This window comes from Sander lucioperca, chromosome 5 (genome assembly GCF_008315115.2).
Source record: "Sander lucioperca isolate FBNREF2018 chromosome 5, SLUC_FBN_1.2, whole genome shotgun sequence".
NCBI lineage: Eukaryota > Metazoa > Chordata > Actinopteri > Perciformes > Percidae > Sander > Sander lucioperca.
Window position 1 is genome coordinate 39155117 of NC_050177.1, and position 72089 is coordinate 39227205.

Below are 72089 nucleotides of genomic sequence, written 5' to 3' on the forward strand. Positions count from 1 at the left end.
GGCTCTGCTCGCGTCCACTATGCGCGTTCATCATGCCAAATTTAATAATTCTGGATTTGCTTCTAGTGAATGTTAAAAATGTTAAAAACGTAACGTTTTAAACAAGGACCCTTTCAGTGTTCGGGCTGGTAAGTTGATATACCCAGAAACAAATTATGGCTCCACATGTCACAGCTACCCACGGAGGTCTTGGGGAGGACTTGGTGAGCTTCTGTACGGCCCCATAGCTCCCGATGGGCTATTTGGGCCTCGCTTACAGACAGCCACGTCCCACCTCCACCAGGCGACCGAGGAAGCTGAGCGGCTACGGCGGCTTGGCTCCTGGAAAGCGGCTCCCCATCAGCAGCGCCACCGCTCCTCCAACCGCCATAAGAGGAAACGCCCCACAGCCTCTGCTGCGGCTGCGCCTTCCCAGGCTTCGACCTCCGCTCCTCTGCCTGCCCCCCTGACCGGCAGGTTTCACGGGGCCGGAGGACCATGAAGGCGGCTCCCACCTGGTCAAACCCGCCCCCGGAGCCACCCAGCAAGCAGCGGCGACGGTGGCAATGACGGGGCGTGGGGAACGTCTGTCCCTCCACGGTTGGGAACCGGAAACACAACGGCCCTTTTAAGGGCCACTTCAGTCTTTCTAAAGAGCAGTTTCCATCCAACCGATTAACCCTTGTTCCCAATGAACATTACGCTGATGTCATGACAGATGTTCCCCACACAAGCACACACCAGGTCACCGCTGCTCGCGGAGCTCCGCCGCTCTCTCACTATGCAGACAGCGGGAGCATACGCCCACCCGCTACATTTAGCGCCGCTCAGTTATCCTCCTCCTCCCGGCTAAGCCAGCGGGATGAGGACAACGATGACCCGCCACCCTTTCGACAGGGCCCTACCATGGGCTGGGCGACACGATCTACTCATGTCTCGCCCAGCGGCGGGACGGGCTCTGCGCTTCTTGCTAGCTATGTCTGTAAACAACACACAGACATGCGCGTGCCCGCTCTCAGAGCACTGCGCGGCATGGATCAGGCTGACACACATGGACTCGTGGATGTCAAAACTGATATCACGGGGCTACACTCTCCAGTTCGCCTCCCCTTCGCCTCTTTTTGCAGGCATGTTGGAGACAACCATGTCATCCCGGGCAGAATCAGACGCCATGACGTCAGAACTACGGGAACTGCTGTCAAAAGGAGCAATTTTTCCCGTGTTCCTCCGGGGGAGGAGAACGAGCCTGTTGACTATCAGACATGTGTTGGAATGCGTGCGCCACCAAGAATGGTTTACATCTGTGGATCTGAAAGACGCATACTTTCACATCCAAATCATTCCCAGGCACAGGAAATTCCTGCGTTTCTTTTTCTGAGGGGCTCATTTCCAGTACAACCGACTACCGTTCGGTTATTCACTGGCCCCCCGCACTTTTTCCAAGTGTATGGAGACGGCGCTTCAGCCGTTACGGAAAAAAGGCGTCAGAGTCCTGTTTTATCTGGACGATTTGCTCATCCTGGCTCCCTCTCGGGAAACGGCGGTGCTGCACACTGTGGCGGTTCTGCAGCACCTGCAGACACTGGGTTTCGCCATAAACTCCCAGATAGCAATTTATCTTTGGCCCAAATGTGGCCCACATATGCAGTTCTCTTAAGGCCCACATTTGGCCTTGAATGACGGCGCTGACCTCAGGTGAGTGTGGCTCCCGAAACTCAGCCACAGGTCCCCCTAATGTGGCCCAAATGTGGCCCACATATGCAGTTCTCTTATGGCCCACATTTGGCCTTGAATGACGCCGCTGACCTCAGGTGAGTGTGGCTCCCGAAACTCAGCCACAGGTCCCCCTAATGTGGCCCAAATGTGGCCCACATATGCAGTTCTCTTATGGCCCACATTTGGCCTTGAATGATGGCGCTGACCTCAGGTGAGTGTGGCTCCCGAAACTCAGCCACAGGTCCCCCTAATGTGGCCCAAATGTGGCCCACATATGCAGTTCTCTTATGGCCCACATTTGGCCTTGAATGACGGCGCTGACCAGAAAAGCTCATTGGTTCCCACACAATCGATAGTTTATCTGGGCGTAGTGCTAAACTCGATTGTTATGAGAGCCAGGCTGTCAACACCAAGGCAAGACGTGCTGCTCTCTCTCCTGTCGCGCACCACGCCACGCGCAAAGGTGTTAGCGCTGTCCGTCATGCGACTTCTGGGCATGATGTCCGCGGGCTACATGGTGGTCCCCCTGGGGCTTCTCCACATGAGAAAAATCCAGAGGTGGTTCCTCCGTCAGCGTCTCGACCCCATACGTCACAAGTGGCGAATGCTGATCATTCCTCCTTCCCTACATTCGCACCTGTCATATTGGGGGAACCCCCGGACCTTGTCAGCTGGCGTTCCCCTGGGCAAGGTGACGTCATACATGACAGTGTACACAGACGCGTCCCTCACTGGCTGGGGGGGAATGTGCGAATCACAGGTGGTGGGAGGAGAATGGCCACCCCCCCCTCTCCCACACATAAATTGTCTGGAGCTGTACACGGTGCTGAAAGTTTTGAAACACTTTGCCCCGGTGGTAGCAGGGAGACATGTTGTCGTACAGACAGACAATGTTACTGCAGCAGCATTCATAAATCGCCAGGGCGGCGTACGTTCGGCCTGGCTATTGGAAATAGCCAGGAGCCTTCTGCTGTGGGCACACAGTCACCTGCTGTCCCTCAAGGCTGTTTACATCCCCGGGATACTAAACCGGGCGACAGACCTAATGTCGAGGGGAGGGCCCTCTCACAACGAGTGGAAATTGAATCCCACTACCACCCCTGGCCCAGAACCCTCCTATATGCTTTTCCCCCGGTCCCTCTGATTCCTCGTCTCCTGGAACGCATCCAGGAGGACAATCTGTCGGTCATCTTGGTGGCGCCGGAGCGCACGAGCGCATCCTGGTTCCCGACACTGGTCCAGCTGCTGGCGGGTCCCCCCTGGCAATTGCCGTGGCGCGAGGACGCCCTGTCACAGCTGGACGGCGCGATATCCCATCCCCCGGTAATAACCCAGCGACTGTGGGGCTGGCTGCTGAGCGGGAACGCTTGCAGAGGTTAGGCTTGCCTCCTGCCGTGGTGCGCACTATTCAGAGCGCGAGAGCCCCCTCCACAACAGCGTGTTACACGGCGCGTTGGTCCGCTTTCCAGCGCTGGTGCACGGAGAGGGAATATGAAGGTAAATATGGTGCAAAACGGGAGAGCTTGTAGAATACGATGTGAGAACTTGCAGAACAAAAAATCTGAACTTGTATGTTAAAATTTGCACTTGTAAAAATTTAATTTGCACTTTTCACACACATGTGATCTGAATTTGAAGTCATACAAAGAAAAAAAACATGAGAGCTTGTAAAAAAAATCTGAACTTGTAAGTTGAAATTTGCACTTGCAGAAAATGTTCACACACCTGTATTCTGAATGTGAAGTTACAGAAAAAATATTCACAAATGTGTAGATTGATATTTACATGAACACAATGACAGCTGCAAACTTATATTAACATTTACTCGTATACTTTTTTTTTTACTCTGGTTCATTTTCCATCACAACCACAACTCAGTGATTACAACCTCTCGAATCTGTCACTGCAACTTCACATATGTGCTCTCTCGCATCACAAAGTGGCGAATCTGCGCGCCTCGACTCTCACAACACTCTTGACGATACATTTGGTGCAAAACTAATTTGTACCTGTGGACTTAGGCTGTGGAGCTCTGAGCTAACAGAACGGGTAAAGCAGGTTTTCTATCGCCAGATGAGGGACAACTCTGTCTGGCTTATTTATGTAGCATGGAAACTTGGTGGAATAGCATGCTAGCGTTAGCTAACTAGCAGCCAGCCCGCTTCTAAATAAATACCTTTTAATTGTCTAAACACTTTTTAACAGTCAAACTGAAACACTGGCGGTGAGCTCCACGGCCTGCAGCCGCAGACGGACCGTCATCAGTGGGTAACAGGTGCCAAGTTTCGCATCCCTGCCGAGAATTGCATCCACTAGGGAAAATAATGATTTTATAAGGCAAAGTACTGTTTAAAAACTAAGCATAGTAAATCTCTTTGTCATGTTCATCAATAATGATTAGAATTTTAGAAGGTTTAGAGACATCAATGTTTTATCAGACTCTGTAGTAGCATTTCCTTGCTACCTAGATGCACTTTTCGGCAGCAATGAATTCTGCAGAAATTATTGTTTCTGCCCAAGCAGGTGCAATTCTTAGCAGGGATGCACAACATCAGCAAAGCAAGCTCTGGTCATGGCCGGGGGATGGGCCACTGCTACTGGACGTGGGGCTCTCTGCGTCCTGCTGGAGCTCCGACTGCAGATCGAGGTCGGCAGCGAAGCTTTCTGGCAAAAGCAGTGTTGCTACGCTGGTCGATCCCCACTGATGACGGTCCGTCTGCGGCTGCAGGCCGTGGAGCTCACTACCAGTGTTTTAGTTTGACTGTTAAAAAGTGTTTAGACAATTAAAAGGTATTTATTTAGAAGCGGGCTGGCTGCTAGTTAGCTAACGCTAGCATGCTATTCCACCAAGTTTCCATGCTACATAAATAAGCCAGACAGAGTTGTCCCTCATCTGGCGATAGAAACCCTGCTTTACCCTTTCTGTTAGCTCAGAGCCCACAGGTACAAATTAGTTTTGCACCAAATGTATCGTCAAGAGTGTTGTGAAAGTCGAGGCGCGCAGATTCGCCACTTTGTGATGTGAGAGAGCACATATGTGAAGTTGCAGTGACAGATTCGAGAGGTTGTAATAACTGAGTTGTGGTTGTGATGGAAAATGAACCAGAGTAAAAAAAAAGTATACGAGTAAATGTTGCATTATAAGTTTGCAGCTGTCATTGTGTTCATGTAAATATCAATCTACACATTTGTGAATATTTTTTCTGTAACTTCACATTCAGAATATAGGTGTGTGAACATTTTCTACAAGTGCAAATTTCAACTTACAAGTTAAGATTTTTTTTACAAGCTCTCATGTTTTTTTTCGTTGTATGACTTCAAATTCAGATCACACCTACAAGCTCTCCTGTTTTGCACCATATTTACCTTCATAAGGGAAACCTCTCCAAACATTGGTAGATAACGACCTGGCTCCGTCCACAGTCAAAGCCTACGCAGCAGCCATTTCATCCTGCCACGAAGGCTATGGAGAGAGAACGGTTTTTGCGCACCCCCTAGTAAAGCGTTTTTTGAAAGGGGTCAGACGACAAAAACCCGCCGTGCGCTCTCTCACTCCCCAATGGGATCTGGCCCTGGTGCTTCGAGCTCTGGGGAAGCCTCCTTTCGAGCCCTTGGCACAAGCCTCTCTCAGGTTGCTGTCCCTAAAAACGGCGCTTCTCCTTGCCCTGACGTCAGCCAAGCGAGTGAGCGACTTATGTGCGCTGTCAGTTACACCGTCCTGTCTCTCCATTAGAGGGGACGGGAGCGCAGCCACCCTACAGCCTAACCCTTCCTTCACACCGAAAATTTTAACAAATTCCTTTCGGTCGAGGGTTTTTTCCCTCCAGGGTTTTTTCCCCCCGCCTCATAACAACGAGAGGAGAGCGGCGTCCCACATATATGTGTAGCCTATGTATATATGTACATATGTATACATATATTTGTCGCTATCACACATCCGCTCTCACTGCCATGCACGCCTACAATCATGATATGTGCCACTGCATGTGTACTGCCTGGGGTCCTCCCCCCCTACTCTGGGTGGCTGGGAGGGACTCAGGCGTCCCATAATTATCAATCATGTACTACCCTCTAACGGATAATCTGATACAGTCCCCTGTCAGTGCATGAGAGAGAGACAGAGGGAAAAAGTTTAGTCTATGTTCCACTGTGGGCTCTGGGTCGCAGGTGGCATTGACTACATCAGCTTCGACCTAACCCAATAGCGTGGCTTAGAGGGCGAAGCCTATACGAAATAGAACGATAGTTACGTTATTGTAACTCCAGATTCTATGAGTATAGGCGTAGCCCTCTAAGATCCAGGCCACCTGCTCCAGTTACATTAGCTGAAGAAAAAGCTTATGTTGGGAGCAGAGCTACGGGTCCGCTCTGTTTATATACAGTATTTGCGGACGTAGTTGAGTCTTTGAGGGAAAGAAAATCTTCACAACTGCGCATGCGCGAAGGGATAAACCCAATAGAGTGGCTTAGAGGGCTATGCCTATACTCATAGAATCTGGAGTTACAATAACGTAACTATCGTTCTTGTGCCGCCTATCAGTTAAACGAAGGTCCTGACCCAGCGCGTCAAAACGTGACGCCAAGAGTCCCAACCAAGCGCATCTAAATATGATGCTAAGGGAGTGTTTGTTATTTATTTAAGGGGCCACCGGAGGAGTTTTGGTATTTTTCGTCAAAATAGACTTGACCCTCCCTTCGCCAGCAATTCATTTTCTATGACCCTCCAAAATAATTGGGAAAAGAGGCATGACCCTCACAACATTTTATTGATGCCTTCTGTACTGGTTTGCAATTGGCAAACATACAGAAGCCTATTGTTTTTTTTTTACAGCAATGAGATATGTGACTTAGCCTCTGCTTTCTAATCTTACACATCACACTCCTCTGTTATGGTGTGGTGGCCATTTCAGTAGATTTTACAACAACATTGTTGTGGAAACAGAATAAGCATGGAAACTAAATGCACACTTCCTGCATTACTGCATTACTTCAAATACTAAGTTACTCCTCTAATAAACTAGTATTCACATGAAATAAAACAATGAAACATTGAGACCATTCAGCAAAGCACACTGGGTAATAATCAATCGGCAATCGTGGCACGGCTGTCTTGGAACGCAATAGACAGACGGTGGCGGAATAATTCAACTAAAATGTAACAGTTAACAATCAGTGTTTGACCTACAGTCTGTTGAGATGCCTCTCCAAACGCAGAAACGAAGCGCAATCACACCATAAAACATTAAGACACGTTAAGAAAAAGATCCGTATTTTGCCGTAATCCAATGACACGAAGAAAAAAAAAAAGTAATCCACAGCGATAAGTAGATCCACAGAAAGGGTCACGGTGTATCCAGCAAGGCCTACGCGTGTCACATTCACCAGCCAGCTCCAAACAGGTGAACGAGGCCTCTCCACTTCGCCGTTTAAACAAAGTGGAATAAACGTATAAAAGTCCAAATCTACACAAAACCCGCAATCAATTAGTAAGCTGACATCACATTTATATACATGGCATTTAGGAAACCTTTATTGCAACGTTGGCACGGCAAGATGTCCAGATAGTGCAACAGTAATTTTCGTTTTTTGCTTCCTGCTGCTCCCATTGTCAGCCAGGTAATATTTGTTTTACTAAAGCAGAAGACCTATATGAAATCAGATGTATTACCTACCACCATTTAGTTGTTTTGTGTTATTTCAAATATTTATAAAATATCTGGTCATGCCAGACTCATTTTTTAAACAATGCAATTACCCGTTTTAGCCACCAGGGAGGTGCTCCCCCTGCCCCCCAGCAAACTCTGCGTATGCGGTCAGACCCATCTGCTAAGGGGCCGAGACTGAGAGCTACATGAAAAAATATGCACCAAACAAGCCAATTTTGCTGTTTTCATGAATACAAAAGTTGGGTGACCCCCCCAGACTAAAAAATGTTGGGTGACCCTCCCCTCAACAAATAATAAAAAGACATGACCCTCCCCTATTTTCCTCCGGTGGTCCATGCCATTAATCCCTAAAGGAGACTTTTGCCTCAATAACAAACGCCAAATGCACCTGACCAAGTGTCTCTTTTTGACGCAATGGGAGCGAGAATGTGTTGATCAGAATGTAGTGTGATTGGGTTCACTAATTCTAGCAATCGTTGGTGTTACTGCTGTTTGGGAAAGTTGCCCTCTTATAGCATTGAGTGGGTGGTGGCCATTTTTTACTCTGACTTTTCTGGAGAGCCTGCTTAAACATTGTGCACAGCTGTCAGTTTTCAGAAAAGTGTTCGTTTACACGTACCCGTGTATATATGCCGTCAATGCCGTCAAGAGCATGCCAAACCTGTAGGTGGCAGTGTAACGAGAAGCTCAAGCCCACGTTAGCCAATCAGAATCCCGAAAATAGCAACAACAGCAACGAATCACTTCCTCTCTCTTCTCTTCCTCACTTCCTCAGCTGCCTAAACCTCCGTTTGTCTCAGTTTACATGCAAACGTGCAAACGAAGTTTTCCAAAATCTCCACTCTGGCCGGAGTTTTTAGAAAGAATCGTTTTCAGAGGCGAATTCTCCGTTTGCGTGTAAACGAAGGGCACAAACAAAGGGAAATGTCTCCGTTTTTCAAAACGTGTAAATGGGATCTTCATCTCCCAGCATGCTCTAGTGGCACAGTGGGGGTCCTCAACTTTACTGAGAGAGGTGGCCAATGAGCTGCCTGTTGCCCAGCAACTTTGAAACTACAAGAACTGTCTGACTATTTGTGCTTGTGTGACAGTGTTTGTTATGTGTTATGTGTTTGGTGAATCACGAGAGCCAGGACAAAATTAAAGCACACAGACAAAGCAATGAAGAATTTAAAGGGACCTGCTCTGATGAAGGGCAATGTCACACATATATTCAGACACACACATAAACACACACACAGAGACCCCAGCTTGGGACTAGCTTGGAAGGGTTGTTAAATTAATTCTCAGAAAGGGGTATTTTTGCAAGGATGTTGTCTTGCAAAATGAATTAGCTAAACAGCAAAGCCAGTATGCACGGAGAACGCCACTAAGCTTCCATCTGGCTAGTACTTTACATAAAGGCCTGTCTGAACACATAGAGTAGTACCAACCTATTGATGCCATGTGTATGTGTGTGGGGCCAGAAAGATGAGACAGAGGGGTAACAGGTAGAGGATAATCTAGGGTCACCAGCTTTGCTATTATGAATAAAAAAAAGACTCAGCCAGGAGTGCAGAACACTGATACATCCTGATGTTTTATGCTTAAGGTCAAACTGACCCAAATAACCTTTTAGTCGGCAGTGTACACAGGACTTTCAAAAATAGCCCAAAGCTATACCATTATATTAATGTTAACCAGTTGTTCCAATGAATTGAGGCAAGGTCTTTCCTATGATTTAATAGTGAATGTTAGGCACAATTTTAACGTAACCTCACAGAAGCAAAAATAGAATGACCAAAAATAATCCTAATTAGTCAATTGATTGACAGAAAATGAATCAGCAACTACTTTGATAATCAATTAATTTAAAGTATTTATTTTTTTCCAATGATGCCAAATATTCCCAATCAAATGTGAAAAATTGCTGGTTTTCCTATTTTTAACAGTTAATTGATTTTTGGGGGGTCTTGGACAGAGGGTCTGATAAAACATTTTGAGATGTAATTTTTAGTTCTGGAAACTGCTATGGATATGTTGCCCTATTTTTTGACATTGTTAAGACCGAACGGTTAATCAAGAATTGAAAATAATAATCAGCAGATTTATCAGTAATTAAAATGATTATTAGTAGCAGCCAGTAGATGATTTTTCACCCTTTCTTTGTTAACTTATCTCACAGAGGTCATTTTGTAATTATCAGCTGTCTGTTGTTGTCTTAATGCATTATAGTACACAGATGGGAACGAAAGCTTTGAATAGTCTGCAAAGGGACATTACATTGAGCTAGATGTTAACTCAGGCTCCATTTAATACTGTTGTAAATTTTGTGGCAAATGACTCCATTGTTAATTGTCTTTGTTCTTTGCTCTTTTGGCCTTTTTAGTAGCCTATTGTTATCTGTTTTAGTAATGTTTTGTCTGTTTAACTGCATATTTATCTCTGTGCAGAACTTTTTATGCGGCTGTCTTGTCCAGTCTTCATTGGAAAAGAGTTATTGTTGCTTGAGTAAAGGCTAGAAAACATTCAGAAGCCAAACAAATGGTATAATTAGTCACATAATGTCATAAACATATAGCATTCTTTTGGTTTGGCACTGATACAGCCCCCTTATGCCTGGGATGGGCAAAATAATTTGCCAATTAAGAAGATGGGCTGAAAGACTAATTTCTTAGTTATCACTTCACGTCATGATCCACAAATATGGCATTCATTTTCAGAGCTGTGTTGACGATACAGTTATGTGTGCCAATTCAAGTGAAGTCATCAAAAATGTCAAGTGTAGCTATATACTTTTTGTTGCTGAACACTGATACAACTGTGTCATGGCTGATTCTTTCTTGTAATTTCAGTCTCACAATCACATGGTCTTACGAGCTCAAGATTGCCATAGGTAGATTTGAGCTGTTCCTTTCTCTCTCTGTCCTGAAATTTAGATACCTCTATTAATTTCTTCCAGATTTGATAATTGTAATTTTCTCCTTCTTTCAAACTCACTCGTCCACCAAAAGCCTGCAACTTGTTCAGAACACTGCTGTTAGAATCCAAATCAGTTGCAGGAAATATGAAGACATCACATTGATCCTCATCTTCCCACACTGGCTGCCCATACATGCCAGAGACAATTTTAAAGTATTACCCTGACCTACAAAAGTCTCCCTATCCATATTAAAAGAGTTCCTTCACTGTTACAGTTTTACTTTAAATGGCATAGTATTGCTCCTTTGTGCAGTTTATTGATGCTTAGTTTTTTTAGTGTGCATTCTGTACAGTATATGAATCCAGCAATAACTTTATTGGCCACTTAGAGGCAGCAAAAACAAGTTGTGAACACAACATTGACATATCATTACCTTTTAGGTTGATATAGTAAACAGTGTGATATGGCAAACAGTTGTAATTTACCTATTCACGAGTTAAGGAGTAACATAGTCATTCAATTGTAATCATGGTTCTGGCTACCTGATGAATACAAGTCCCATTCACTCTGTTTTAGCTCTGATTTGGTCTCTACCAACTCCAGAGGGACATATCTGTCTCTTTAGCTGCTAAATGCTCAACTATGTTCACTGGCTAGCCACAAACTTCTTTCTGCTGTTCGGCTGATGCAGCTAAAAACGAAGCTCTGTATAGCCAAGAGGAGCCGCAGATTTGGGTGATAATTCTCTGTAGGTTCATCACAAATGACCCCTTGTCACATTGTTTTCCATTTTCATTTTATACATTGTTATTATAAAAATATTGATTATAGCCACTTTAAAACAACTTTGACTTGACGGTAAATACATCCATGTGGTCATTACATACTTATGTCCAATTTGTCTTGTTTTAATTCATTTTAAGACAAAGTGGAATCAGGCTCCTATCTACATAAACCATTCTTAAATGCCTTGAGCAAAGCTTGAAGTCCTCGGCAGGGTCATGCTGATTTTTCAAGACTAATCTACTACTTCTCTCCTCTGTTTAGTTTTTTGTCTTCCTCATTCTCTACCACCCCATCTTCTCTGCTTCTTTCTTTCTCCGTCCTTCTCTCTGTCTTACTTGTTTTTCATTCAGTCTCAAATTGTCAGGTTTGCTAAATGAGATTTAATACGGGAGCTGTCAGGTGGGTGACTGATACCGATCAATTTCCAGAAAGCTGGGAAGCGTGACGGGACAGAGGCTGGTTCCCACAGAGAATCAACTGTAATGCTTATCCACAGCATCTCGTCTGGGCCCAAATGGATGCTTAAAACACACAAAAAAAGGCCATGTGATACACTTCAGGCTTGCTAAGGATGGGATGGTTCATGAAAAATCAGATTTCAACATTTTGACAATGTAACAGCCATTGGCAGACCCATACTGTAGAACCAGGAAGCTGTTATGGCATGGTCTTTTAAAGTGTCGCTTAGACAAATCCAATAAGCCCAAGACTCCAGTAGAGCAGGAATACATGAAGACACACAATATCAATATCAATGTGATGAATGGTATAATTTACATACAGTGCTTATTATCTAGTAGTGATAAATAAACAAGGTCCTTGAAACTGAGTGAGATCACTAGCCATACATCACTTGACTATTTATGTGTGTCATTATACTGCTCACCAATGTGATTAATGTCTTTAAGCCTTGCATAGTGTTGATTAAGATTAACCAAGGTGGAAAATGAAGAGAAGAAAAAGAGAAAATGTTTCATTCTCACTGAAATGCCAGGATGTTGATGATGACAAACACAAAAAGCTTTCTGTTTTCTGGAAAAACAAGGCCCATGGATGTATAATATGATCTTTAGAATGAGCTAGTAAGGTTGTTGTTGAGGCACACTGCAAACACATTTTGTCACCTCAATGTATTTCACACAGGTTTGTGTAGGCAAAAGACACAAATGTGACATAAAACATATAACCCAATATAATAGCACTGAATATGTATACAACATTGTCAGCTTTGTGTTTGTGTGTGTTTATACGCTTGTGTATGCCAGGCGTGTGCCTGTGAAAATAAACTGAACTGACTCACTGACTGACTGAACAAAGCCTTGTTGAGACCAAGGCAACATGACCATGATCAGTCCTGAGTGTAATCTCACTGAGATCTCAAGACGGCATAAAGTTATGGACTAAATATGCATGTGGATTAGCCATGGTCCCTTGTTTTATAACAATCCACCATTAACCCCAGACACAGAATTTCTTTAGATTTTTTACTGTCAGTTGTTTGCTGGGTGCAGGAGTGAAAGTGCAGCAGTGGTGGAGTTATTACTGTAGGTCTTTTAGAAGCTGTTTCTTTATTTATCATTTAAGTGAATGGAATTGGGATTGATTTGAACTTGAAATTAGCTCAGGTTTAAAGGTTTGGGACGTCTGGTTTGGTCCAGCTTTATTAACATGGTGGCGGGAGGTGAAACATCTTACAGTAACTGGTGAGGTAAAGCTTGCAGAATAAAGATCCAGTCAGTAATTCAGTGAATACTCAAGTCTGTACAGCATGCAGCTCAGAGCATGTAGTACATCCAAAATGTCAGAGGACACTTAGAGTCCAGCTGCAGATAAGTAACTTAGTAAAACACTGTACTGTATGTGCGGTAAACTTTTTGTAATCAGGTGTCAGGCAGTTGTATAGAAGTTTGCATTCCCAACCCACAAATTAGATCATGTGGCCATTGCACAACTTGGAAAGTAAATGGAATAGAACCTGTGTTGTCAGAGTTGAAGGTAAATGCACACATAGTAATGGATACAAATAAATAATTTTGATTCGCAAAGCACACAGTGCACCTTAAAAGCTTTCTTTCTTTATTTCTTTCTCACTCTCTCAATTTATCTATTACTTGCATTTCCTTCTCTCCTTTTCACTCTTTGCTCATCTCCTGCTAAAAGGAGAGGCAGCAGTGGTATCAGACACCATCAATAAACTCAGCAGCAGAGAGTTCAGACAAAGACATAGACAAACTCACACAAACACCATCTGTCGAATGAAGGCAGGCAATTATTGCTTTCTTACATGGCAAAACTATCAATGGTTGCGGTGCCACTGAAGGTCCATGTGCTATTGATCTTTACGCAGATGGGAACTGTAATAAAAAGGAAAGAAAAGGGGATGATATGGGGCAGAACAAATCTGAAAACTTCACTAAGAATTAAAGCACAGTATAAAGGGCCAAATAAAAAGTAAACAGCAAGACAAGAAGGTAAAGTGAGAAGTGAAGTAAGTAGGCCTATTCAACAAAAATAATGAGGTAACTTGCTGGGGACAGAAAAATATAAAATGCTTACACTGGTAACAGAGCCTTGATATACTATTCATTTATCAAGTGGTTCTGGCTAATATGTTAGCAAACAAACTCACTCATACATCCAGACACAGAGCAATGGCATCCCTTAGGAGTCATGTTTCTTCTCTTTCTCTTCTACTCAACATATACTTATCGTTGGTCTATCAACTCTTGAGAATATTTGGACCTTTTTAGGTGTTTGACATCAAACCATTTTTTTTACTGAGATGCTTTGTCATTTCATGTTGAGCAGGTAGCACAGTAGCAGCTTGTCTGAGGTTTTCAGTTTCAAATGTTTTATATGGCAGAATTGGTGAGAGAGTGATGGGCCGGTAAACCTAAACAAAGCTAAAAGCTGTTGAAAAATAAGAGTTGCATATTTGATTTTCTGAGTGATCAGCACTCTCATTTCTACAGGGAATCATTTAGTTTACTGTTAATGACAAATACAAAATCCTTAATGAAGCTTGAATGTAGACTGTAACAAACATAAGCAAGTCTAAGCAAGGCAAAGGAAAATAAAAAGCCACATTTGCATAACTCATCAGTCCACACTCAGTTGTTTTTTATCTTAAAAAAGACCCCACCCCTGGTTCATTTTTTCAGCATGCTTGCTTTCCTTGAAATCATCAATCTGTTAATTTCAATATTTTGTTTATACAGTATGATTTTTTTAAAAACTTTGCTCAGACATCAAAGGGGTGATTGAATGCTAAACCGATTTTACCTTGTCATTGTTGAATAATGACAGTTTAGTGGGTAACTAGGACATATATAGAACCTCAACATCCCATTGACACCTCTTTCCTCTGCAAATCTCACAATTTGAAACTGCCTCTGAAAACGGGCAAATGTCAACGAGCCGCCTAGTTGACGTCAACTCGGCGGCTCCTCCTCATTTGGCTCTAGTCTCTATCTTTGTCACGCCCCAACATTTACATAGGCTACACCACTGATCTGATGTCAGCTTAGTCTTCTGAATAGGTTGCGCAGATCTCAGAAATTGTATACATTGTTCATCTGCTATTTTACCACTAAATTCACTTCTGAGACTTTTTTATGCGATAAATCAACTATGTAGAGGTCAAATATGGGCCGTTTTATGAAAATTGATGTCTAATTGCAAATTTTGTCTGACTGTGTGTCGGAGTTCAGCGGCCGGTGCTGCCTGTGTGCTGCCTCACCGCCCGGCCTGCCTTCCTTCACAGACCCCGGCCTGCTGTGAGGTAGGTGGAGCTCCGTCACGGCTGGCAGCCCACGGCACTCCATGTGAGTGAGAGTGTGGTCAGCGAGCTTGTTACGCCAGCAATCTCTTACCACAGGTTCCAGTTAATCTTATATAGGCCTAATGTGTGTAATTATAACGTGTTGAGTTATTTAAACAAACGATCAGGGAAATAAACGCCTCTTGTCCGCGAGTCTCATTGATAGAGCCTGCGGCTGGATGGAGCTCTATCAATGAGAGCTAGCTAGCCTCCTCTTAGAATTCCTCTGAAATTCACAAAAATGCATTAAATTGAAATCGGACACCATTGTTAGCTTCATAAGACCTTGGGGTAGAAGTTATATAAGTGGCGTGACGAAATTCAAACTGTTAATATACTCTAATTACGCCGAAAATGAAGCTATCTAGCTGCAATCTGTACACATAGGATTGAAGGGACAGTCGCAGCTAACGAAACCCCTAATGTTCACAAAAATGCATTAAATTGAAATCAGACACCATTGTTAGCTTCATAAGACCTTGGTGTAGATGTTATATAAGTGGCGTGACGAAATTCAAACTGTTAATATACTCTAATTACGCCGAAAATGAAGCTATCTAGCTGCAATCTGTACACATAGGATTGAAGGGACAGTCGCAGCTAACAAAACCCCTAATGTTCACAAAAATGCATTAAATTGAAATCAGACACCATTGTTAGCTTTATAAGACCTTGGGGTAGATGTTATATAAGTGGCGTGACGAAATTCAAACTGTAAATATAGCTACTCTAGTTATGCCGGCAGCTGGCAGCCAGCCAGCTCGTCTCCAATGTGTTTCTATGGGGTTCGCTCAAACCAATCATCTAAATATTCATGAGCATACCATATTTGGAAGAAAAGCTCTTGTTCCAAACAGAGCCATATTCACAGGGTAGTTAAGGGCCTAATAAAATAGCATTTGGGCAATTTTCAGCCCAACCAATGTTACATACCCTATTAGGAGACCTTAAGGAACAGTGTAGAATACCCTATATAATCACTTAATCACCCCTTCAAGGCAATTGCTGCTCAACCTCACTTTTCAGTTCTTCATCTGTATAACCTGTATAAGACTGTATAATACTACAAAATAAGTCTTGCACTTTAACTTAATTTTGAATACTTTGCCTTTTGTGTTTAGGCTCTTTTGACATAGAGTATTTTGCTGTGTAGATTTGAGTTGCAAATAGCTTTAGGTGATCACATATTTCTTTGCATTTTTTTTTTAGTTATACAAAATAAATCTCACACAAAACTCTCCTTATGTAGGTAGGAATTATACAAGGTGTCGATTATTGACCACACCTGCGAAAACCAGTTGATACAAGATGCTAAGAGAAAAACATGAATGGAACTCACACATAATGTATATCCACCTCAATGGGACTATAAAAGTCACTACTGCAAACTACACCGTAAAAAATGTGACCAATGGTTACTTAAAAAATGTATGGCAACAAAGTGACACGTAATATAATTGAATAGATTTTAAGTTCTTCAACTTTGATTAACAAGTATTGAAAAAATAAACTAAATATAAACAAAACAAATGAGTACATTTTCATAAAAGCAACACTTAAAATGTGTTGGATTTAGTAATAGCATACAAAATTATAAGTTATATAGCCAAACATTTTTGAGTAAATCCAAATCAGTTTCACAAAGAAAACTGATTTATGTTTAATAAGTATCTGAGCAAAAGTAATTTAGATTTACTAAATATCTGGGAGAAATTAATCCAGATTTACTAAATATCTGGGAGAAATTAATTTAGATTTACTAAATATCTGGGAGAAATTAATTTAGATCTACTAAATATCTGGGAGAAATTAATTTAGATTTATTAAATATCTGGGAGAAATTAATTTAGATTTAATAAATATCTGGGAGAAATTAATTTAGATTTACTAAATATCTGGGAGAAATTAATTTAGATTTACTAAATATCTGGATAAAAATAAGTTGTATTCACTAACATAAAATAAATTATATTAACTAATAGTTTAGCACATTGTTGCCTAATTCAACACATTTACACTGCGTTTCTTATTTATCCGTACCTAAATGAATTGTTTACATTGAAGTTTTAATTGGTATCACATTACTTTAAATCTATTCAATTATATTGCATGTCACTTTGTTGTCATCCTTTTTCTATGTATAATACACTTAATATCATGCCTTCTTGGTGCCACAGGTAACTTAAATTGGGTTAATAAATCATCATGCATAATAAGAACAGCAGGTAAACATTTATTTGTCCATTTTTTTCAAAACATGTTTATCTAACATTTTTCAAGTTGTTTAGTGCAAAATGTCAAAATACAACAATAAAACACAGAGAGAGGCTATAAGAAAAGAAGAAATTATGTATGTGTACAATAGGGACACAATATAATGGCATTTGGGATTCTTTTTAATACATGTTTAATCATTTAATGGTGTTTAATTTCTGCTACATCATTGGCTTAAATTATCCACATTGATTTTTGATGTGATTTAAGGTTTAGTCCTGTTAGTGTATTTAAATTAAGACAATGTTTTCAGTCTGCAAATTTTTCTTATATTTTCATTTATGTGCCAATTGAAATCGTCAGGGCCATTATGTTTTTCAAACGGCTACAAGTAATTGATTAATATCACATGGAGTCTGGGATAAGGTCAAGTAATTCCATTAGCCTTACTTCTTTACTTTTTGCTAAAATAGGACTCACTTAAACAATCAATTGAAACATGTCAAATTTGCATCCCTGGTGTATACAGAGGAATCACAAGGTACAATAACAGCTGCCTGTGGCAATACAAATTCAAAAACACAATGCCACTCCCGTAAAATGAGTATGGTTGGCTTGATATTTCTAAACAACCACATGTTGCACTGAAAATCTATATTTTTTAGTTACTTAACAGTTGAAAAAGAAAATGCCCAAACTTTCATCAAGTGGAAGCAAGTTAAGAACAATCAGGGCAGCGTGAACAATCTTTATGGTGTCTTTATGTTTATTTTGGTCACTTTTATGAAGAGTAAAGTAATCTTCAAATTCCAAGTCCAAATACTAAAGACTGAACTCATCAGAAATTCCAAAAGGTCTCCTTCAGTAACAGTTTGCAGTTCCTTCACAGTGAGTGGGTAACCATGTGACAGTTTTGACAGTGAGTTAATTGTTCCCTGTCATTCTGCGAGCGTCCCTTTTCTTAAGCTAGTAGCTTATTCTTGAGGCTGTTCACTTTTGGGGACAGCTTTGAACAATCCAGCTCAAGGAGGAGTTTCTGGAAGACTTCAAGCGTGTACCTGAGCTCCTTGGGATAGGCAAGATTCACTGCATATGCCAAGCCAACGACCATGGAGCAAGCCCTTGGAAAGTTACCCAGAGCAGTCAGAACTTTCACGCCCTCTACTACGATACCGATGTCATCAGGACCCTCTGGCGTAGTAGTCTTGATGTTGTAGATTTTAGTCCTTTGTACAGCAAGGTCCTGCGACACACTGTCTTCATCAGCGTCCTGAAATAGCAACAACATTGGGTATTTCAGACTGTACCACCAAAGGAGAAGGTTCCAATTGAACAACTCCCAAATTGGCTGTTGCACATGATGCACTTATCAATAAGTGCATTATACTTAACAATATAAACTTGAATAATTATGTATCTAATAAAGTGACCACTGAGTGTATACAAATTATTTAAAAAAATGTTAGTTATTATTTACCGGGTAATTCTCTTTATCAGAGAGAATCACAGGCTAACATTACCTCCTGTAGATTTAAGTAGTAAGTGCATTATATTCCAGTTTGATTACAAAATAATATACAAACATAATAGCCATTTAAGGTTACCTTGAGTAGGATGGCCTGCAACCTCAACCCCATGGTTCCACCTTTGGAGTGGAAGATGTTCAGAAGCTTCGGAGTGTATTCATCCAGCTTAGACATGAACTTTGATTCAAGATGCACCATTGTGATTCTGTGAAACTCATCCTGGATCTGAAAGGTAAATAATACATACATTACATATTTTACATATTGTTCTTGCAACTCTAGCAAGAAGCAATATTATTCTCATGATATTATGACCTTCATGTACATTCTGGGTTAAATCATCTGACTGTGCAGCATGTTAATATATTTTGGCTAGCATACTACAATCTTCAGTGTTGGTAGTTTCTCACATGCACTCACAAAGATTATTTAAAATGATTTCTGTTAGAAACTGTACAGTTATATAATGCAACAAAATCTAAATAATTCTGGAATTTGACCTTGAAAATATGATTTAGAAAATAGTTGACAGTAACATAACACACATTTTCTATTTATGAGCTAAATATGCAAAACCACTAGTGCAGTCCTTCATAGTGGACTAGAAATATTTCAAATTAGCATGTGCTTGTAACTCACTTGAGAGGGCTCAAATAGAGCAGGCCATCTGGTTTTGATGTCCTCTATGCTGGGTGATAGGTTGATGATTTTGTTTCTTCTGTGTGCAAATGTTTTGGCCATTTTTTCTTTGATCAATTTGTTGTTGTCCCTTTTTCTTACTTCAGTAAGCAACTGAATCCTCTCTTGTTCTTGACTTTCTTCATCCTCTCCTGCTGGGTAAGGGGGGAGGTAGTTTACCTCTGCCTTTCGAGGTTTTTTTACACTCTTTGCAGACTTCTGGTTTGCTGGGCTCTTGTGTTTCAGTGCATTACACATCACCTCAGGAACACCATAGCCTCGGAGTTTGGTGCGATAATTTGCCATCTTGTATTTGATGCTTTGTTGCTATCCATAGTAACCTGAGAAGGAGCCGGGTTCCTTAAGACAAGGATACTTACTGACAAGTGCCTCAGCAACATCACTTATCTGTGCACTTGATGGATAGGCTGTATATGTATATATAGTTTCAGCCAGCTTCTCAAGTATGTCTGTCTTGATCTTTGAGGTAGTCACAAGTGTTCCATTCTTCTTGTAGTCTTCAGTGGCTCTTTCAAGGTACATCTCAGTTTCATATGCAAACCCTGGAATGGGGAACTGCTTTGGCCACCCTTGACATGTTCTGTAGTATTTCGCCTAGACAGGATAATGGTGTCCTGTGAAGAAGACGTTCCAGCAGATGAGTCTGCATAAGATGCAGAGTCACAGTCTGTTGACTGTTGATCAAAGGAACTGCCCAAACTTTCATCAAGTGGAAGCATGTTAAGGATAATAGAGGCAGTGTGAACTATCTTTATGGTGTCTTTGTGTTTAATTTGGTCACTTGTATGAAGAGTAAAGTAATCTTCAAATTCTGAGTCCAAATACTGAAGACCGAACTCATCAGAAATTCCAAAGGTCTCCTTCACAACAGTTTGCAGCTCCTCCACAGTGGGTGGGATTCCTGATGGAAGGACCAACTTCTCAACTCGGTCATTAAGTATTACTCTGAGAAAAGTTCAATAGCAAGCAGAAAGTTAAACATGACACTAGACTTAACAATGAATAATGTAATTAAGAGCCTGGTGTGTGCCACCAGAATAAATAGATAGACAACGCTCTTCAAATAAAGGTTATATCAGTAGGATGCCAATAAAATGAAATCCACCACCAAAGCCAGCAACTGAAACTCTTACTGATGGACTAATTTAGTTAGTATGGTGCACTTCCAGACAAATGTGCTACAGTATAGATATTGTAAGATGTAAAGAATAACATAATTCATTCCAATTACCTAAAATGCACAACAGATGTGACGTTTGAGTGTAACCAAGCGTTTTCCTCCCACACTGTACGCGGCCAAGGGGTAGACGTCACCAAGTTTCTGCTGATCCAAAAGAGCCATTTTCCCAGTGACCTCCAGGTAAAAAGATCGTATATGCTCTTCATACCAGGCAGCAAGTAACTTTACAATAAAATATATACAGTTGTCCAAAATGGCTATCTGAACAATCTCAGCAAAGTCAGGTAGTCCACCAGTAGAGCCATAGGACAGGATCATCCCAACAGTGTACCTTGTTCCATAGTAGCTGACAGTGTTAGCTAACTGCACAGTACACAGACGCGGTGATGTTTTTCTTAAAGCTTCCTGTATGTCTGAATGCAGCACATCTAAAGGCACGACAGATATTTTTGTTACACACAATGCCTGTTTTCCAATGTCTGTATACAAGTGGTATGCCATCATCATTTGATGTCTTGTAGAAAGGGTCAACAATACATTTTTAAAGTTTTTAGTGTGCCTCACAACCTGCTTAAAAAAGCTGTGTTTTGCTTCAAAGCGCATTGTCCATACACCAACCAGAGGCCCATATTCTTCAATTAATCCAGGATAGTGTTCCAAAAAATGGTGTTTGGGTGTCAGTGTCTCTTCAGGAAAAACTGCTAAGAATCTATCACGATGTTCAGATATTTTAAAGTCAAGGTATGCAATAGTTTCAGCTGTGTGAACAGGGGCAACCACCAATTCAACGATGTCTTTTAAAGTCAGAAGAACCTGCCAGGCAGGATCACCCTCAGGTATCCGCGATCCAATAATGAGTGGCAACAACTGTATAAGGGCCCAATTTTCATGGGCATTTCCACCTATAGTTTTGCGATAAATGTAGTTTTGAGGGATTTCTTGAGGGCTGTTGGCTTTGTCCGAGCCCTTATAGGGAAAAAGTGTGATTAACTCGTTGAGTACAGTCAAATTAAAGTACTTCTTCTTGGTAAAAATCTGGAAACACAATGCTAATTCTCTTGGGACTATGCCTTCAAAAAGGTCATGTAGCACATCTGGTGGGTACCCAGAGACAAAGTGAAAATTATTAAATTTATCAGTCAATGGACACGACCGCTTTACGCCAAAGCAATGTGTTAAATTTGGATTTTCTCTCACAGTTTGCACATGCAAACTATGGTCCTTCTTTGTCCGAGGTGGAAACACCCCAGTCCGCACTTCGTGTGTCTGGAACTCTGAAGAATGTCCAAGACAAAATCTACAGATGTATGGCCCTGTGAAACTTTCAACTAGTCCACTGATTGAATGTGCACCGAGATTATCAGCTACAACACAGTGTACAGTGCCTTTAAGATTCTGTCCAACAGTAGAAATGAAAATCCCTTTCTGTTCTAGAGTGGCAAGATCTTTCAAGAGTGGTTCCAAAACTGCTTTGTAATCAAACTGCTTGACATCAACAGCTTTGCAAAGTAAAGCTAGCTGAATTGACGATAATGCAGATTGCAACTTGGACAACCCATTTGCCAAAACCCAATAAACGGCTGTTATTTTGTGTTTTTTTCTCGAAGTTCCAAGCGGGTTACACACCTCAAAGTCGTCAACATAAAGGATTATAGAGAGTCTTGTTTCTTCTCCAGCATAGAAGTCATTTTTCTTGAAACATTTGCCATCACAAAATGATTTAATATATCCAGTGCTGTTTGAATGTTTGGATAAGATTCTCTCAGCAATGTCTTTATTCTTCAAGACTTCCTGCAGAGTCTCTAGAATAGGCACATATTGAAACGTCTTGTTCTTTTGTGAATCAAGAATATATTCAACAGGATCGACACACTGAAAATGTAACTTAAAATACTTCCTTCTCTTAAAAGCCGAACCAAGCGGACAACCTGCTGCAAGTGCTGTACTAATGGGATGGAAGTTACACAATTGTTCTGCCAAGTCAGTTAGGATGGCCTGGTCAACAATGCAGTTATTAAACTTCAATGTTGAATCAAGTATGTTTCTAACAGCTGCAACAGATGCTGAAGATGAAATGAACTGAAGGTCTTCAACCAACGCATCAATGCACTTCCCTGAGGCATTATATATGCTTTCTAGCTTCAGCAGAAGTAAGGCAATTCTTTGAAGAACTAAGCAAGATGCACTTTCCTGATCACAATTTAAACTAGTGCCCTCATGGTCACTGGCCTCTGGTACATCAGAATGGTCAAAAGTCTGGTTATGGTGACTCCCATACACGTCTTGCTTAAAATCACTCAAAGAATAAGATTTGTGTCTTCTGCTTTTGTGTTTCAGATATGTGTTGTATATATTTGTCCTAAAGTCGCATCCTTCAAATACACAAAAGGCTGTTTCGTGGCACTTCAAATGATTTCCAATATGCTGAAAGTAGTCCTTCTCTGTAGAAAAATAAGCGTTGCAAACTATACACTTAAAAGCTGAGATTATTCCTGGCTGTAGAGTTTGTTCAGCTGCATGGTACCTGGACAAATGTGTGCGAAGGGCACTCTGAGTTTTAAATGTGCAAGGGCAACTGTCATATAGACATGGCTGGGATTGCCCACGACCAGATGTTGCGTGTTGTAGTCTGTAATGCTTTAGTAGATCCCCCTTTGTGGCAGACAAAGACTTGCAGATCTTACACTGCCATCCCATCGGACAAAACCTAAGGTAGTAAAAAATAAAAAGGTCTTATTAACTTACTGTATAACTAGTAGCCTACATCGATAATAGGTGTAATAATGAAATAATGTATCATGCCATGAAAGAGATTGGGCACCTTTGATTTCAGTATTGTTTTTTTAGTGTTTGTTGATGTTGCGTACATATTATGTTCAAATTTAGTTTTTGTCTGACATCTAATTTTTGCAATAAACTATTTGAAAGAAAATTTGCTTAATTAGTGTCAACGTAATACAATTCCCGTAAATGGTAACTAGGGTGTGAAAAAGTATGTGCAAACAATGTGTTATCATCCAGGGCATGAAATTGGCACCCGCCCACCCGCCAAATGCGGGTAACTTTTGTGATTGGCGGGTGAAACTGTCAATCTACCTGCCACGTTGAGTCGGGTAGCCAATGAGAATTGAGTGATTCAGACACTTAACTATCGGTAAGCAGGGTACGCCGTTGCTTACGGGCCTGGTCCAATCAGGGGCCTGCATCACTGGAAGACATTGATTGACAGCCGGGGCCCCCTATCGCAATTTCCATACTCACACAATCCCAGCAGTCCCACGTGCAGCCACTGACCAAGCGGGAGTGAGAACGGGTAAAGTTAATTTCCTAGTTTCTGATATGAAGACGAGACGTGTGTGTGACTCGAACATCTCACATTTATCAACAAAACGTACAGCGAAAGACCGTGCAAAACATTTCAGATCGTCCTGCCAACATGTATACATTTTAACATCAATGTACGCTGTCACTGAAGCTGCTGCTGTTTCAATACTGTCGGCTCTCTGCAGCGGGCGGGGCTGCTCCGTTTCCCCCGCGACTGACGCGCACACACAAACACACACACACACACACACACACACACACACACACACACACACACACAAACGCACAAGGTGGATGCAGGAAAAAACGCAGATGAGACGTACACGATGACCTAAATTGAGGACAGCTACTCTCGTTATTGTAAGTGTAATGATAAGTTAAAGTCCAATGAAACCGTATGAATGTGTGTCCCAGGCCAGGATAGGAAATTAACTAACAATGTAAAGATCAACAAGCCACTGACAATGACAGATATGTTCATATTTGATTCATTCAATACATTCTTATTTTGTATCTTAAATCCACCAGCCTTTTTCATATTTTACCAACATTTGCAGCATCCTGAGCCTTTTTGGTAAGGTTCCTAGGAAATCTCAGCCCAGAATAATGAATTAATAGTAATAAGTATTATTCTCCCCAAAACAAGTTTCCCTTTTATTTATTTTTTTATTTTTAAGAACTATACAAAAAAAATTCTTGTGTTATGGTGCGCATTCACCAGTGTTTTGTTGTTGTGGTGGTGCGCGTAGGCTACTCCTGATTTTGTCATCTCATCTCTTATATGCAGTGGCGTAACGAGCCAACACCGGGCCCCTATGCAGGATTATCAAGGCGGGCCCCCATACTACAGCACGTGATGACGGAGCAATGTCCACGAGTAGGCTACCATCAATAGGACAGGATAGGATCATAGAGACACAGCAATTCCTGTTTTTCACCTTTACGACACAAAAAAAAGTGGCTGGTAAAAAGACCCTGTGGCAGGTGGATTTAAAAATCCACCTGCCACAGTGGCTGGTGGTCAAAAAAGTTAACTTCATGCCCTGTTATCATCACTTAATTGTATGTCTATGAGAAATATGTTATCAGTATTTCTATATTTTCTGCTGTTTAAATTTCAAGGTTCACAGGTTTTGATAATTGAAAATCAAAACTGCAGCAAATCTGCTTTTAACCAGCAAATGTTGATACAAGACATAGTAATAATCAAATATTGTATTGCAAAACAAACAGTGTATAAACCTTTACATAACATGTACTCTATGTGAAATGTGGTAACACAGCATTTTGTGTTTTGCATACAAGTCAAATACATACCTGTTGACAAATTTCAGTCAAAGACTCTTCATGCACCTGGAAAGAAATTCAAATGAGCTTAAATTCAATTGGAAAAGTTTGTATTTTACACATACATAAGAGGTAACATATAAGGAGTAACTAAACAAACACCAACAGTTTACACTTGTTTGTTCACAGATGACGAAAATCATAGTCACTGAGGTAACAGTTTTTTTTTTATCATTATCATGCACATTTCTGTCAGGAACATACAAAACACACAAGCAACAAAGTGAAAATGTGTAACCACAAGGAGCTGAAACTGGCATACTATAAAAGGTGGCACACCTCTGTCTTGTACTTTATGTGCATTCATAGTACCACAATTGTTTCAACCACAGGTGATCTTTCTCAGGTAAAGAGTAGTTAGTCTGTGACAGACCACCACACCACGATAACACCTACCTATATAATTAACTATAGTTACAGTAAGTACAGAACTGCATTAAAATAACCCAGTAGACTCTGACACAAGGTCAAACTAGTCAGACACACTTACAGGACATTTACTTCCATAAAATATGGCAAATCATAAAAAACTGTGGTTTGCAACAGTAATTATTAAGGCTTAGGGACACTGAAACAAGTAGTATGCAAATAAAAATGAAGAGTGAACCTGACAAAGAAAATTTATCAGGCAAATCATTTATTAAAGGTATTATGATCCTTTTTTCGTGAGAATACGGTCTGTCTTTCTGGTATTTATTTTGGTCTTATTATTCTATAAGAAGGTCCATCGCCTAAATTAGATTTATTCTGTTTTGTGGAGACACGTTGTTGACAGAATTTGGATATACTGAGCATGACATGCTAACATAATAGCTAAATAGCTAAATCTGTTGTTGCAAACAGACGGACGAAGCCTCTCTCTGGCAGCGCAAAGTCTGCACCATGGTCTAATTTACTGACCTCAGACGCAGCTCGCCGGTGTAATCTGTCAGCACGTGCTGAAACCGGTTTGAAGGTATACTCCGACAGAGAAAAACTGAAAAGGTTTATGCCATCTGCTGTTGTGCCTCGTTGTATGTTACCGTGAATTGAGACATGAATCTGCGTGGCTAACATTACTACACAAAACACAGTAACAGACTAACGTTAGTTCATTTAGCTTGTTACGGCAGGGGAGGGGTGGAGGCGCAGGCCGATGCCAGGAAAATTGTCAACAGTAGAATATGTTAGCTGGTATCTTAAAGGCCATTATACCTTATACTTGGAAAAATCACATGAAATTTTGATATTTAACCGACTACTACGTCATTCATTGCCACGCTTTTAGTCTAAACATTAGGCAGTACTGTAACGTTAAGTTAGGCTAACATATCTTTATTTTCACTTTCAGCCAGTAAAGTTGGACTGTTGGGTAACTTGCAGCAATGCAAAACAATGTTCAACTGCTAACTGTTACAGCAACTTGTTGTAAAATGTTTACAACTTACAATAATTAAACAAGTCTTACCTTTGGGAAAATGGCAGTATCTGAAATGTCCGATGACGATGTCCATGTGGCTGAAAATAGCTGGAGCGGAAGTGTTAGATGATTAAATCCAAAGACCTCCCAATGAGTAAAATGTATTAATTTTCTGCATCTTTGACTTTCCCGATAAAATATAATTAAATTCTTCTTAATGATTCACAGCTGATTTTATTCAAACAAAACTGAGTAAAATGTAATTGATAAATAAATAAAATTTGTTGAATTCAGCTCAATGTGATTCCAAACTGCAAATAGTCATTTTTATTATGGATATGTTACTAATGTTTGATTACTAAATATTAATTAACACCGTTCTCAGTTTTTACAGTGTAGCGATTGCCCATAACTTAAAGAAACAAGTGTGTATCTGAAGGTGCCATTCTAATCTTTAATGTATACATCATGCATAGATTACCTGTTCATTAATAAATCTAGAGACTTGGACCATATCCTGCCCATAATTACCCAGAATCCTCAGTAATTATTTCCCAGCCTGCTTAGTAAGACTTTTTTTATTGGGCTGGAATTGTGGTTTGATTGGTTGTGAATGGTGATAGTGTCGCCAATCTGGTTAATTGCTGCTCTGAAATAATTTTAATAATAACAAATACTCTTGGGTTCTCTCTCTCTCTCTCTCTCTCTCTCTCTCTCTCTCTCACTCTCTCTCTCACTCTCCAAACACCAACTGAGGAAAGGAAAGAGATTGACATGTCCCCATTAATGAGATATTAAAGTGTCCCCTCTTTCTAATTATTCTCAATGATTACATGCAAGAGTCATGGGTTAGCAAGCCTACCAAAAGTCTATTTACGGTACATGCCAACTGAAAGAGAGGAGCAGTGGAGAATGGACGAGCTCTTCCTCTGGGGTTCTTGCCAGACCAACTGTCAATTTAAAGGCCCGATCAGTAACATGTTCGACCATATAAATTGAAGGTGTATTCACATTTTCAATTTACATAAATTATTTATTGCACAAATAGTTTAAAAATAGCAAAAAGGACCGTTGTATCCTATAGTGCAGGGGTCTTCAACGTTTTTTAAGCCAAGGATGCCTAAACTGAAAGAGACATGAAGTTGTATGGAGTGATATTCCTATCTTTATTCAAGAGCGCATTATTTCAACTTGAGAGCATTTCTCACTAATATTACGTTCAGATGTTGTATTCCCTCAAAACCTTGCTCTCACACTCAAATAGTCACTGCTCGCGCTTGGATTTGCTGTGCTTGTGCTCAAACTTTCTGCTTGGACTCAGATATTTCTCCTCCTCTCCAGGCTGATTCTGCGCGCTTGGAAATCTTCTCCTCTCGGATTTTTCCTGCGCTCTCGGATTGTTTGTGTGACAACCATAGACTGTATAATATGAATGGACAGAGCATGTGTGACGTCACCCATTGGTTTGTGGAGATCTGATATGAGTCGTCGAGTTTGCGTTTATAGGCGCAGCCATCCTGGTTGCGGATGTGACGTTTTTAGATGAGAGGGAGGAGCCTAGACTGTTGGGCGGTATCTGACTGTTTTTTGTTTTTTTTTTGGAGTTGGCAACGCTGCTTACACTCTTCGTTACCTTACACACGTTCACTGGCAATATGGATGCAACTGCTGCTGAAAGCTAGCATACATAATTCGAGGTAAGATATAGCTAGCTTTGCTAGGTTTTAAATATATATTTGTCCCATAGTTATATTACATATAAGAGGAGTCACATTGTAAAGTAAATGTATCTGAAGTTACCATGTAAATTGTCTGTAACGTTAGCTAGCTAGCTAGCACTTATGGTAAAACATGCTAATGTTAATTTTCTGCAAATCGAAGTTTACGTTGTCCTAATTTAAACGTAGTGTCAGCGAAATGCAAAACGGGGATTGTCAATGCTTATCATTATCTAATGGACTTGACTGAACAGAGTGCTGCACAAGTGTTTTAAGCTTTATATGTTAAGCTATATTTCTATATTGTGGTTTGTAATGTCAACCATTTCTTCTGTAATTAACAATGTGGCACTAGTGATTCAACTACCTCTTTTTATTATGCAGACATGTCTTGTGACAGTTAAGTTTGTCTTTACCTTGACCCACAGCAGTGTTCTATCTGTGGAATGTACACTGGATTGTAAAAGGTGAACTACATTATTTATCAATTTAACATAATCTTAAACATATTGTGGTTTATGTAGTTTTTGAAGTTAATGCCCATTTCAATGTGAAATAAAGGTCTTTCTAAAGCTACATTTGTTGTTTTTCTGAAGAAACTATAGGAACATACACAATATTGTAGTCATACAAGAAGACGTTGGTAATTTGATAGAATTTGTAATTCATTAAAAGTGTCTATTTTGGCTTTAATCAACATAAATATTTCTTAAATATTTACTTGAATGTTGACAAAGAAGGATCAAAATGTAGTTTGTGCTTTTCTTGTGTCTTTATGTACTTGTCAATTTTAATCACCATGAAAACACTTCACCAAAATCCTTTTAGATTCATTTATAGGCATATATTTAATTTTGACATACATAGTCAAGTGTTTAGTAGGTAATTGAAAATGCACTAGGTGCTGTTTAATCTGTGTAGGGTTATTGTAAATTCATTATAACAAAAGTATTATTACACATTGTTGGTTAACCATGTTCCTGGGGATTTGGCAAATTTCAGACATGCTAGCATATAGCCTAGCTTGATGTCCGTAAACAAATAGATTTTCTTTATAGTTTAGCTAGATTGAACAACATATGACGGACAGTATGTGTGTATTTAACCACACACATACTTTATACCACTTTGTATTTTTTCCTCGTTTGGTTAACCTTGTTCCTGGGGATTGTTTGTGTCAGTTTTTGCATCACTGTTGTGTGTTGTTCATCAGAATGTAGTCTTCATTCCTTCATATAACATTAGTTTGAAAATTATGGATTCATATCAGTCTGTATAAAACGTTGTAATGTTAAGTACAGTTGTATCACTATAATAAAAACAGATCTAGAAATGATTTGCTCATTAAATAGCAGTTTTTTTAATGAATACAAAGCAAACTGAACAGAAAAAAACAAGCATTTTGTTTTCTTTTCTTTCAGTTGAGGCTGAAGGGCTCGACCAATGCTGCATCATAGCAGCACAGTGTCTTATCACCAATCCATGAAAAATACCAAATACCAAATTGTGGCTAATTCGGGAACAATCTTGTTCTCATATTTAGTTTTTACACTGTGCTCTCATTGTATACCTTCCATTTTCATTTCATTTCTTTTTATTGTATTTTTTATTATAATGTAAATCTGTATTTTTATTTGTAACCGAAAGCCCTACTAGGGACAAGTGTCGAAAATTAGCTTCGGCTAAAAACACTATGATACATACATCAGATGACTGTTGAAGTTTATCTATGTTTTTTTTGTATCTGTCCCTATCTAAATAAACCTTAAAAAAAAAAAAAAAAAAAAAAAAAAATGAAAGCTAGAAGTCACCCTGCTGCTCCAGATCTACCTACTGTATGGCTGGCTACAGACTACAACCATCTGCAACATCATCAACAGCTGCACTTAAAGTCTCTTGGGGTCATATAGGACTCGGTTGTTCTCCATACTGCATCATACACTATATTATTTTTCTGTTTTGTTATATTAGTAGGCTACAGACAACACTAACAATCATTATTTAATCACAGTATATATTATTCTGGTGTACACTGTTGACTTGACTCCCTGCTATTGATTATACGTCACTTTAGCTTGCTACTACCTCATAACTTTACCTTAATTGTTCTTGTATAGTTAATATATCTTCTACTAGTTGTATATACCTCCTATTTAATTCAATTATTCTTAACTTGTGTTGCAATACCTGAATTATCCCTCTTGTGAACACTAGGCTTATCTTTATTTTAGTTCATATCATAACCCTGCTCACAAACTCACCTGTACCTGGGTCATCTGTTTGCCAATATCAATGTTCCTGCTACAGTAAATCCTACAGGCAAAGTGTACTGCTTCACAGGAGTATGAACCATACGCTTTTTAGGTTTTGTGTCAAATATTGTGCTATTGTTTGTTATGAATTACTCATTGTTTTGATAAGGTAAATTAAAGCCGTTTAACAACCTGCAAGTGTCCACTCTGGTAAATGTAATTGTACTGTTTTTTTTTATAAAGATTACAGAACAAAAACCTATTTGCCTTGATCAGGGTTTTAATTTGTTGCAAATATGAACATGGCTGTAATAATATGTATCTTATTGCTCTGAAAAACTACAATGATTTAAGAAATATCAGTGATACTTGATTGTATATGTGGGCAGACATTACAGGCACCTATTCATGTAAGCAGATAAAACAATAGTTTGTTCTCTCTTTTATCACTTGGATTATGTAGGTGATGCTGCAGAAACAGGGGTGAAGTCCTTGTAGATCTCTGGCACTTTGAGGACAGACAGATCCAGCAACTCTCCACTGTTGTCTCTGTATAGTGTGCTCCTATTTAAGACAAATTCATAGACATCAACACATAAGATATTAGGTGTGCATAGCTTTCTTTAACATCATTACTATCTTACCTTACCTTCTCTGCTTTGGATTTGTGGACATCACAGTAATTTTCTCTCCCGGGCCTTGTTGTGCACCCTGTAAATTTAAGCAAGATAAAGAAATGATAAGTGTATGTAACATGATTTTACAATTAAATTATTATCAGACTTGCCAATGTTCTTGATTTGTGCGACTACTGCCTGCCCTCTGCACACAGGTGAGTACAGGGGGAACCAATGGGATTTTGAGTTTGGAGTAATGTACTGACTGGAACAACACAGTAGTGTGGTTGTACAACACTGGTCCATGCACACGGTGCAGCTGTGATGCAGCTCAACAGGGGTACTTCAGTCACACCTGGAAGAAGAGAAACTGAAACAAAATACTTTTTTTTCTGTTCAGTTTGCTTTGTATTGATTTCATTAGGGTAAAAATAAATAACTGCTCTTTTAAATAATGTTTTATTATAGTAGTGAAATTGTACTTACAACTTTCTATACAGATATGAATGTTATTATTGTTAAAATAATGTTATAAGAATTTAGAACAATATCTGAAAAACATACAACAGTGATGTAGAAACTGATGCAAACAATCCAGTTTCTTTTGTTTTTCAGTTATATTACAGTTTAGGTTTTACTATTGCCTCTAACATGTCTGAAATTAGCCAAATCCCCAGGGACATGGTTAACCAAACGAGGAAAAATACAAAGTGGGGTCATTAAACCAGTTGTAAATACACTCATACTGTCCGTCATATGTCGTTCAATCTAGCTAGCTAAACTACCGGAGCCTGTTGCACAAAACCAAGATAAGGGATTAAGCCGCGATATTCCAGTTATCCTGGAAAATTTAGCCTTGACTTGGTTGCACAAAAGCAGAGGCACCTAAGTTACCATGGAGATGTATTCTGTGCAGCTAGCCTGCTCCTGACCAGGCTAGCTGCACAGAAGGTAAAAGCAATAATAAGGTAAAAGCACTCAGCAGTGCTTTTACCTTATTATTAATATTATCAGCCTGCATTAAAATACAACAGGTGCATATCTGTTCAGTAAAGCACTGTTATATAAAGTTCTGACCATTATTTTTTTTTATAATTATTCATGTGATTGTTATCTATCACTGTTACTGTTATATTGCTGTATGAAAACTGCTATTCATATTGTTGTTAGAAGTTTTGATGAATATATTATGTTAGTTGTTGAGATAATTAGAACAGGCTGATACAGTTGCAAATGTGTTTTAAATGAAGTCAGTGATGAAGGATAATATATAAAGTGCTACACATGTGTTAGTGGTTCCAACAATGGCAGACTGGTCAGGGACAAATACACCTATTTTAGTTGATTTATTTCTTTTAGTATTCTTTAACAAAGGATCATGTTATGTTCCTCTTCCATGTGCACTGTATTTGGCATTCTTAGCACACAATGTGTGTTCTCTCCAGTGAACTGGGACTATAATTTGGGAGGATTGAACAATTATTATAGGTTTTTATAATTGTCCAATCCTCCCTAATTATAGTCTTAGTTCACTGGACCAGTAACTATATAGTTGAGGCTACTGTACATTCATGAAACAACCGGGAGAGGACACCTCAATGGTTTTTGACCTTATAGTTTGCTGGGGGGAAATAACTGATGAATACACTGTGTTACAGTCATGTTTAAAGTGTGCATTAAATGTATCACTTAATTATCTTTATAGTTTCTAGATGTTAGAGTTCAATTTCTTCAGTCTTTCTTTTCTATGTCCATATATGCCTACTAGAAAGCAAAGCATACAATAAATAAAGAAGGAAACTGCCTCTGTAAAAAACAAAAAAAGTGAGAAAAGACGTGGCAGAAGCGGACCGACTGAATGATATCTAAAAATGTACATTTACGAACTACTGCTCTTAAATGAAACCATTTAAGGAGTTAGGCTAATTATTTCCACAAAAAAAACTGTTGTACACTTTGCCTGAAAAGCGAGCAGTGGAAGTAAATATATTCCATAGATAATTTATATTTAGCCCATACGAGAGAACGAGACAGAGTGAGACAGAGGGATATGTACACTTCACAGCATTGTAGATTAGTGGTTGTAATTGATCTTCATGGTACATTTCCTGCGTAACATTATCTTCTGCTCATTTGTGCAAATAATTAGCTTAATTTATTGAATGGTATGGCAGTTTCAATTCAGAGCAGTGGTCAGTAAATGTATATTTTTAGGCTACTTACGCATTCAGTTGGTCCGTTATCGTCTGCCTCGCTTTCTCTGCTGTTTTATTACTGCGGCCGTGTTTCTTTTTTACAAATGTGTTTCACATGCTGCTCACTCTGTAAAGTATGCACAATGCGTATTCTCCATTTTAGCATCTGTAAATCTGTGATCGATACCGTGGTCTATTTAAGAAAACCGTGAACGTGCACTTATCCCAGCTATGTACACCTGGCTTGACATAGCTTCACTTTCTCATCCTGGCTCAGTAAACGTGCAACCGATTAAGCCGCGATGAGCGGATCACACTAAGTCAAGCTGCGCTTTTTCAGTTATCCTGGATTTCTTCATTCTACTTTTGTGCAGGCCCCCGGTATAAAGAAAAGCTATTTGTTTACGGACAACAAGCTAGGTTAGCTATGGCTAGCGTCATATGCTACGTGCTTAATTTATGTTACTCACCCTCATAGTTGTGTACGTAACTTGATATGTCCCACTTCAAAGCTTTCTCCTGTTTCCTGATGGGTGCAGGTGAAAGAGCGTCGACCATTCTGTGCACATTATTGACATATACTAATAATAAAGCGATGGACGGCAGGGGTAAATAAACTTGGGTTACAGAGGAGCCGTCCGCAACGGATGTTCTAACATAAACTAACGCACCCTCAACGGGGCAGGGATCATTTCATTGGTCAACACTACAGCTGGCATTCTATTGGTTGCTGAATTTTGATAGGGTTGTCACACAAACAATCTGAGAGCACAGAAAAAATCCGAGAGGAGAAGATTTCCAAGCGCGCAGAATCAGCCTGAGTGCAAGGAGAAATATCTGAGTCCAAGCACAAAGTTTGAGCACAAGCACAGCAAATCCAAGCGCGAGCAGTGACTATTTGAGTGTGAGAGCAAGGTTTTGAGGAAAATTATTACAACATCTGAACGTAATATTAGTGATAAATGCTCTCAAATTGAAATAATGCGCTCTTGAATAAAGATAGGAATATCACTCCATAAATGACTACCTTGACTATAGGTCAGTAAGCAGTGGGGATTTACATTTGCTAATAATATGTTGGATTCACCTTAAGACATTTTCAGAATTTTGAAAAAAACTTTCAAAAATTAACACTAATTTTGTGACTTGTCGACAACTCCACAAGTCAACTCAAGCGACTGAGTGAGCAGAGAGACCGAGACAGGTTACAGGAACTTCCCGACCCGCAGACTCAGAGCCGGAAACATTGCAAGCTCGCAGACAATGGGACTGACTCGAGAACTCATGAGTCGCCGATGACTTGTGAGTTGTCGATGACTCAGGAGTTCTCGCGTGAGTCAGTCAATCATGCAAATCAGCCGGCTATGAGTGGATCTGTAGCAGACGAGCGAGTGAAGTCTCTCCTCAAGCTCAGGGTAAAGCAAATCCACAACAAAAGCCATTTTTTTACTTCTGAAATAACATACAATGTTCTGCACGTAGCCCCGCTAGGCCTACTGTAGGATTTGGTGTATAAATGTGGTATGTTTAAATGCAATTAAGTCGAGCAGACAGTCCAAAACAGTGCAAGCTAGCAATACTGACTCAAGTGACTCAAGTGACTCGCACAACTCAGATCAGTTTAGTGAGTGACTCAGAATAACCTGAATCCTTAAAAGGAATCGAGTTTGCCAGGCCTACACAATACTGACACACCCTGACACTGACACTTGCATGTCACTACAGCAAGGAATTGACCAAATCATTATAGACACAAACTCAACTTAAAGTAGTAAATCAAATATTTAACACTTTTCAGCAAACATAATGTATGCATCAAGTCATCAGAACACACAACTATAAAGCTTTTACTGATACACTATAATTAAAGAATAAAAAACATTTTAACACCCCCTTTTGTCCAACATTAACATTTAAAAAAACAGATGGAATTATTCACCATGTCTCATTTGTTGTGCATTTAAAATTGAAATTAGGCATGAAAATGTCACTTTATGAGTTTTTTTAACATTAATATGAGTTCCCCTAGCCTGCCTATGGTCCCACAGTGGCTAGAAATGGCGATAGGTGTAAACCGAGCCCTGGGTATCCTGCTCTGCCTTTGAGAAAATGAAAGCTCAGATGGGCCAATCTGGAATCTTCCCTTTATGACATCATAAGGGGAAAGGTTACCTCCCCTTTCTCTGCTTTGCCCACCCAGAGAATTTGGCCCGCCCATGAGAAAGAGAGAGACATCATGGCTTGCAAACGAGCGAAGCATGGCAGGTCAAGGCCACACCCTCACCCTCCACCTTGCCCCCCCTCTCTCCTCCTCAATAGCATTTAAAGCTACAGACACAAAAATGGCACATCCTAAGGAAAGCTCATTGTGGGACTGGCTCTAGTGGCTGTAATTCTGCACCAAGGTTGAATTTCGGGAAAGAGACTTCAGATACAGTATTAGAGGACCACTAAGACCTATATAAAAGCATCCAAAAAGCAGCATGTCATAGGACCTTTAACGAAAGTTCAGATTCAGTCCAGCCCTTCATGAAAATGTGCCACACAGCAATAATACCTTTGTAACCAAGGTTAAACTCCAGTGAGGAAAAATACATTGTATGGTGTAAGGTAACCTGAGGCACAAGATTTAAAAGAGGGAGCTTGTGCTTAAAAGTTTATAGGTTGTGATACGGATTAACTGAGGGAATGAGTAACACTCTCATGTAAAAGCCTTGGTGAAGGGTTGCCTTGAGCAATTGAGTCAGTGTTCAATGTACTATATGTACAGTGACTGAATGAAAGTTAAATGCAAGCACATGCATTGATGCAGAGAATAACCTGTTGCGGATTAATAATAGTGTGTCATTTTTTAAAGAAGCAAATTAGAAAAGCTTGTACTATAAAAGACTCATGCTTTTTCCTAATGTCAAGCATATTGTGTATCGATTAATCTGATCTCAACTCAGTCCTCTGGATTTTTGAATGCCAGTTATTTTAAAAAAGGAGTCCTTTATACTGCTACTATGACAATTACTATTATAATGATTTGGAGGACTCACTGATCACTGATAATGAGGCTTATTTAGAAGCCCTTTGAACAAGATGTTGGCTGATTAGGTTTTTATTTTGTTCACAAATGTTGTTCTTCCCAAATTAGCAGAATCCAATAGTAGAAATTAAGCTCATCATATTTCCATTAGACTTTTTCCTCAGTTACATGCTCTCCTAAAAAAGGAGACCATTTTAATCTGCTTCCATCTGTCTATTCTTGTCCCTCTGTTTTTACCTCAACTTCCTGCATTCTGTGTCCTCCATGGCACATTCTCACTTTTCATCTCTGTCTGAGTCTCTCCTCTCCTGCCCAGCTTTTTCTCTCCCTTTCACTCAAGTATTCAGGTGTAAACCAAACACCCTGATAACTGCAGTGGCTGAAATTGATGTGACACTTTCAAATTTACTCCAGTCCTTTAATACAGCATCTCCCTTCCCCATCCCCATTCCCACTTCTCTCTCTCTCTTTTCAATATCCCGCTCACTCCTCTCACTCTCATTCAGGGAGGTGAGCAATTCTAAGCTAGCAAAGTGATTCCATTCTGCAGGCTAGTTATTAAATTTGTTTGCAAATCTCTGCCCCTCTCACCACCCACTGCCCCTCCCTCGATCTCTTCCTCCTCTCATCCATCTTTTCATCCCTCCCTACTCTTGGCCCTCCGCCACATTCCCGACTGTCATCAACATTCAGACCCATAAAACCTACAACGGCAATGAGAAATAGAGAGCAATAGAGAGAGGCAGGCCAATGGAAAGAAAAGAGGGAAAGAAAGAGGGAGCGTGAGCCAAAAGAGAGAGGAGAAAAACATATTATTTCCTCGAAAAATAGCCCACTGCTATATTCTAAAACATGGAGCACTCTTTAATAATCTCTTTTATTACAGCAATTTGTTACCAAGCTCCTTGTCTGCACTGGTGGGGTGGAAGTGAGGGATAGTGAATGGGGAAAGAGAGTAAAGGAGAGAGTTGACTGGTTAAAGCCAGGCGTGATAACACTAATGAAGACGGCTGGCTGTGGCCAGCACCTCTCATACATCTTTTAGGTACACTACTAGATGAATATGTATACTGCCGATAGAGTGGAGGGTAGACAAGTAGAGGTTTTAGGCACACACAGAGTCACAGGCTGTCACATGTGCCACAGGCAAACACTACAGAAACAGACAAACAAGCAGCATCTCGATTTCACAATACAATCCAGGAGAACCACATTGTGCAAGTTCTACCTTGTACATTTGCACTGACACTGCATGTGACATGGGTTCACACATTTATGTATTAGAGAAGTCATAGGCTATGTAACTGTCTACAATAACATCTTCATGACTGCATGTCTGCATCCAGGATGGCTGATAATGAAAATAGGTAAACAAGTGAAATACTTTGAATTTTGCACACAATGAGCAGGGTGTAACAAAAACTGTTTCACACAATGTTGTTTATGAAGCTGACCATGGCAGGGTGCCCAACTCGATGCTAAGTGAGCACTGACGAAGAAGAGCTGGCAACACAACAGAGGCAACGAGGCTGAGAGGTAGTTGGTAGTTGAGTTACCCAAGAATAGGGGGCTTTAAACCGGGTACAGGGCACCGCGAGCTGCTGGTCGTTTCGGCGGACATTACCGTTAGTTTAGGCGACAAAATGTGAGCATTATGTGGCAGCGACAAGTAGGCACCAAAACGGCTAGTTAGGTTTAGGAAAATGATTGTGGTTTGGATTAAAACACTTCAAAGGAACACACATTTCCTGGGTTGAAGTCCCTTGTTTTCCCCAGGAAGCGAACTCCGCTCCCCGGCTTGAACGCACTGTGTTTTATGACTCACCCATCCACCCCGATTGCCTCCCTACGCAATCCACAGCGTTCTTATACAGCATCAGTCATTGTGGTGCATACAGCAAAAAATATTGTGGAATGCTTACGAATTTCGGTGCTATATGTAGCCTGCTGAACTTCGACCCACACAGGACACAATGACTTCTTCAGGGTTCGTTTATTTTTGTAACAGTGGCAGTTCCTTTCAACTTGACAGAAAGGCCAAAACAAAAATAATTAAAACAAAATAATCCAAAACATACGGCACTGACACAGAAAACAAAATAAAACAATATAAATATACCTTCACATTAAACTCCAGTTGGTTCTTAAATGTACAGTTTGACTTAGAAAACACTTACATTTCACAGAATACAGACTCTTAAAAAACGGGCTTCACCAGGGAGCGCACAACTTCACACACTTGTCACTCTGATGTCTAAATACAATAAAAAACACAGTTGTAGTACTTTACCAATAACCACATGCAATAGCATAGGTGAGGCTTTATGCATGCTAACAGTACCTTGTTAACACATGGAAACACTGGCGTTGGCAGCTACACAACAAATCCATCGACATCCATCCAAAGTCAATCTCATCTATAACATACCATCCAGTTAACAAATGAACACAGATATAATTGTAACCTTCTGTACATACATGTTTTTAACCAGTTATGCAATATTTACCTATTTATTTCACACAATGTACTCCGGCATTCTCCACTGTGCTGCTTCCCTGATTGACCGAAAGAAAAAGAGAGCAACCAAGAGACACTGCACAACTCTTGGCGTGTGACACCGCCACCTAGTGGCTGGAATAACTAACTAAAAGTTGACCTTCTGCCAGCAAACAAACAAATGTACGCACATTTCTTTCATTTTTAGAACACAAAATACATACTGAAACAAACCAGAAATAAATGTGATGGGGGTGTTACAACAAATTCACCACCCAGCTACATATGTATGTATGGCTCATGAGAACAGCCTAACAGAGGATAATAAGGCAGATCTACGCCACTTTTACCCCATTTGACAGGCAGGAAATCGAAATTGAAGGTTCAGTCAGGACCCATAGCTGGTGGTATCTCATAGTGTGACAAATGGCTAACGTGTCTGAGCTTCCCTGATAATATTAAATACAAACATTTATAGCCTGTCATATGCACAGACCCTTAACACATTTTGTAGTGTGTGTGTGCGTGTGTGTGTGTGTGTGTGCGTGCGTGTGTGGATAATAATTTATTGAAAAGTGATAGTGCCATTAGCCCCTTAAAGTCAAATTTATAATGATGTAAGGTGGACCTCAAATTCTGTTAGAACCCTGTCCCCCAGTAAATTCTAAAAATGGGAGTGAGGGAGTACGACTGTAGGACACATGGCCTTGTGGTTATGTAGTCTGTGTACAAAAAAATAATGAATCATTTACAATCGAAAGCCTGACCATCGTCTGTCACTTTCCCTTTTAGCCTTTAGTTGCTCTTCGTTTAATTTCCTTCTTTTATGTGATGGTTCTGCCCCAGTATCAGCATAACTACAGCAGATAACTTCTAAAATTAAATTAAAATAAAATCAGGCCTATATAAAGACATTTCCTGCTACCTTTTACCTGGCTCGATACACTAACATTGGCTTTTCCGGTGTTACACTGAAATCTGTGACCGGTCAGAAGGTGTTACTGTAGAGCCAGTCTGCCTGCCGTAAATCATTTTGTGACTCTGCTGGAAAAATCCAGTCCGGGCAAAGGCATTAATAAAAACTATATAAAAATAGCCTTTTTTTTTCACCGTTAGTCTCGTTTGCTGTTACAGGTCATTTATGATCATCATATGAAAAATTAAACAGTTTCAGAAACATTAAAAAGTTACATTATAGTAACTTTAAAGTGAAAGTCATAAAAGCAGTTGAAGTGCAAGCATTGACAATATGTATACTGAAGGAGTGTAAATGGATTATAGAGAAATTGTGCTTCTTTAAAAAAATATTAAAAGCATGTAGCCTATCATTTAAGGTTAAGAGAAGATTGCAGATGCAGTTAGATAGCAGGTAAATACTGTAAGTTGACCACCTCTCTACAACATCTTTGGGGCCATAAGAACTTCACACACCATGTTTGTGACTGAATGTAAACCTACATAATTTACAGCTGCTTGAACAAATGACCAATGCTGTAGTTTTTCTCTGCAGTTTTGATTTGACACAGACATTTACCGCAGAGGTCTCAAACTCAACTCACGTGGTGGCTGCAGGAGGTAGAGTCTGGGTCAGGCTCCACAAAAAAAGTGTTTGAAGTATTCCAAAAAAAGGAGCACAACTGATCCAATCTTCTTTATTAACAGTTCGTCAACATGAATGTTTCTTCTGAACATGAACTGTTCCTCTGAATTTGAACATTTCTTTCTGAACATGAACGGTTCTTCAGAACATAGGCTTCTCTTGCCTACTCCTTGCTGCCAGAGACCTGGCAGCGCTTCCTCTCACACAGCTGAGACACATTTGGCTTGCGGGAGGAAACAGTTGAAACCCTCAGTATGGCTTGAAGATGTTCATCAGTAAGTCTGGACCTGTACTTTGACTGAAGTTCATGGTGGAGAAGAGCTTTTCACATAGATATGTGCTCCCAAAAAGGCACATGGTCCACTTGAACATCCTGGAGAGCTCAGGGAAGGTGGGTGGCAATTCTCGAGAGGGGGTTGTAGCCGATTCTGTGGTGTGGCACGGACCAGTGGTCACAACCACTAGGGGCGCTAAAGATACTGGTCGCAACCAGCTCCTCAGTGGTCTGCCCTGTGGTCCGTGTGGTCTGTGAAGCGGCTTTAGTATTTTCTCTCCTTTCCTGTTGTTTTGTTAATCTTTTGTCTATAAAATACACTATATCAGATATATTATGATTATTATTGTTATTATTATTGATTATGAAGATCTGTGTGGTCAGGACCAGCTGGTCTCTGGCACAGACCAGTGGTCACAACCACTAGGGGGCGCTAAAGACACTGGTCATGACCAGTGGCACAGGTGTCATGACCAGCTTCTTACTGGCACAAATAGTACAGGCAAAGTAGCGTTTTACGACAGACTAATTGTAAAATAATTTTTTGCAGCTTACTCATTTGCATATTTAAAATAGATTTTTCCAAGACACTTTACTTACTTTTCATGTATACGTTCACTGTGTGAGGTTTGATTATGATAGGAGTAAAGGAAAAAATAAGCCCATTAGGGTGTATTTTGGGCATATTCAATTAGTATATTGCTCATTTGCATATTCAAATTCATTTTCAAAGAAACTTCTAATACAAAGTGTTTTACTTTTCATGTAGACTTTAATTGTGTAAAGTTTTATTGTGGTAGGAGTAAAGGAAAAAATTAAGCCTATGTGGGTATATTTTGGGTAGCCTATATTCGATTAGTGTATAGCTCATTTGCATATTCAAATTCATTTTCAAAGAAACTTGTAATATAATTTTTTTTTTTACTTTTCATGGATACTTTCATCGTATGAAGTTTTATTCTGATAGGAGTAAAGGAAAAAAATAGGGGTGTATTGTTGTCTGGCCTTACTGGCACACATCTTGGATTGATGAGAATTAAACATATTTCCTCAACTAGGATTTCTTAGGACTTTTAGTATGTTGTTCTGGACACCTTATAGAAATGATCTATGCTGAAAAAAATTCTTTTACCATTAGTTCTATTTTTGGCTCCAAAATGAGTTACTTTGCCTGGACTAAAAGGGCACTAAAATTACTGGTCCTGACCACCTCCTCTGTGATCTGTTCTGTTGTTTGGACCAGTTGAGTGATCTGTGGAGTGTTTGTTTGTATTTATTTTTAATACAACTTTTCACGTTTCTCACTGTGTTAGCAGAATCGCCTAATGTGAGAAGCCATAATCGTTTGTCTATCCAATGTTATTGATCACTATTATTAATAGAAATCATAATAACAATGATTAAATTATTATTATTAGTCGTAGTTGTATGAGTAGTACTATCGGTTATGCAGGTCAGTGTGTTTGTGACCTGCCTCACAGTCCTGACCAGCTCCTCGCGACAAGCTCCTACCTGGCACGGACCAGTGGTCACTACCACTAGGGGCGAAAAAGACACTGGTCTGTCTTGTGGTCCTTGTCATCTGCCTGTTGTCTTGACCAGTTACTGAGTGGTCTTTGGAGTAGTTATTGTACATTTAATACACCTTCTCCCTTTTCTCATTGTGTTGGCAACACTGTGCTGAATAGATGTAAAAATAATTAAAAAAAATCATTATCTTTTGTCTGTCAAATATTATTGATCATTACTATTAATAGAAATCATAATAACAATAATTAAATTATTATTATTAGTCGTAGTTGTATGAGTAGTACTATCGACTATGCAGGTCCGTGTCTTCCTGACTGGTTTAAACTTTACCAATGTGTTGCATTTTGAAAGAACAATCATCGAGTGATCAGGTGCTGGATCAATCAAGATGATTCGACTGTTACTTTTGTTAGGCTACTTAAGTTGAATTTTCAATTAAACTTTTACATTTTTGTATTTCATTTGATGTTGCTTTGTCAATCAACTCTCACGCAGCTGAGGCTTTGAGTTCATAATTGCACTGCAGGTCAATGAGCTCCATTTGAAGTACAGGAGGAGCATCTTGCACATCAAAGGAGAAGGGGTCAGCAAATATTTAAAAAGTGGCTCTGTGTGTCTTGAAGTCGGCAAACCTGCGATCAAATTCCTCCTGTAGCTTCATAATGGCATCAGCATACTTCTCACCACTGAATGGTGTGCCCACATCCATGAGTGCTTTGCATGCTGGGAAATGGCAGAGGTTTGTCTAAGAGAGCTGGGCTGTCCATAACACAAGTTTTGTGGAGAATGCCCTCACATTGTCATAGGCAGCACTGACAAGCTGCCCCTGGCCTTGCAACTTATTGTTCAGTACATTCAGCTCATGTGTGATGTCAACAAGAAAAGCTATGTCCATGAGCCATTTGGAATCACTTAATACAGGAACAGCCAGCCCATCCTTCTCCATGAAGGCTTTCACTTCTACTCTCAACTCAAAAAATCTCTTCAAGACGTTTCCCCTACTGAGCCAACGTACCTCGGTGAAGTAGAGCACATCCTGATATTCTGATTCTATTTCCTCCAAAAAGGAACGGAACTGCCGGTGCTTTAAGCCCCTAGATCTGATATGGTTGATGCATTTCACAACAACAGACATCACATTGTCAAACCTCAGGCATTTGCCGCAAAGGGCCTGCTGATGGATAATGCAGTGCAGAGCAATGGCCTCCTCCACATTCTCCTCTTCCAGTTTTCTTTGAACAAGTGCCACCAGTCCATTTTTCCTTCCTGTCATTGATGGCACTCCGTCGGTTATTATTCCAGCAAACATCTTCCATAGCAAACCGGCATCCTCAATAGCACCACACAGCTGGCAGAATATCTCCGGAGCAGTGGTCTGACAATGCATTGGAATCACAGCGAGCAACTCCTCGATTACTTCAAAATTGTCGTCAACACCACGGACATATACTGCAAGCTGCGCAGTGTCAGTGACAGGTCACAAATCCAATTGCACCTGACTGCTGTGCGCAGATCGGGGTTGGGCTAAATGTGGGCGGAGCTAAACGTTTGACACCGTGGGCGCGCCATCTGGTGGCGGACATCAGGCAGCACATTCCCAAACGTCAATGCAGCACCTTTATAATATTATATATTATATATAGATTATAATAAATAATGATATTTGAATTGTAAAAAGGAAAAAAGAACGGGTTGGGTTTAGGAAAAAAAGAACGGTCGGTTGGGTTAAGGAAAAGAAGAACGGGGAAAGCAAACGTGACTCGCGGGAAACAAGCCCTGGTCTCTGGGGGACGCCAGACAACAACTGACGGTTGTTAAGGCAGACGTGGAGTGGCAATCGGTAGAGTCTGGACTTTTTCTGGTGAGCCGGTAGTGTTTCGAGGCCGCGAGGGCCGGTCTGCCCGCGAACAGACGCTGCCTGCCCACGAACGGACGCTGCCTGCCCGAGGACGGACTAATCTGCCGGCGAACGGACGCTGCCTGCCCACGAACGGACGCTGCTTGCCTGCGGACGGACACTGGCTGCCTGCCCGTGGACGGACGCTACCTGCCCGCGTGCGGATGCTGCCAGCAGATGGACGCTACCTGCCGGCCGGTGGTCTACGAAATTTCCCGGTAGATGTTTTGGTTCCACTCCGCCGCTGGGTTGAGGAAAAGGATAACGGGGAAAGCAAACGGGGAAAGCAAACGGGGAAAGCAAACGGGGAAAGCAAACGTGTCTCGCGGGAAACAAGCCCATGTCTCTGGGGGACGCCAGACAACAACGGACGGTTGGGTTAAGGAAAACCACAACAGGGAAAGCAAACTTCACACATGGAAAAAGATCTCCGGTCTCCGGGGTGAAAGCTCGAAAGTCGTGTGTTTTCCCCTCAGACATACATTCTTCCTTTACCAATTGCCAAGTGATAGAGAAATGGCTCTGCCAATTGCTATTGGGCAAGTGGGCGGAGTCAAACGTTTAGCTCCACCCACGTTGAGCCACTCCTCGATCTGCATACTGCAGTCAGGGCTTACTCCAGAAATGTGCTCTGCCACTGTGTTAGCTGAAAGGCTGATGTTGCTAAAATGACCCTTATTTTCCAGACAGATTTTACTTGCAGCTAGTAACATGCACTTTTTGATGAACTCGCCTTCCTTGAACGGCTTTCCGGCCTTAGTAATCATCTCACTCACCACGTAGCTAGCTTCGACTGCTGCTTCATTCTCTTTGTTTGCTTTCTTGAATCAATCTTGTTGCCTCAATAGACATTTTTTAAGATTGTCGACCCAGTTCTTTCTCTCATCTCCCTGGTATTTTGTATAGTCCTCAGCATGTCTAGTTGAGGAATGACGTCTGATGTTATATTCCTTGTACAGCGCAATTTTCTCTGTGCATATGAGACATGTAGGGGTGCCCCTGTGCTCAACAAATATTTTGTCTCCCACTTTCCCTGAAATTGCCTCTGCTCGTCGCCAACCTTTCTCTTCACGGCATGTTTTGAGAGAGACATGACTGGAACTGGGTGATGGCATATATTTCCGTCACTCCGGAACACGTTTCAACCAAGTGACTAATGTTGCTGCTTCCTCAGGTACTTCACAGTTGGCTAGCTTGACAACCGCTGACAACAAACGCCCCTGTCAGGAGACTATCTATGGTAGCCCATAAGTGACAAACGCAACAACAAAAAGGTGTGTTTCAGAACAACACGCGGGCCGCACTAACACTAAACTCTGATGTCAAGTAAGGGGCCACAAAATATCATCCCACAGGCCTCAATTGGCCCCCGAGCCGCGAGTTTGAGACCCATGATTTACAGGTTTAACAATAAACAATAAAGCCACAAATCTGCTTCTATGCCATGCTATCATTCTTTAAGGACTGCCAATTACATTTAGCACTTCCCAACATGCTAGCAATGCTTTACAGTAATTTCTGTCTTTTTCAACCTGGGTAACCCTTTTTTCCCATGCGTTGGTGTCAAAGTGACTAATGTAAACAAAAATCTTTGAAATTGGTACAGAATTGCTGTAACCGGCAGCCACGAACTAGACTGCAATGTAATCATAGGGCATTGTCAATTTTGTCCTCTAAAACAGCGGTCCCCAACCTTTTTTGCGCCACGGACCGGTTTAATGTCAGACAATATTTTCACGGACCGGCCTTTAAGGTGTGGCGGATAAATACACAAAATAAAATGATACGACCGGCATAAAAACTGTGGTATTTATAATAATAAACGTGAATCCACTGTGTACTCGTATGCAACTTTATTAGCAACGTCCTCGTAACATCGCGCCAACAACATAACATGAGTAACATCCTCTCTGCCCCCTAACAACTCTCTGGTCGCTATGGTAATGTTTAAACATGCCTTCAAAATAAGATACAACACAAAAACAAATATAAAGTGCATGAAAAATACAACTCACCATAACGCTAAATCAATGGGAGCCCTGAGCTTGTTTCTCTGCAACGAGACGGTCGCGATAAATCCATATTTTAAGTAGGACTCCTGGTATTGTCTGTTAAATGCAGCTTTCTTTTTCTTGGAAGTCGTAGGCTCTTCTTCTGTCTCCTCATTGGGCCTTTTCCCCTTCGTAAAGAAACTTTCCAAAGACGTTTGTTTTTTACTCATTTTGCTAGCTTGTGGGTTTCATTTTAGCGGCAACGTATCACGTGACGGAGACAAGCGTCAAGATTGAGTCATAGACGGATGTATCAGAGGGAATCCGGTCATTTTTCAAAATAAAACATCGTTCAGAATAATATAAGTTATTTATTCTTTCTCTGCGGCCCGGTACCAAATGACCCACGGACCGGTACCGGTCCGCGGCCCGGGGGTTGGGGACCACTGCTCTAAAAGACCTGTTTTTGCCACTGACATGTTCCGATTATTATTCTAACTAACAACATTATGGAAAGGATCCCTACAAAGACAGACCTTTTTGTTAAAGACTAAAATCCTTTTTGTTTAACCAGAAACAGCTCAGAAATCGCCAAAGCTGGGGCACCTGGATAGCTCACCTGGTAGAGTCTGCGCCCCATGTACAAAGGCTCAGTCCTTGTCGCAGCAGCCGCAGGTTCAATTCTGACCTGCGGCTCTTTGCTGTATGTCATTCTCTCCCCTGTCACATCTTCAGCTGTCCTATATAATAAAGGCCTAAAATGCCCAAAAAATATTTTTTAGAAATAAAAGAAATCGCCAAACCAACCAGACTCTATTAAAATAAACTATATGTTTATCTTGTATAGAGTAGATTGAAGGTGCCAATTGCCCAATAACTTAAATTGAACCTTGTTTCGCCACTGCCGACTGCAGCAGTCTTGCTTAATACTGGACCAAAGATTGTTGTTCCCATCAGTCACTTAGACACAAACACAAATAGTTTCCAAGTTGAAAAAAAAAGAAGTTACCCTTTAAGATGATAACATAAACTTTAAAAAAACACACACACAATTTTCCATAAGATAACACTAAATGTTTGGGATGTGATGCAGTGGAAAAGTGGTGCAGAAGGAGAGAGCGGGGATATATGGTCCAAATCTAAAAGATGTGGAGTAGGCATGAAGTAAGAGGCGAATGACATGACCATACCTCTTCCACCTCTTTTTTCATCTCTCCTCTCATCTTTTCTCGCATACTCAGCAGTTTCCTGTCTTTTACAACTCAAGGGAGATGAATCAAAACTCACCCAAGATATTGTACCTGGGACATAAGCGAGTACTTCTGGGCCTCAGCCCTTCTGCCTGGGTCATACACACACACACACACACACACACACACACACACACACATGGATAAACCCAAACACATTGCACATACACAATTGCTGAGTCACTTTGATGGACATATAGTACATTCAAGCACACCGTCACATTCATTGTGTCCACACTCCCTAAAGCACACACACACACACACACACACACACACACACACACACACACACACACACACACACACACACACACACACACACACACACACACACACAATGGTGTGAACATTATTAATCTAGACTCTGACTTTCCTGTGTATTATTCGGTCATCACTTAAAACTACCACTTATAGTTTTACTGTGTGTGTGAGTGTCTTTGTGTGTGTTTCTTCTGTGTCCCTAAATACACACCTGTGTGCTTGTGCATGTCTGTGCTTCTGTATGTGTGTTTGTTGGCAGCCAGGTGCATTACCCTGTTAGAGTGCGAAGCCTGGCTCATATCTTACCTTTAACAGCCAGATAGGAAACCACTCCGCTTTTGATTTGTGGCGAGAAAAGTGGTTTAGCACACCTCGCTCATATATCTCACCTTCTCCTCCCCGCACTTCTTTTTTACTTTTATTTGTCAATATCCTCTTATCCTGGCTTGTCTGTAAGCAGGGATGGAATATGATGTACCTGTGGCACACAAAAACTAAAGGAAATGAAGAGAACACAGCTTTTTTTGTGGTTTTACTGTTTAACCCTTTCTTTTGAAAAATAGTGGTTCAAATGGTGAGTTATGTTTGAATGTTTATGATGATTCACACCCTCAAATTACAGCTGAAGGTCAGCATTTAACCTCATTTTCATTGTTCAACCCTGTGTCTTTACATATTACTTTGCAATAGCCAATATGTTTTGAGAGCTTTTTTATTAACATAATGAGAAAAGTTGCAAAAGGTTGATACTCAAACATTTTTAATACAATATTTCATTTGTTTTTAATACAATACCTGCGTTAATGTAATGCATTTAATACAATAGATGCTGAACATAAAAAAAATAGAAAGTGATTGAATATATCTTCATGGAAATGTGAGGACAGCAAGATCAGACAAATGCCAACTTCAGCTCTGTCTCGCTATGATAATATTGAAATATTCATGTTACCTTTCACTAAGCAAAAATAAAAATACATCCCTCCCCTTTTTCTTCCCCCTACCACTCTCTGTAGAATTTTATAGTCCCGTTTTGGTTAAGAAATATAAACACAGAAAGTAAAGCTGATATCATTAGAGCTAAAGATGACATGGTTTCATCAAATGGGTACTTAATTAATTGACTATAGATCTAACTGAGTCACTTCTCTATTATGGTTTCTATGTAATTTGATTTAGATGTGCACAAATACGGACTACCAAACAAACAACCATTATGTTGTATGGTAATAAACAGTGATACTCCGACTCTAATAATAATTAGAGTCTAGAAAGTAATGTGTTTATATACTGTAGCATTCTGTAATTGTATCTGTATAAACCAAAATAAACCCAGGGCACTGATTTAAGGAGAATACAGTAATGATTCTCTGCAGAGTTGATATTTGGAATTTTTCATTATAATTGTGTTTTTATTAAAGTGCTCATATTATGCTCATTTTCAGGTTCATAATTGTATTTAGAGGTTGTACCAGAATAGGTTTATGTGGTTTGATTATCAGAAAACACCATATTTTTGTTGTACTGCACATTGCTGCAGCTCCTCTTTTCACCCTGTGTGTTGAGCTCTCTGTTTTAGCTACAGAGTGAGACACCTCACTTCTGTTCCATCTTTGTTGGGAGTCGCACATGCGCAGTAAGTACTGCTAGCTTATCAGTTGCAGAGTATGAGGGAGTGCCATGCTAGCAGCTAGGCGAGCATTATAACGTGTGTTACAAAGTGACGCACGTTCTTCACGAAAGTAAAGGCTGGACTACAATAGAGCTGTTTGGAGCAGTTTGTGAACAGTGTTTTCTCTGGAAGATGGTAAGTCGCTTTGGGGTGGACTTTGGGCTTTTTCACTTTGTAAACCTATAATGTGCACAAAAAGATATATAACACAATAAAGGAAATGAGAAAAGCCAAAAAGCACAATATGAGCACTTTAAGGGTGTGTAGCTCTCCCTTATAAAACGATCCAATACGTATCTAGATTTTTTCTAACCTTTGGTTCGCCTGGTCTCCTTGTGTAATAATGCTTGTATAACCTCAACCCTGTTATGCACTTTCAGGTTATAGACATCATTTCTTTTAGGAGAACCTGGGCTATGTATGCTGCAGGGATGTCATATGAATGTATAAATTGTTATATGACTAATAAAGACAAAAGAAAAGACTAAAGTTCACAATCCAAAATGGCACCGGCTTCAGGCCGGATTACTACATTTCTGGAAAGGCTACAAAGACACATAAGCACTTGTTGTAAAGCCTTTTTTAACATCGAAGGCAGGGGACTACAGATAAAAAGAATAGCATTTTGGCTAATTCTGGCTTTTTTAACCCATGGGAAATCATGTGTTTTATTATTTTGCGCTGTCCCCTTCCATAAATAAACTAAACTCAAACTCCAGCTGTTAGCTACAAAGCAAAAAACTATGGGGAGAACCTGGGTTAAAGAACCTGGAGCAAAGCGGAGATTACGTGAATAGATTTTTTTTTATTCATGATTATCTATTTATTTTACAAAGACACTGTAATTCCATGATGGATTAAAAGCTTTGGCCTTGTTGAAATGGTGCATATCTCTACTTCTAAACAAAAAACATGTAAGTATGTATGTATTGATCTGGAGATATTAAATATTACATTAAAACACTTAGTTTTCTTGTCGCCGGCGACATCGTCGCCTGGTAAGTGCATCTACACGATGCAATAAGCAGTTCTGGTTAACCAAGTATTGCATCATATCATTCTTCAGAGGCTGACATCCTTTAGGTTTACAGTGAGTTCAACAACTCAGTGGCGGTTCTACACGGAGGCCTAGGGAGGCCCGTGCCTCTGTAGACATGTCCCTGGCCACCCCTGTGGCCCCCCCGTGCTGACCAAATTCAAAAAATTATGAATTTATTATGATTTTAAACACGAGCGCCAAAAGCGGAACTAATGTGCGACACAACATTCTACACGGGTAAATTAGAGAGGTGCACCCAAACACTGTAGCCTGCCTGCAACATGTGGTGCTCATGAGTGGTGCTGCTCGGTGAATGAGAGCTCAGCAACTACTCTTGGAGAGAGGAGCTACGATTTCTCCTGTTGCAAGAGTCGAAGGTAAGCAAAACAATTTCATCTCGTAAGTGACTTGTTGTTCTTGCACATAACCGTGTTACTTTGGTTCCTCACACTGATAATGAGATCAAGTTTGTAAATGTCTGGTTTCGATATGTTTAGAAACTTAATCATATCTAAGCAAACTCATCGAAGCAGAAGAGAATATCCAAATGTCAGTATCTTTGCTAGGTCTACACAATGTTGTGATGTTAACCACTTCATCCGTCTTGGCTTTTGCATTTCGATAACAAATACATTTGAGTAAAGTAATCAACAGGTTATTTGCCCGTGTTAAGTAGGGATGGATGGTTAGGTAACAAAATGTAATGTATTCCCCTACATTTTTTCTTCTTCTAATAGTTATCATGAAATGGGGAACGGACATAGCTTCCTTTTTTGCCCCAGTAAACAAAAAAGTGAGAGAAACAAATCAAGGTGTTGAGGAACAGGAAGAGGGAGAGCCAGAGGAGTCGGTGGAGGTAGGAGAGAGGGCATGTGATGAAAGTGAGGGCTCTGACACAGAGAGGGAAATTCCAGAGGGTGAGGAGGATGAAGAAGAGGGTGAGGAGGAAGAAAACGTACAGGGACAGAGAGAGGAACAGCCAGAGAGACAGCAAGTGGATCCATGTGGATCAAGTACTGCACCATCAGGTTTGTGATGAAGAAGGTTCTTACTATTTGCAAAGCACTGCAATTACAATTTCATTGTAGGCCTACTGTGTGTCCTTAAAATTGTGCTTTCTGCTGTAAATTATTTTTTGTGTCAATATGGCTCTAATGTTTCTTTTTTTAAGTAAATACTTGGTCTACATTTTGAAATACATGCATATATACATGCATAAGTTAAATAATGTTGTAATTGTGCCCTATGTTTACTAGGGCACAACACTTTCAGTCGACGTGCGAGGACTCTGGCGCTGTTTATTCGCCGCTTCTCCGTCTGCTATTCTCTTGTGTTCCTGTTTGTTTGTGTTCGCTGTACCCCTACCTCTGGACAGCCTGTGTACCTCTGGACAGCCTCTCAGCTGGTTCCTGAAGCCGCCTGGGCTCCTCGACCGGACTCTCGCCTCGTCGGTTAGCCGCTAGCTGGCTGCCTCCGTTCACCCAACGCCTGGCGGCTAATCCTAGCTGCTACAGCGGCTAACCCGATGGCTGACCTCCTTCTCACAGGCACTTTCCCCTCTCTGATCACAAACTGATAAGGTTCACCATCCCTCCAACCCCACGCCCCCGCCTCCTCAGAGAAATCACCTTCCGCAACCTTAAATCAATCGATCCCCACCATCTCTCTGACCTGCTCTCCACCACTCTCCACCTGGACTCAACCCTCACCTCACCTGATGATCTCACAAACCACCTCAACTCCACCTTGTCTACTTCGCTCAACACCCTGGCCCCCCTCAAAACAAAAAACGTCACTTTTAACACCTCTTCACCCTGGTACACAATGAAACAAACTGGCAGCTAACTTGTCTAGTCAACTAGTCTGACAAAGAAATCATCCCTCACAGTCCATCATGAAGCCTATAAACTCCATCTCACTGCTGCCAAATCTGCCTACCTCTCCACCATCCTCACCGACCCCTGCCAAAACCACACAAAAACACCCTCCCTACTTCTACTCCGGATCTCTGCAACTCATTCCTCCACTTTTTTGCTGACAAAATCAACATCATTTACAAATCTCTATCCCCTGTATCTGACCTCCCAGGATCTACTCCAGCACCCACCATGACCCCTCCTCTCCCCATCTCTCCTGACCTCCCGACCCCTCCTCCTCACTGCCTCCTCTCCCAGTTTGACCCAGTCACTCCTCCTGAAATCTCCAAACTCATCAGCTCTTCCAAACCCACTACCTGCTCCCTTGACCCCCTCCCTACTCCACTCCTGAAGTCCTGCCTCCCCATCCTATGCCCCTATCTCACTAACCTCTTCAACTCCTCACTGTCCCTTGGAACTGTCCCCTCTGCCTTCAAAACTGCCGCTGTCACCCCAATCCTTAAAAAAACCTGGTCTGGATCCCTCCTCCCTCAACAACTACCGCCCAATATCCAACCTCCCCTTTCTGTCTAAAACCCTGAAACGTATAGTAGCTGCACAACTACAAACCCATCTTCATGCCAATAACCAATTCAAACCCCTCCAATCTGGTTTTCGCCCCCTCCACAGCACAGAAACTGCTCTCCTCAAAGTCCTCAACGACCTCCTCACCTCTGCTAACACCGGTTCCCTCAACATCCTCATTCTCCTCGACCTGAGTGCAGCCTTTGATACCGTGAGCCATAACATCCTGCTCACCAGACTCAAAGACCTCGGTATCAAAGGTACTGCACTCAGCTGGCTCCACTCCTACCTATCCAACAGATTCCACTTCATCTCTCTCCATAACCACACCTCTGCCACAGCCACAGTCACTCAAGGCATTCCCCAAGGCTCCGTACTTGGCCCCCTCCTCTTCATCATCTACATCCTCCCTCTTGGTCAGATACTCCGCCACTTCAACCTGGACTTCCACTGCTATGCAGATGACACCCAGATCTACCTCAGCACCAAATCCCCCCACAATCCTCCCCTCTCCCACATCAACTCCTGTCTGTCAGCTATTAAAACCTGGATGCAACACAACTTCCTCAAATTCAACAGCAACAAAACAGAATTCCTCCTCATAGGCTCCAAATCCACACTCAGCAAAACCAATAACCCCACTCTCACCATCGACGGCACCATTGTCTCCCCATCTCCCCAGGCCCGCAACCTTGGCGTTATCTTTGATTCTACCCTCTCCCTTGAGCCCCACATCCGTCATGTCATTAAAACCTCCTTCTTTCACCTCCGCAACATCGCCAAAATCAGACCCTCTCTCACACCCCCCGCTGCTGAAAGACTCATTCACGCCTTCATCTCCTCCCGACTGGACTACTGCAACTCACTCAACCGACTCCAACTGGTCCAAAACTCAGCTGACCGACTCATCACCCGCTCCAAATCCTGGCACCACTTGATCACTCCTAAAACAACTCCACTGGCTTCCTATCTCCCACCGGATCACCTACAAAGTCCTGGTCCTCACCTCCAAAGCCCTCCACCATCTGGCCCCCTCATACCTCACTGACCTCCTCTCCCCGTACCAACCCTCACAGTCCCTCAGATCCACCTCAGCTGGTCTCCTCTGTATCCAAAAGTCCAACCTCCGCAGTTTTGGGGACAGAGCCTTCTCCAGAGCAGCTCCCAGGCTCTGGAACTCCCTCCCCCAAGAGATCCGCACCTCTGAGTCCCTCTCCATCTTCCAGTCCCGCCTCAAGACCCATCTCTTCACCTCTGCCTATCCGTAGCCCCCCGCCCCCCTCCCCTTTTCATCTGTGCCTGAATCTTGTTTTGTTTTGTTTTGTTTTGTTCTGTTTTTGTAATCTACCTCCCCTGTAAAGCGACTTTGAGTCTTTGAAAAGCGCTATATAAATTCAGTTTATTATTATATTATTATTATTACATCTTTCTACAGATATCAGCAAGTCCAAGAATAATGTACCAGTACAGCCCAACTTGAATATATTCCCAACCATTTTGATGGGGAACAGAAGACGGAGCTTCAGGCCAAACGCAAATAATCTTCATCCATGGCTTGAGTATTCTGTCATGATGGACTCTACATATTGCTATGCATGTAGACATTTTTCATTTTTTATGGCCCTACCTCTCTTGCACCTGCACTCACGCTTGTACAAAATAAATTATTATATGATTTTAAAGTAAAATTAAGTTTATAATCTTTAAATATAATTTTTTGCCATTTTTAATGTGCCCCTCTGGTTAAACACTGGCCCCTCCTTGGTCCCCCTTGTAAAATTTGTCTAGAACTGCCACTGCAACAACTATCAAAGTTTTTCTGCAGGAGCTAACAATGTATTTACTTAAAGTTGAGAGTGTTTTACAAACTCCAATTCCAATGAAGTTGGGACTTTGTGTAAAATGTAAATAAAAACAGAATACAATGATTTGCAAATCCTTTTTAACCTATATTCAAATGAATATACTACAAAGACAAGATATTTAATGTTCAAACTGATAAAGTGTATTGTTTTTTTGCAAATATTCACTCATTTTGAATTAGATGCCTGTTACACGTTCCAAAAAAGCTGGGACAGGGGCAACAAAAGTGTGGGAAAGTTGAGGAATGCTCAGAAACATCTGTTTGGAACATTCTACAGCTGAACACGTTATTAATTAATTATTAATTGGTCATGATTGGGTATAAAAGGAGCATCCCTAAAAGGCTCAGTCGTTCACAAGCAAGGATGGGGCGATGACCAAATAGTCCAAGAGTTGAGGAACAATGTTTGGAATTTAGGAATTTCATCATCTACAGCCCATACTATCATCAAAAGATTCAGAGAATCTGGAGAAATCTCTGCACGTAAGCGGCAAGGCAGAAAACCAACATTGAATGCCTGTGACCTTCGATCTCTCAGGCGGCACTGCATTAAAAACCGACATCATTATGTAAAGGATGGGCTCAGGAACACTTCGGAAAACCATTGTCAGTTTACACAGTTCATCGCTACATCTAAGTGCAAGTTAAAACTTTACCATCACCCAGAAACGCAGCCGGCTTCTCTGGGCCCGAGCTCATCTGAGATGGACTGACGCAAAGTGGAAAAGTGTGCTGTGGTCTGACGAGTCCACATTTTACATTTTTTGGAAATCATGGATGCCAAAGAGGAAAAAGACCATCCAGATTGTTATCAGCGCAAAGCCAGCATATGTGATGGTATGGGGGTGTGTTAGTGTCCATGGCATGGGTAACTTGCACATCTGTGAAGGCACCATTAATGCTGAAAGGTACATACAGGTTTTGGAGCAACATATGCTGCCATCCAAGCAACGTATTGTTAGGGACGTCCCTGCTTATTTCAGCAAGACAATGCCAAGCCACATTCTGCACGTGTTACAACAGCGTGGGTTCGCAGTAGAAGAGAGCAGGTACTAGACTGGCCTGCCTGCAGTCAAGACCTGTCTCCCTTTGAAAATGTGTGGCGCATTATGAAGCACAAAATATGACAACGGAGACCCCGGACTGTTGAGCAACTGAAGTCGTACATCTAGCAACACTGGTAAAGAATTCCACCTACAAAGCATCAACAATTAGTGTCCTAAGTTCCCAAATGCTTATTAAGTGTTGTTAAAAGGAAAGGTAATGTAACACAGTGGTAAACATGCCCCTGTCCCAGCTTTTTTGGAACGTGTTGCAGGCATCAAATTCAAAATGAGTGAATATTTGCAAAAAACTATAAAGTTTATAATTTTGAACATTAAATAACTTGTTGTTGTAGTGTATTTAATTGAATATAGGTTGAAAGTGATTTGCAATTCATTGTATTCTGTTTTTATTTACGTTTTACACAGGGTATCAACTTCATTGGAATTGGAATGGTGGTTTCTAAAAGCCTAGGAACCTAAGAGTTTTATTCACCCTACTTGCTTCAAAAATCATTCATTATTTTGAGGACAGAAAAATTAGATCTACAACTGGCCCTTTCTGTCAAATTAAAGAGAGTACACTATACTGTGGAGCAGCGTCATAGCTGCAGAAACCTGATGAGGTAAAAGGAGCAACTGGGTTCAATATGAATTGAACATAAATCGTGAATGCGCATTCTGAATGTGTCTCTCTGTTTGCATTCCATGTTTCACCATGTGCATGCTCATTCATGAATGAAATTACTAAAGGGTCTTTTAATTTCATCTTTCTTTATTCTACTGTATATTTCATAAGCATGTGTGTGATGACTGTGTGTTTTCCGTTGCTAAACCACTAGCTCTGATTCCCTCCTTCACTATGGTCTGTGGCCCAGAAGCAGCAGCACTGCAATTATTGATGAGGTTCACTCATCAATAATTCAGTCATACATCTGATTAGCCAATAGGATTGATGATGAGGCTCTGCACTGAATCTTCAAACATCAATCCTCTACTTGCTCTGGGCTGTTGTTATCTCTCCCTCCCATGTCTTTCTGCCGTTTCTGTCTTTGTCTCTGTCATTCTGGCTGCTGCTCTTTCTTTTTTTCTCAGCTGGCTTTTTTTTTCTTCTTGTTTACTTTCTATCTCTCTCTCTTCTCTTCCAACCTCTTCTCTCCCATCTATCCAATCACTCTACATAACAGATATCCAACGGCCTCACTTTATTCTTTTTTCAAGTCATTGATACATGTGTAACTGGCTGCCACTTTGTCCTTAGAGAGCCCCAGTGACATCAACAGGTGGCAAATGTCACTCTGGTCGGAAGGTGAGTGGGAACAACAGAATATAGGATGGAGGTGAGACTGCAGGGGTGGGTTAAACTGTAGGTGTTTGTGTCACAGAGAGAATCAGGAGAGGTTGATGGGCAGGGAGAGTGGGAGAGACTCAGTCAGTGGGTTTTCGGCTCGAACAGAGAGCCTGTTCCAAGACAGCGGGGATCGATACCTATGCTCACAACCCTCATGAGCACAGTAGAGGCCCAAGAAATAAAGTACATGGGCGAAACCCCTTTTCAGTCTGTATTGCATTTTTATGTGTATTTGAGTTTGTGTGAGCAAGTGTGTTTGTGTGTATTCCTGTCTGCAGGGGAGTGCAGAGAGACTGAGCAACAGAGAAGGGAGGGAAGAGAACTTGCCAGTGAAAGAGCCAAAGTGTTAATTACTTATCGATCCAATTTGGCAGATGACTCCCTAAAAATGTGGACGGCAGCTTAGTGCATGGCTCAAAAGAAGAGAGAGGAGACAATCTACTGTTCAAAAGTCCGTCAGACTCCCATCTCTGCCTCACTAAATGTTTACTTCCAATTGCTGGCCTCGCTGAGCCTTGCCTGGCTGCACTGCCTACCGCATCCTTATCACTTCCCAGTTATCTGACTCTGGTCTTCTCTCTGTTTTACTCTCGTTCCACATTGCCTGCTTTCATTCTGTCTTTCACATCTCCTATACCCTCTTACCTCTCACTTTTTCTCCCCGGGATCCTCTGAATCAGTGTCTCTATTAGTATTCCTTATGCCGTAGCATTTGTGTCTTAAATCTCGCTGTCTTGTTTTATCCTAGTTGCTTTACCACAGCACTCATACTCTGCCTCTTTTCTCCATCACCTCTCTCTGTTTCTGTCTTGTTCTCTCTCTCCCATTAGTTTTGCTTTTAATTTCACTACCAACGACCCCCTTAACTAAATCCCCTGTCTTCAACAAATGGCTTTCCACTGTGATGGTTGGATAAAACAGCACCCTGCTGTGGACTGTTTGAATACCATCTCACTATTCCTGTCTTCTGCCCCAGAGCTGGAACTGTTTTTCCGGAAATACTTAATATATAATATGAAAAAAACATAAGAAACGGTTTTCTGGGAATACTGTAACATAAGAAACAGATTTCCAGGAATACTGTCTATATGACATGATAGTTTATATTTAGAAACAACACTGTGTGAAGATCAGAAGGATTATTCTCTTAAATAACTCTTTTAAAATGTTTACTTTCAATTTTACATTCATTCATCTTTGGGTAGTGACTCAACTCAGCCAGTTGTCAAGACATCTGACACAAAACCAAAAAAAACGCCAACCTCACAGTGGTGCTAGAGGAAAAGTCAGGGGATCCCCAAAGTTATGAGGATTCATCCACAGTGGACAATGAAATGTCTGTATTTCATGGCAATCGATCTAATAGTTGTTGAGATATTTAAGGTGATCATCATTGCCATCCCTAGGGGCATATGTACTGCTCATGCGGATACATTAAATGAAATTTCTGAAGTGACATATTTTCAACGAGTAATAAATATGGGCACTAATTTTCCTTTTCTGCTGTCAAAAACAACAATCATAATTTTCTTTTTTCTTTACATATCAAGTATCTAAAGTGATTCCAAAGGGCTCCCGACATCTCCAAGTGCTCTTATTATTCTATTTGTAAGAACAAATAAACTTGAATAAATGTCCAGAGATGCAAACGAAATAATGACACGGTGCCTGTTTATCATAAACAAGAGCACAATAATATAAACACAATGTAAAAATTGCATCAATTAAAAAAGCACAGATAGTAATAAACGCTAACATTCAAGTCTGAAATAAATTACAAACTAAAATTACTTCATATTTAAAATAAGTGCAAAGTAAATCTTTCAAGCCCTTGTTTTTCAAAGTAACCACATTTTTGAGAGTACATTTAAAGGGATAGTTTGGATCTTTTGAAGTGGGGTTGTATGAGTTACTTATTCATAGTAGATGTATTACCTAGAGTATATAGATGGTGAGTCCCGACTTAGAAGCAAAAGCAATGGGGACCACCTAAAAAAAAGCAATATCTGTTTAAATGTACTATATAGTCTTCTAATGTTTTCACCGCTTTACCTTGCTGTCAGACAGCCCTTTCCAATAGGGAACTGAAGCCGTTGTCATCTATGCTCTCTTCAAAGCCACCAGACTCCTTTGACAAGAACAGGATTTTTTCCTTGTGGAACACGGGAGTTGCTCATCTACCGCTGCCTCGAACGGTTAGTTTGTTTGCGTTATTGTGTGACTTTGGTGATTTAAAGGGTTAAAGCTACATTGTTTAAGAATTACTCTGATCTAGCATTGAGATCATATATCCCAATCAACTCTCTCTCTTGCCACGCAGTATTGCAGCTACGGTAGCCTTCACGCTTCAAAAAGCAAAGGTGTACAAAAGGCCGTCTATCAGCCGTGGTTGTTGGAGCTCATGTATGAGTTCATGTCGGAGAGTGGCGCGCTTCACACCCGATGGAAAGTAGAGAGAAAGAAAAGGAGACTGCAGCAGTCCGGAGGCTAATTAACTAGTTGGGATTTGGTGTGTGCGTCCAAAGCAGCTCCAATGTTCACTCTTTTTTCTGATGACGCCGGTCTCTTCATCATCATCTTCTTCCGCTTATCCGGTAACGGGTCGCGGGGGTAGCAGCTCCAGCAGGGGACCCCAAACTTCCCTTTCCCGAGCCACATTAACCAGCTCCGACTGGGGGATCCCGAGGCGTTCCCAGGCCAGGTTGGAGATATAATCCCTCCACCTAGTCCTGGGTCTTCCCCGAGGCCTCCTCCCAGCTGGACGTGCCTGGAAAACCTCCCTAGGGAGGCGCCCAGGGGGCATCCTTACCAGATGCCCGAACCACCTCAACTGGCTCCTTTCGACGCGAAGGAGCAGCGGCTCTACTCCGAGCTCCTCACGGATGACTGAGCTTCTCACCCTATCTCTAAGGGAGACGCCAGCCACCCTCCTGAGGAAACCCATTTCGGCCGCTTGTACCCTGGATCTCGTTCTTTCGGTCATGACCCAGCCTTCATGACCATAGGTGAGGGTAGGAACGAAAACTGACCGGTAGATTGAGAGCTTTGCCTTCTGGCTCAGCTCTCTTTTCGTCACAACAGTGCGATAAATTGAGTGTAATACCGCACCCGCTGCGCCGATTCTCCGACCAATCTCCCGCTCCATTGTTCCCTCACTCGCGAACAAGACTCCAAGGTACTTGAACTCCTTCACTTGGGGTAAAGACTCATTCCCTACCTGGAGAAGGCACTCCATCGGTTTCCTGCTGAGAACCATGGCCTCAGATTTAGAGGTGCTGATCCTCATCCCAGCCGCTTCACACTCGGCTGCGAACCGATCCAGTGAGTGCTGAAGGTCACAGGCCGACGATGCCATCAGGACCACATCATCTGCAAAAAGCAGCGATGAGATCCCCAGCTCACCAAACTGCAACCCCTCTCCACCCCGACTACGCCTCGATATCCTGTCCATAAATACTACAAACAGGATTGGTGACAAAGCGCAGCCCTGGCGGAGGCCAACTCTCACCTGAAACGAGTCCGACTTACTGCCGAGAACCCGGACACAGCTCTCGCTTTGGTCGTACAGAGATTGGATGGCCCTGAGAAGGGACCCCCTCACCCCATACTCCCGCAGCACCTCCCACAGTGTCTCCCGGGGGACCCGGTCATACGCCTTCTCCAGATCCACAAAGCACATGTAGACCGGTTGGGCATACTCCCAGGCTCCCTCCAGGATCCTTGCGAGAGTAAAGATCTGGTCCGTTGTTCCACGACCAGGACGGAATCCGCATTGTTCCTCTTCAACCTGAGGTTCGACTATCGACCGAACCCTCCTTTCCACGCCGGTCTCTTGCTCTTTTCAATATCCATTTTCTTTTTCTGGGCAAAGAAGACTCCTGTTCCTGAAATTTGGATTTTGAATACATGTGGTCCTCCATGTTTTCTTCTTCAAACTTGCCGGGGCCGGTATGCGACAATACCCATTAGCAGCAGCTGTGAGTCGAAAACGCGAAAGTCGGAGCACTATAGCCTATGATGTCCCTTACCGGCTAACGTATTTCAAGATGGCGCATCATTCTGGAGCGTCTACCCCAGTTCATGCAAGTGCAAATGTAAAATTCCAAGCCAATAGGAATACTTGGAATTGATGGTGGTGGTCAATATTCATAAAAAAGAACAAGTTTGTGAAGGGCAACACAGATTTTGATAATGAACAACTACAAACGTTACACAGTGGGGCTTTAAGGACTGTGTATTTTCCTCTTTGAGAGCCACCTCTGCTTTACATGGACTCTTTCTTCAGCTCTCTTTTTTCAGAGTATGTCAGACCTTTTGATCATGCAGTGCACAGCTGAGATAATCTGTGACTGGACAATCATGGGAATCAAAAAGAAAAAGATTTGGATCACTACAGATGAAAGTTGGGGCACCCAAGCAACATGTTGATCATGAACAAACAGGCGAGCTAGGAACTGCCACAGGCACCATCGGGGCGCACTAGTAGCTCACCTGGTTGAGCATGCACCCCTATATACTAGGGATGAGCGAGTACAGCATTATCTGTATCTGCATCCCTGTGGAGGCTGGGGGCATTGAACCCGAGTGGACAATGTTCAAAGTTTCCATTGCTGAAGCTGCGGCGGGGAGCTGTGGTCTTAGGGTCTTAGGTACCTCAAGGGGCGGTAACCCACGAACACCGTGGTGGACACCGGTGGTCAGGGAAGCCGTCCGACTGAAGAAGGAGTCTTTCCGGGATATGTTATCCCAGAGGACTCTGGAGGCAGTTGCAAGGTACCGAAGGGCTGCAGCCTCTGCCGTGAAAGAGGCAAAGCAGCGGGTGTGGGAGTAGTTCGGAGAAGACATGGAGAAGGACTTTCGGTCGGCACCAAGGTGCTTCTGGAAAACCGTTCGCCACCTCAGGAGGGGGAAGCGGGGAACCATCCAAGCTGTGTACAGTAAGGATGGGACGCTGTTGACCTCAACTGAGGAGGTAATAGGGCGGTGGAAGGAGCACTTTGAGGAACTCCTAAATCCGACTAATACGCCCTCTATGGTAGAGGCAGAGCTGGAGGATGATGGGGGATTGTCGTCAATTTCCTGGTGGAAGTTGCTGAGGTAGTTAAACAACTCCACAGTGGCAAAACCCCAGGGATTGATGAGATCCGTCCAGAAATGCTTAAAGCTCTGGGTGTGGAGGGGTTGTCTTGGTTGACACACCTCTTCAACATTGCGTGGAAGTCTGGGGCGGTGCCTAAGGAGTGGCAGACCGGGGTGGTGGTTCCCCTTTTCAAAAAGACAATTACAGGGGTATCACACTTCTCAGCCTCCCCGGTAAAGTCTACTCCAAGGTGCTGTAAAGGAGGGTTCGGTCGATAGTCAAACCTCAGGTTGAAGAGGAACAATGCGGATTCCGTCCTGGTCATGGAACAACGGACCAGATCTTTACTCTTGCAAGGATACTGGAGGGAGCCTGGGAGTATGCCCAACCAGTCTACATGTGCTTTGTGGATCTGGAGAAGGCGTATGACCGGGTCCCCCGGGAGATACTGTGTGAGGTGCTGCGGGAGTATGGGGTGAGGGGGTCCCTTCTCAGGGCCATCCAATCTCTGTACGACCAAAGCGAGAGCTGTGTCCGGGTTCTCGGCAGTAAGTCGGACTCGTTTCAGGTGAGGGTTGGCTTCCGCCAGGATTGGTGACAAAGCGCAGCCCTGGCGGAAGCCAACCCTCACCTGAAACGAGTCTCACTGGAACCGATCCAGTGAGTGTTGGAGGTCATAGGCCGATGATGCCATCAGGACCACATCATCCGCAAAAAGCAGCGATGAGATCCCCAGCTCACCAAACTGCAACCCCTCTCCACCCCGACTACACCTCGATATCCTGTCCATCTCATCGCTGCTTTTTGCGGATGATGTGGTCCTGATGGCATCATCGGCCTATGACCTCCAACACTCACTGGATCGGTTCGCAGCCGAGTGTGAAGCGGCTGGGATGAGGATCAGCACCTCTAAATCGGAGGCCATGGTTCTCAGCAGGAAACCGATGGAGTGCCTTCTCCAGGTAGGGAATGAGTCCTTACCCCAAGTGAAGGACTTCAAGTACCTTGGGGTCTTGTTCGCAAGTGAGGGGACAATGGAGCGGGAGATTGGTCAGAGAATCGGCGCAGCGGGTGCGGTATTACATTCATTTTATCGCACCGTTGTGACGAAAAGAGAGCTGAGCCAGAAGGCAAAGCTCTCAATCTACCGGTCAGTTTTCGTTCCTACCCTCACCTATGGTCATGAAGGCTGGGTCATGACCGAAAGAACGAGATCCAGGGTACAAGCGGCCGAAATGGGTTTCCTCAGGAGGGTGGCTGGTGTCTCCCTTAGAGATAGGGTGAGAAGCTCAGTCATCCGTGAGGAGCTCGGAATAGAGCCGCTGCTCCTTCGCGTCGAAAGGAGCCAGTTGAGGTGGTTCGGGCATCTGGTAAGGATGCCCCCTTGGCGCCTCCCTAGGGAGGTGTTCCAGGCACGTCCAGCTGGGAGGAGGCCTCGGGGAAGACCCAGGACTAGGTGGAGGGATTATATCTCCAACCTGGCCTGGGAACGCCTCGGGATCCCCCAGTCGGAGCTGGTTAATGTGGCTCGGGAAAGGGAAGTTTGGGGTCCCCTGCTGGAGCTGCTACCCCCGCGACCCGATACCGGATAAGCGGACGAAGATGGATGGATGGATGGATGGATGTATCTGTATCTGTTAACCATATGAATTATCTGTGGCAACAATGAATACAACACATGCGGTTACAATTAAGAAGTAAAATGTAATGAACAAGAGTTTTCATACTCAACATAACTTTCTTTTTTTAATCAGTGTGATTTTTTTTTTTTTGGTTCTTTTTTTATTTTTTTATTTCCACACCAGATATGTGTGTGTGTGTGTGTGTGTGTGTGTGTGAGTGTGTGTAGCTTAATTTGTAATATTATTTATACCACAACTACCTTTATTTTTTTTATAAAATTCAGCAAGAAAGTGTCAGACACTCAGTGAAAAAAACTGGTTAGAGCCAGCAGACGGTTTAAAAAAAACAAACTCCGATGACCAGCAGAGAGAGGGAGAGAAAGTGTGTGTGTGTGTGTGTGTGTGTGTGTGTATACGTGTAGCTAATTCATTTGTAATATAGTTTTATACCACTACTTCCTTTATTTTTTTTCATGAAATACAGCAAGAACGTGTCAGACACTCGTGCGTGAAGTAAAAAAAACTGGTTAGAGCCAGCTGACGGTTTAAAAAAGAAAAAAAATCTCCGACAGGCAGACACAACGCGAGTCGCATTCTACCAAGCACCACGTCTGAACAAACCCCACGTTTACCAGAACTCTACTGGTTAATAAGTAAGTACTACAAACCGAAGTAAAAAACAAACCTGAAGCTGAAGAAACCCTAAACGTTAATGGAAAAGACCGGCGAACCTGAGTGACTGAGGGAGAGACAGAGAGAGAGAGAGCTGTTCTCTTCTCAGTGTTCTGTGTGTGAGTGAGCAGAGCGGGACACAGCAACACAATACATCTGTATGTGTATAGGGGAGGGGCGCTGTGACGACTAGCCTATCACAGAACGCAGACACAGCTACCCAATGAGGATTTTTATTCAGTCCGAGCACAGATATTGACTCGTATTACTCGTATAATACTCGTACTCGGCAAAAGTGCTTTATCCGGCTCAACTCTACTATATACTAAGGCTTAGTCCTTACTGCAGTGGCCCGGGGTTCAAATCCGACCCATGGCCCGTTGCTGCATGCCGTCCCTCTCTCTCCCTCCCCATTTCCTGTCTTCAGCTATCTTATCAAATAAAGGCCCCAAAAAAGCCCACAAAATAATCTTTAAACAAACAAACACAGAAACAACCACAAGCCACAACCTCTAGAACTCTGCCATTATGATATGTCACATTGTACTAAATAAATATAACTCTGTCCAACCCTACCAGCATTAAGCCCAAGATGGATTAAAAAAAAAAGAAAAAAATTCCACCTTCAGGTTATGTTATTAAAGTGGCTTCAACAAGGACTACATTGCTAAAACTTTTCCTGGGCAATAATTCTACTTAATTTGTCCAGCCTAAGAAGACAATCTGCCAACTGTTCTCCATGGTGATGAGGACCATATGCTGTCTGTAACAACGAGTGAATACTGATACTGATACTGGCCTGACAATGCAATTTCTGATGGAGATTAGGCAGCTGCAGAGTCACTGTAACAAACATTAACAAGCACTCTTGTAATCAGGACACATCTACAAGAGAGAAAGTGAGGGTGAGGAATATGCTTTAAAGTGGGTATTTTCAATATTTATTGGCAGCCTTACGACGCCAGACGCTCACCAAACATCAGCTCGGTAGAGAGGGAGCGGAACATATTTTAAGTGGTGGGGGAAACCAAAGCACCCGGAGAAATCCCACACAGACACAGGGAGAACATGCAAACTCCACACAGAAAGGCACGGGATGACAAAGGTTCGAACCCAGTATCGTCTTGCTGTGAGGCCACAGTGCTAACCATTGGGCCACCGTGCTGCCGTAACTCTAAATGAAATGGTAATAACATGTAAGTGTTTGGGTACACAGCTGGTTTCTGCTGCGTGGCCCAAAATAAATTGGCATTACATGTTTAATACTTCATATCCATTTTTTATGTCTGTGTGTGATTGCATGTTTATGTTTTATGAGCTGTAGCCTCGGTTAGGTGGACAGCAGATCCCATTGATTGCTTTAACATACCGATTTTCTGCATTGTGCTGGGATCAACACACCTCTTCTAGGACAGCATCGGCACAATATGACACACAAATTCACAGCCTTTACCCAGTTTTGGATGAATTGTCTTGCTGTAGGATTTGGACGGATTTGAGTACTGGACACACATAGAAATGTGTTTTTGTCTGAAAGTCAAAGATAAAAAAGTGAAATCCATACATTTTTGATTGAATGTGAAATACTTATATTCTACTTCCATACAATTCATGCACTTTCCATTGCACAGCATACACAATCATACTTCCCCAACAGAAAGCAGTCGAACTTTCAAAAACTCTATTGCAGAGAAAATACTGTGCAGTTGATTGACTCCCCTTTCAGTATTTACTTTTCTTGTCGGAGTTCTGTGACTCCAGCTTAACTTTCTGACCCCCAACTAAAACCTCTATAACCCACGCTTCTAAATCTTATATCCAACGAATTCTCTCATTTCTCCATCTCTCTTTCTTTCTCTCTCTCTTTCTCTCCCTCTCTCCAGATGGAAGTTGAAATGAATCTAAATTAATGAATATCATTACAGCCTCTTAAAAAGCCACGCTGTATTACTAACCCTTCTCGGCTTTATCTCCCTCCGCACATGGGTCCCAGACAACCAAACCTTTCTGGGAGATACAGATAGAAAAGGCTAGCTACTGTTTTATTTTTTTTCCCCTCCAAATGGAGAGAAATGCTTACCCTTTCTTTCAGCAGGGGAGCGAGGCATGCCATAATGAGTTTTGTGCTTAACGAGGGCAGTCTAATGCCTTGCGACATGTTTTTACTGCAGATATCAGTGTCCTACAGTTTGTTCACTTTTAGGCAACATGAGCCACCCAATGAATAACATTTTATATTGTTTTAAAAAATTAGCTTGATATTGTGTGTGTGTGTGTGTTTCTTTTTTTCCAACAGGGATAGTTAAATTATAAATTAAAGGTCCTTTAATTGAAGATTTAGTTGCCACTTGTTTTCCTGTAGAGTATTAAGCTGCTGTGTGTTGTTCTTCTTAAAAAAGCCATCCCTTTAAATAGCTAAATTATAACAATTGGACTGTTAAAATTGGAGTCCTGAAAATCTTTCAGAGAATTAAAAACTGACTGTCCGATTATATCTGTGTATTTGCGGTGCAATTAATAATAAAATAAAATTGAAAGATTCAAGCAAAGTGCTTGAAATGTAAAACACAAACTTTGTATTTGTACACATTATACTGTAAGTGGATGACTCATGATGACTTGAGCATCATCATTTATACATTTTAAAGCTATAGCGCATAGTTTCTGTCTCCCCCATGTCCACTCAAGGAGGTCACGGAGGATTAAAAACACATGATGGACTCTTCAGAAGAGGTAATTGTCTTCACTCGAGTTTCTGCGCGGAAAAGTCACTGGATGCCAATCTTCTGAACATAGCCATACTGAGAAATACAGAGAGAGTTTTGTGGAGCTGATAGTCTTAATTAGCTTTGTAGCAACTCATTTGGCAATGGTTTGAATGTAATGGACGTTCATTAATTTAAAAAAAGTTACGCACTTCAGCTTTAAGCAATCTGGAGAAAGTAATTTATGTTTTTCTGAAACCTCTGATTGTTTCAAATTACAGCATGTGAGATTTTATCAGTTTATTCAAAAGCTGTCTTGCATTTGTTACCTGTGAGGTTAAGAACTGATTTCAAGATTCTCTTGTTAATTGTACTGTACTCATACTGAAAATCAGTGAGGTCTGGCCTCGAGCTATACTGCAGACATATTACCCATATGAGCTGCCGCACAGCCTTACCTGTAGCTGTGACCTTCCTGATGTTCCAAATTCTTCGAACAGAGTCCCGGCATTTGTATTTAGCGGCTTGAGGCTTACAGGCCAACAAAATCAATATAGTTTCTTTATTTCATAGTTTCTTTTCTTTTCTTTTCTTTTTCTTTTTTTTATATTTCATTCTGTTGTTTTACCACAGTTGTATACGGCGGAGCATTAGGGCCACATCAAGGACAAAAAAAATAAGGAGGAAGATATTTATATTTTAAGATATTTATTTAGCATTTTGAGAATAAAGTCGAAATGTCGAGAATAACGTCAACATGACGAGAATAAAGTTGAAAATACCATTTCGAGAATAAAGTCGACACGTCAAGAAAAAACTTGATATTTCAAGAATCAAGTCGGACTTTTGAGAATAGCCTAAACCAAACTACTAGCTTTACCTATAGTCTTCTACAAAATGCATTGTGAAGGCCTATATGAACTCGTGAAATTTTACTTCAGTCGGTTTTAATAACAAGGAAATTATTTCTCTTGGGCATAAACACAGTATGGTGATAAGTATTAGGACTTTGAAGAGATTGTGCCGAAAATTGCGTCTGTTCAGAAGGAGAAACCACACAAACTTGGAAGAGATGGCCGTATTCATGCAAACTGAAATAGCTTGTAATGGACAGATGCAAGGGTATCGATGGTTACACCTACGCGCAATACTGAGAGGATATGTTTTATCTCAAGACACAATAAGTCAATTAGTCAAATTGTTTGATCCTGAAGGAGTGGGGCTCAGGCGAGCGTGGCACTCCAAGGATGTAACCCATAGCCTATCTATGATGTTGCCTACATGGCAGCTGGAATGGCGGACAGTCGCTCTAATGTGATTAAGCGATAAAGGAGTTGAATTTATTCTCGCCATTTCAACTTTAATCTCGACATTTCAACATTATTTTCGAAATGGTATTTCAACTTTATTCTCGTCATGTTGACTTTATTCTCGCCATTTCGACTTAATTCTCGACATTTCGACTTTATTCTTGAAATGCAAAATGAATAGAAAAATCTTCCTCCTTCATTTTTTTCCCCTTGATGTGGCCCTAATGCTCCGTAGTAATTGTACTACCCTCTTCTTCCATCCTCCTTTTATACTGTGGTGCCCCTTTAATTGAAATGTTAAGCTGGATCTTTTACTGTGGACAAGTGTGCATGTATGCTTGTGTTTGTTTTTTCATCATCCCATTAATTGGGATGAATGAGCCAGGTATTTACGCAATAGTAAAAACTGTAACAATACGTAACAAATATAATATATATCTTTTTACATATAATGTGTAACAAAAGTCCTAAGTTTATTAATAGCATATGTTCAATTATATTTCAGTTGATGGTCACTGTGCAAAATAAATGCTAAGTTAAATTGCATGTAACAATCTGTTTGATAATCATTCATTTGTTATGGAGTGGCAACCTGTCAAAGGTTTCCCTGCATTTTGCCAAATGCATGCTTCAATTTGCTTCATAACAGGAGCAAATATGTGAAATGAATTAATAGAAATCTAAGAATTAAATTACTCTCAGAAGCATCTTTCCCATTCTACTTGACAGAGAATTAACAGCCAGTGTTGATGCCGTTCCCAGTGTTCTGAATTTCCTTACAGAGTGTTAAACCAGTGACACAGGGATGTGTTGGAAAATTGGACTGTAAATCAGCACTTCATAATTCATGTCTCTCCACGCTAATCTGCGACCCTGCTATCTGGGTATAGGTGCAAGACTCAGAAACATCAGCATCACCATAGTTAGATTTGTATTACTAAATATGTAGGACTTATACAAACTTGCAATAATTGCAATATACTTTACTACCATGACTGACATCAACATAGCAGAAGCTTAAATATAACAGCAGCTTAAACATTCTACAATGTCTAAATGCTGTATGTTTTATATCTTGAAGTATCTAGGTTTAGTTGGAGTATATGTCATTGCAGGAGCCTGTTGAACTTTAGATGTTTCTTAGCTTTTTTCAAAAGTGCATGGATTATTAGACTTGCGTATGTGTGTGCTCATGTGATTCTGGTTGTGGGTTTTTTCTTTCTTGCTCCTGATCAATGGCCCCTGCCTGTGCTTCAACTGTCTTGTAATTATGCCACTGTCTGCGACGTCTGAGTGTTTAAAAGACCAAACACCGTCTCCATCCTCTCACAGAGCAAAGATCTAAGAAGAGTCAGTTGTCGCTATAAAAGGTCACTTGCTGTGTTTTTGATGCCAGAAAATAGTTTTTTCTTTTTTCTATTCTACTGTATGTCTTACTTTCATGTAAGGGGAGTGAGCCAGTAAAATGTCACTGGCATTCAGAAGTGATTATTGGGCAGGTGGAATAGGTCGATGAGGTTAGACAAACAAGCAACCAAGAAAGGAAAGAATGAAAAAGTTGAAAGGAAAATAAAAAAAAAGTAGTCTGTGATACTGTCGAACATGGGAATGACAAAAATTGTTATTTTCATTGTCTGTTAACCCCCCGACGGTAATTTTTTCCTATTGGCAATACATGGCTTCAAATCTTTTTTTTCAGTTTCAGATCAGTTTTCTTAATTTACCGACGTGAGTCTGTGGAGGGAAAAGTCCGCTGTGCGTCGGGTGCAGAAATAGGAACGATACATGCGTCGGTGTACAAATTCAATTGCGCTGGGTGCAAGATAGGGCCCTAAAAGTCCAAAATCTGTTACCCAGGTGTTTATTGTGTGAAAGGTAGTAACAGAAAGTGTAACAGCATATGACTATTACATAACACAGGCTTTGACACAGGTGGAAGTGATTCCAGTGTATGGAAGATAATTGCCATGATAAACTTGAACACACACACACGCACGCACACACACAGACACAGACACAGACACAGACACACACACACACACACACACACACATACACACACATACACACACTTAAAGGGGAACTTTTGGGCTGGCGAGTCACCGGCCTCAGCGTCAGGAAGTATCGCGTGATATCAGGTCTCGCGATGCAACGAATTGCTTCACGGCACTGCACGCATACGCCCATTCAGGAACCGGCTAACAAGGTAGCGATGGAGTTTTTCACACTATCGTCATGGCTGAGCTGGAAAAAAAGAAGCAGAAAGACACAACTAAACATAAGAGCTGACAAATATCTATTCCGAAGTTGTAGGAGGAGCAAAAAGCGAGAAATAGTCTTAATCTCAATTTGGATCATGGCACAGATGAGGACAAGAATGAACTTCAAAAATAAAGTGGGAAAATCCAATATGATTGAGATCAGTAATTTACTAATTCTGAACACTCAAAAAATGGGTGAAAAATGGGTGCTACATCAACATGTGAATGTGTACAAGCCCCTCAAATCATTACAAATTACTGTTGATTTATTCAGCCTTAAGGAATAGTGACCTGTACATGAGGAGCCTCTTTATAGAAGCAAATGGTACAAAAACCCAGGGAGGAAGCTGTCTCAAGAACATCTCTAAGTTTGTTGCTGTCATTTATTTTTTTATTTATTTTACTAATGTTGTCCTCTAATGTTCAAAATCAATAAAGACAGTGTTTAAAAAAGAAAAGCTGTACCCAAAAAGAAAAGGTAAACAAAAGATATAGAGTGAATTAAAAAATGGTGGTTGCTATTGACAGTAGCTTGGCTATTCAAAAATTGTGGGTTTGTGCAGGATGTTCTGTGTTGTTTCACCCAGGAGACTGGGGTTTGTTCCCCATTTGAAAATAAAAGTGAAACGCAAGAACTATGTCTATGTTATTCCACTGTATTTATATAATACTGGTAATAGGCTATAATAATATTTATGTACAGTAATTTAGTACTGCAGTGTCATTTTAACCTAATTGCATCTGTTTATGTTTAACAAAACGCCAACAATAGAGATTCCATGTCCAAAACATTCATATAGATATACCTATTTTTTGTATCAATGTATAGTATGACATTTTGGTTAGTTTTGGTCTGATTTTTTAGCTGCTTAAACTTGGGCATATACCAGTGATGGTCACTTAAAAAAAGGGCTGCTTTGTTTTGGTCAAGGTGTGAGCATGTGGAAAAGCTGTTCACATACTACCAATCAACATTTTGTGGGGCTAAGATAATAAAGCACTCGATCAGTTCATCTGCTGGGAACATATGGATGAATGCGGTGTGCGTCCTTCATTACTTGAGGTACTTAGACAACTATCTTCACAAAAATCAATCTCCCAATCTACATTTGGTTTTTGGCAGCTGGCCTAGTTCATGTCAAATTGTCTTTCCTTTATTCAGTTCTACACACAGCTTATCTATCTTGCTCCTGTTATTTTTCTGCACTCCTTTCCTGTTCTTTCTTCAGTCAATAATGAGTGAAGCAGGAATTTGGTTAGTGGCATGAGGCTGAATGTAATCATATAACACCCACATATGCCTCAGACTCTGTGAGGTTCACGCACGCACGCACGCACAGGCACATGAATACACAAAA